The 72,089-nt window shown below is 47.1% G+C and overlaps 1 protein-coding gene across 2 annotated transcripts; it reads left to right on the top strand.

Moving 5' to 3' along the window:
- Positions 1-36,277: 36,277 nt before the first annotated feature.
- On the top strand, positions 36,278-61,676 carry LOC142466693 (uncharacterized). 2 transcript variants are annotated; one of them, XR_012788191.1, is made up of 6 exons: positions 36,278-36,386; positions 39,105-39,292; positions 52,556-52,740; positions 56,740-57,067; positions 59,440-59,544; positions 60,912-61,676. XR_012788191.1 is itself a non-coding variant. In XM_075572000.1 (4 exons), exon 4 carries the CDS (start codon positions 56,840-56,842, stop codon positions 58,904-58,906), a length of 2,067 nt encoding a protein of 688 aa, XP_075428115.1. In that variant the 5' UTR covers positions 36,278-36,386; positions 39,105-39,292; positions 52,556-52,740; positions 56,740-56,839; the 3' UTR covers positions 58,907-59,082. The 2 variants fall into 2 exon arrangements, 1 of the variants encoding a protein (XP_075428115.1); XM_075572000.1 differs by lacking the exons at positions 59,440-59,544; positions 60,912-61,676 and having other exon boundaries at positions 56,740-59,082.
- The last annotated feature ends 10,413 nt before the right edge of the window (positions 61,677-72,089 follow it).

The raw sequence follows: 72,089 nt of genomic DNA, 5'->3' as shown, positions 1-72,089 counted from the left end.
TCGTGGAGCACTGGGACCCGGAAGGGACTTCACACACGTCTCTGCGTCTCTGCGTCTTCACGTTGGTAGCTGGGAACTGCTCGACCACCGTAGGTTACTGCCACATATCTCTGGGGAAAGCACTGATTTTATCAGACAAATTGTAAGTGTGCATTTGTCTTGTCCGTGATGTATTAAATTCTTATCTGATTTTACACAAGGATCGGGCGCTTCTTTTCTTTTTTTTTTCTAAATAGGTGCTGTGGGAGTTCGGTGAACCCAAGAAGAAGCAGCCTGTACTTCTGTGATTCATTTATCCTGGACAATCTGAGGACTTAAGTATTTTTTGTGAACATTTACAATTGCTTTACCATTTTTTCAATCTTTTGGTTTTTGAATATTAATATATTTGGTCCACTATTTGTTATGATTTGAAATCAATTCACAATTTAGGTTAGGTTGGACCTTGCTTATTTTTAGTTATTTATATTAATTTACAGTTATTCTTTTGTCCTCTATTTTTTGATATAATTTGAATTTATTTTTGTTCATATTTTTCTTTTTGATTTTTATGCACACTTTTTCTTTTTAACACATTTTTATAATATATTCATTTTTTTTGGGCATATATACGGCCCCTGCCACTTTTTATATTTTTATATTGATATTGATCTGTTTGAACTTAAATTATCGACCTGGTGCAAACACCTACCACATATGTCAGCGTTGCAGCAGTTTTGGTGTGTTTGGTAAGGGGCGCTGTCTATAATTCTGTCACATATATATATATATATATATATATATCCAACCATTGCCTGTCCCTTATCCATCACTCTGGGTTTTATCAACATATTTTCAACTGTTTAGAATATATTTTACTGGACTGTATCTTCTAATCCCTCGCTCGCCCTATTCTGTTTGTTTTCACGTCTCTACAAGGGCTTCAGATTATCCCTAATCTGGGGTTGAAGCAGAAGGGATCCTAAGATTGTCTCTAATTACCAGAGAGAGGTCACAATTATTGGTTTTATTGTTGTGTACTGAATTCACCCCCGATCTGTTACTTAAGGTAAGCGCCTGGTTTTTCTTTTTTGTTTGTTCCTACACCATATCCCCACCGATGGCCGCTACCTTTTAAGTTTCAGATCTTAGTATGGCTGAGATGGAGGTGGTAGAAGATCTAACCACCCCCATAGACAGTGAGTCAGATATCATTGCACAGAGTGGGTTTGAGAAAAGGGCACTCAGGAGCAATGATATGGAGAGTAAATGAAGTATTAAAGAGGAAACTAATGCCGCAGACACAGTCAAACTAGAATTCGAGAAATTAGATAAGGCAATGAAGAAGGAAATACGCATTCTTCTAGAGCGCTCTTATTTAGAGGAATACCTTAGGGTCACGAGAATCCCAAGAGGCCTTAGGGTATTCAAGCCGGCCTCTTTTGAATTATCAGAAGTAGAATACGCATGCATGTGAGAAAAAATACTAGACACGTGTATTATAGATTTAATGAACCTACTAATATCACACCACAATATAACTCTGAAAGGTCTAGATTTAGAGATTAATGAGATAAAAACTGCACTGGAGCCCCTCATGGATTGCCCCTCCAATACATTGAATAAGAAATTATCTGATGAATTAGACACCCTAGAGAGGAATATCCTCATAAACAAAAACAAAAAATTTATACGGGATGAGGAAGACTACAGAGAGGGGAAACAGAGGAAGTGGGACAAATCGGTAACAAGAGAACAGAAGAAAAGGGATAGAAGTAATTCGATGGCAGGGAGGGATAAGAAAACATCGTTTAACCCACCTAAAAAGAGTCCGACTAAGAATACGAGCACTCTACCCCCTAGGAAACTAGAGGAAAAGGAGGAAAGGAGTGATTTAGATGCAAAAGAGCCTAAGTCTCAACACCAAAATAAGGAAAGAAGTAGAGACCAATATCCAAGTAAAAGCCACCAGTCAGGAGGATTTGTCAAATACGATAAGGAATATGGAAGGGAGACAGAAAAAAGGTACCCAAATTATTATTATAGAAAAGGATATGACCAACATCACCAGACAAGGGATTATAGACATCCCAGGGATGATTGGCGAGATAGACGAGAACGTTCACCAAGATGGGAACATTCTCCGAGGAGGGACAGATCACCTAGGAGATCCAGGGAGGAAAGATCTAGGGAGAGACACGAAGACAGGAGAGAAAGAAGAGACTATAGAGATAGGAGAGATGAATATGTCATACGAAAAAGCCCCATCTGGGAGAGATCAGACAGAAGTAAGACAGGTGTCTCTTTTTTAGATCAGGTACCCCACCCATCAATAGAGATACAGAACCGGTTCTCCTGCCTGGACGACCCAGGGGTGTCAGGAACAGCAGAGGGGAAGGGAAAGAAAAGAGGCAGAGAGGGAAAAGGGGAGGAAGGAAACATAGGGAAAAGACCAGCGTACTGAGTAGTGTTTTAAATTTAAGTTCAAAGGCATTGGATGAGGTACAGACGAGCGTTCTAGCTAAAGGACTGAATTTCGCACCCTCACGGGGTTCGAGCGGTTTCGATCTCTTCATAGATGCACAGAAATATCTACGTCTGTTAACAATTAAATGTTTTTTCCTGAACAAAAACACAATGAGTCAGGCTATAGGGCAGCCAGTACTAACAACAGATAGAAATATGACAGACTCACCTAAGCAGGATAATTTTGTACATTCGAATTTAAAAAATAAATCAAATTTTTACCCAAGTCGCTGCAAAGGCCAATACCTAGAGGTTTTTAATAGACGACTTTGAACATCTAGCCAAGAAAGAGAGTAGACATCGAGACAATATGAACAAAGAGGAAAGACAGGCATTAAAAACCCTGAACGACGATAGTAGCATTACAATAAAACCTGCAAACAAAGGAGGGGGAGTTGTCGTAATGGACACCAGTTATTATCTTTTAGAGTCCCAGCGCATTCTCAGTGACTCAACAACCTATGAGAGAATAAAAAATGACCCCTCTAAAGTCTATAAAGAAGAATTGACAACTATCCTGCGTGAGGCAAAAGATCTAGGAATCTTGGGAGAGAAGGAGTTCACCTATTTGCTGAAACAGGAACCAATAAAACCAGTGTTCTACTTCTTGCCCAAGATTCACAAAAATAGCCAAAAACCTCCGGGGAGGCCCATTATTTCGGGCATCGGGTCTCTAACTCAGAACTTTTCGGAGTACGTAGACATATACCTGCAGAAATATGCCACTAATGCCAAATCATATTTAAGGGATTCGTTACAGGTTCTGAACACTTTATCCACAGTACAGTGGCAGGAGAATTATACGTTGGTAACTTGTGATGTTACCGCCCTGTATACTTCGATTAGACATGTAGATGGCTGTGCAGCGGTAGCTTTTGCACTGGAGAACGAGCCCTTAATCCCACAAGAACAGAAACGGTTTCTGTTAGATGGAATAAAGTTCATTTTGACACACAACCTGTTCTGGTTTGATGGGTCTATGTTTTTGCAAAGATGTGGTACAGCAATGGGGACCAGGTTTGCTCCAAGCTATGCGAACATTTTTATGGCGCACTGGGAGGAGACCAATATTTGGTCTGGCAACCCCTATGGAGCAAACCTGGTCCTGTGGAAGAGATACATTGATGATGTACTTATCATCTGGCAGGGAGCAAAGAGGACCTCAACCTCTTTTTAAGTCATATTAACGAGAACAACGTGAATCTCACCTTTACATCGGAGGCGAGTATTGAGAGCATCAACTTCCTTGATCTAACTATCTATATTGGAGATAATACAATTAAAACCAAGACATATTTCAAGGAGGTTGATGCTAACAATTTTCTCCTGAACAACAGTTGCCACAACCAAAGATGGTTGAATAACATACCCTATGGACAATTTCGACGAATTAGGCGCAACTGCACAGATTTGGAGGTGTTCAGGGAGCAGGCAGGAACCCTGAAAACAAAGTTTGAGGAACGGCACTACAAAATAGATGTAATTGAGAATGCATTATCTAAAGCTTCACAACTTAGCAAGGATGAACTACTGGTGCCCAAACAAAAAAAGGATAGTACAGGATATGTGGTACCCTTTGTAACAAAGTACAACGATGAAGCTTATAAGATCAGAAATTTTTAAAAAAAACATTGGCATGTTCTGTGCAAAGACACAGTTTTAAGAGACCATTTACCGGAGGTACCCAGGGTTATTTTAAAGAAAGCTGATAATATTAAGAACAAACTATTGTATTTAGGAAAGAGATAAAGACTCAGAAAGAGAGCTGGCTACCGAAACCAGTAGGCTTTTTTAAATGTTTCGAATGTAAAGCCTGCAAGCATGCAGCGAAGGAGACATTACATTTTAGTTCCAACATCACCAAAGAAGTCTACAACACTAAATAACTTATAAATTGTAGAACTACACTCGTGGTATATCTGCTACAATGCCCGTGTGGACTCCAGTATGTTGGCCGGACCTCAAGAAGTCTTAGAGTCCGCATACTGGAGCACATAGGCAACATCAGAAGAGGCCTAACCACTCACAATGTACCCCTACACTTTAGTCAAGCCCATGGGGGAGACCCATCAGGACTACTTTACAGAGGACTAGAGTTAGTCATTGAGAATTGGAGGGGTGGTGACAGACTTAGGCATCTACGGCAAAGAGAGACGTTCTGGATTTATCAACTTAAGACACTAACACCAAAATGGTCTAAATGTTGATTTAGACATTTCAGCGTTTATATAAATATGTCTGATACCTGCATCTCTAGATTTTAATTGGGTTCAATTTACTCATATAAAGGTATTTCAAAACAGAGTAAATTTGTTTATACCTAGTATTAATGCTTTCCCTTTGTTTCCCTTTGTTCCCCTTTCCCCACCCCCCTTTTTTCAGATATCATTTTTATTTTTATTTTTTCAGATATGATTTTACTTTACACTGATTGATTTAAGCCAAAATTGGTCTAAGAACATCTGTTTATTAATTTTAGAAAAAGTAGGAGCATGTTTAAAAACAGGTGCTTAATTTTAAATTCTGTTTCAATAATGAAGTCAACAAATGTAAAATGAGAGGTTTTAAGAAAATTGTATAAAATTGTTGTTTTAAGATACAGCTAAACCCCGTTATAACGCGGGTCTCGGGGTCCACCCCGAGACCACCGCGTTACTAACGGGGTCGCGAAAAAAAAATGGCCGCCGCGCTTTAGCGCATATTCATCCCGCGGGACAGGAGATGGGAGCGGGCATGTCCCTCCGCTCCCCGCTTCCCCCTGTCACCGCGGGACAGCCCGCGGGGCAGGAGATGGGAGCGGGGATGTCCCTCCTGTCCCCGCTTCCCCCTGTCACCGCGGGACAGGCCGCGGGGCAGGAGATGGGAGCGGGGATGTCCCTCCTGTCCCCGCTTCCCCCTGTCACCGCGGGACAGGCCGCGGGGCAGGAGATGGGAGCGGGGATGTCCCTCCTGTCCCCGCTTCCCCCTGTCACCGCGGGACAGGCCGCGGGGCAGGAGATGGGAGCGGGGATGTCCCTCCTGTCCCCGCTTCCCCCTGTCACCGCGGGACAGGCCGCGGGGCAGGAGATGGGAGCGGGGATGTCCCTCCTGTCCCCGCTTCCCCCTGTCACCGAGGGACAGGCCGCGGGGCAGGAGATGGGAGCGGGGATGTCCCTCAGGTCGCCGCTTACCTCAGATCCCGCTGCCTGCATGGAGGTGGTAGCGGGGGGTTTCTTCTCCCCACCGCTGTCCCCGGTGCTCCCGCTGCCTGCGCGGGAGGAGGGGGGGGGGAGCGGGTGGTGGTGCTGGTCGCGGCCTTTCCTCTGCTCCGACCCCACCCCCGTCTGTGTAGAGTGAGAGAGTGTGTGTGTGTATGTATTTATGGGAGAGAAAGTGTGTGTGTGTATATGGGTGTGTGTATGTGGGTGTGAGTGTGTGTAAGTGTCTGTGAGTGTGTGTAAGTGTCTGAGTGTGTGTGTAAGTGTGTGTAAGTGTGTGTAAGTGTGTGTGAGTGTCTGTGAGTGTCTGTAAGTGTGTGTGAGTGTGTGTGAGTGTCTGTAAGTGTGTGTGAGTGTGTGTGAGTGTCTGTAAGTGTCTGTAAGTGTGTGTGAGTGTGTGTGAGTGTCTGTAAGTGTGTGTGAGTGTCTGTAAGTGTGTGTGAGTGTGTGTGAGTGTCTGTAAGTGTGTGTGAGTGTGTGTAAGTGTGCGTGGGTGTGTGTGAGTGTGTGTGAGTGTGCGTGAGTGTGCGTAAGTGTGTGTGAGTGTCTGTGAGTGTCTGTAAGTGTGTGTGAGTGTCTGTAAGTGTGTGTGAGTGTGTGTGAGTGTCTGTAAGTGTGTGTGAGTGTCTGTGAGTGTCTAAATGTGTCTAAGTGTGTCTAAGTGTGTGTGAGTGTGTGTGAGTGTGTGTGAGTGTCTGTAAGTGTCTGTAAGTGTGTGTGAGTGTCTGTGAGTGTCTGTAAGTGTGTGTGAGTGTGTGTGAGTGTCTGTAAGTGTGTGTGAGTGTGTGTGAGTGTCTATAAGTGTGTGTGAGTGTGTGTGAGTGTCTGTGAGTGTCTGTGAGTGTCTAAGTGTGTGTAAGTGTGTGTAAGTGTCTGAGTGTGTGTGTAAGTAAGTGTAAGAGCCGGAGCGGGAGGTTTGACAGGGAGGGGGGGCGTGGCTTGAGCGGAGGGACCCGCTACTCTCCCCCCCTCCCTCCACGGACTGCAGGAGGGAGATGCTACTCTCCCCCCCCCTCCCTACACGGGCTGCAGGAGGGACCCGATACTCTCCCCCCCCTCCCTCCACGGACTCGGGCGGGAGCACTCATACATACACACATACACACACACACACACACAGACAGGCACTCGCACACACACACAGACCGCTAACCCCCCCCCGCCGCAGTACAGGGCCTGCTGTAGCCGCAGCGCAGGGCCCCGCCACCCCCCCAACCCCCACAGCACAATGACTTCCCACCCCCTTAACTTTGTGAAACAAAAGTCACAAGACGTTGTACAGGCAAAATACTGTACATCTGTTAAAGTGCAGTTGTCTGTTTATTTCTATATAATAATTGTGTGCAGTGTGTGTGCAGTGTGTCAGTGTGTGCAGTGTGAGCAATGAGCAGTGTGTGTGCAGTGTGCAGTGTGTGTGCAGTGTGTCCAATGAGCAGTGTGTGTGCAGTGTGCAGTGTGTGTGCAGTGTGTCCAATGAGCAGTGTGTGTGCAGTGTGTCAGTGTGTGCAGTGTGAGCAATGAGCAGTGTGCAGTGTGTGTGCAGTGTGTCAGTGTGTGCAGTGTCAGCAATGAGCAGTGTGTGTGCAGTGTGTGTGCAGTGTGCAGTGTGTGTGCAGTGTGTCCAATGAGCAGTGTGTGTGCAGTGTGCAGTGTGTGTGCAGTGTGTCCAATGAGCAGTGTGTGTGCAGTGTGTGTGCAGTGTGGCAGTGTGTGCAGTGTGAGCAATGAGCAGTGTGTGTGCAGTGTGTGTGCAGTGTGTGTGCAGTGTGTCAGTGTGTGCAGTGTGTGTGCAGTGTGTCAGTGTGTGTGCAGTGTGTGTGCAGTGTGTGTGCAGTGTGCAGTGTGTGTGCAGTGTGAGCAATGAGCAGTGTGTGTGCAGTGTGCAGTGTGTGTGCAGTGTGTCAGTGTGTGCAGTGTGAGCAATGAGCAGTGTGCAGTGTGTGTGCAGTGTGTGTGCAGTGTGTGTGCAGTGTGTGTGCAGTGTGTCAGTGTGTGCAGTGTGAGCAATGAGCAGTGTGTGTGCAGTGTGCAGTGTGTGTGCAGTGTGCAGTGTGTGTGCAGTGTGTGCAGTGTGTCAGTGTGAGCAATGTGCAGTGTGTGTGCAGTGTGTGTGCAGTGTGCAGTGTGTGTGCAGTGTGTGTGCAGTGTGTGTGCAGTGTGTGTGCAGTGTGTCAGTGTGTGCAGTGTGAGCAATGAGCAGTGTGTGTGCAGTGTGCAGTGTGTGTGCAGTGTGTGTGCAGTGTGTCAGTGTGAGCAATGAGCAGTGTGTGTGCAGTGTGTGTGCAGTGTGCAGTGTGTGTGCAGTGTGTGTGCAGTGTGTCAGTGTGTGCAGTGTGAGCAATGAGCAGTGTGTGTGCAGTGTGCAGTGTGTGTGCAGTGTGCAGTGTGTGTGCAGTGTGTCAGTGTGAGCAATGAGCAGTGTGTGTGCAGTGTGCAGTGTGTGTGCAGTGTGTCAGTGTGAGCAATGAGCAGTGAGTGTGCAGTGTGTGTGCAGTGTGGCAGTGTGAGCAATGAGCAGTGTGTGTGCAGTGAGTGTGTGCAGTGTGTGCAGTGTGCAAAAAAAAAATGTAAAAAAAAAATTTTTTAATTTTTTTTTTTTTTTTTTAAAAACGGGAGCCACGGGAAAACCGCGTTATAACCGAATCGCGGTATAACGAGGCGCGTTATAACGGGGTTTAGCTGTAATTGTATAAATTATATGTTTTAAATGATATTATTAAATTCGATTGAGATCAGATGCAAAAGATACATTTAATTTTATAATACTTATAATGCATTACTTAAGTATCACACCCTAAGCGGTTAATGTTAGTATATGAATTCCAGTATTTCAAACTTAAGAGTGCAATAGATATGGCTATGACAGCAGAGAAAAGTGTATTTTGGTATAGAATAATTGAGGTAAAAATAGCTTGATAACAAGTCACACAGGGAAGAACCAATAGACATTTGTTATGTAATGCACATTGCAGGGAAGGATTTGTGCTAAACAACCTTTCCCAATTACTAATTAAACATCAAGGAGGGTCTATATAAGCTCATCTGACCCTTCCTACGTCATTGTATGAGCCTGAGGAAGCCGTTTGACTGGCGAAATGCGTTGCTCGATCCTGTGCCTGCTTTTGTCCCACGGAGGCTTCCGTAGACAGTCCTTTCAGCCGCAACTGCAGCCGGGCAGATCAGTGTAAGCTTTCTGCATCTCGGACGGACGCTGGGCCGGAGCGGTTTGCTGCTGTACTGGGCTAAGTTGGAAAGCCAGGGGATGTTTTATTGTATGTGAGTGTGTCAATTTCTGGGATTATATTTAAATAAATACATTTTTACTTACCACTGAAACTGTGCCTCACTTATCCCCCTTCACTGCCGAATCGGGGAGGTACTCTGCTTGATTACAAGCAACAGAGGGGTGCCTTCCGGCCATAGCCCTGCATGGGAACCATTGTGTGTGACCGGTCTGCAACTACCCTGGACGGGTTAACTTAACCCAAAAGATACCTACCCCACATCTCTACTCACACTGAGCCATGTGAGTATTTATTTACAATACTCCATTTTGATTCCCCTATACCTGTTTGTGGACGGGCTAGGATATATCCCAAAGATACCCTCTTTGGATCGTGCTTACACAAGGCCGTGTAAATATATATATATATATATATATATATATATATATATATATATATATATATATATATATATATACACACAACCATTGCCTGTCCCTTATCCATCACTCTGGGTTTTATCAACATATTTTCAACTGTTTAGAATATATTTTAATGGACTGTGTATCTTCTAATCCCTCGCTCCCCCTATTCTGTTTGTTTTCAGACCTCCATCGCAAACCTGCTCTGGACTTTAAACCTGGCGACAAGGTCTGGCTCTCCTCAAAAAATATCAAGCTCAAGGTCCCATCAATGAAATTCACACCCAGATTTCTTGGACCTTACTCCATTTCTGAGAAGATCAATCCGGTCTCATACCGTTTCGATCTCCCACCCGCTATGAGGATCCCCTCAGTATTTCATGTATCTCTTCTTAAACCCGTGGTTTCTAATGATTTCTCAGTTCCAGTTTCTTCTACTTCTCCACTTATGGTCCAAGGTCAACCTGAATATTAGATTCAATCCATTCTGGATTCCAAGATTTCCAGAGGATCACTGCACTATCTGGTGCATTGGAGAGGTTTCGATCCTGAAGAAAGGTCCTGGATTCCGAGTCACCGGGTTCACGCAGCGTGCATAATTTTCATACAAAATTTCTGGACAACCCTTCGTGGTGTCGCCCGGAGGTCGCTCCTAGGGGGGGGGGGGGGAGTATTGTGAGGATTCGCCATCCTGGCAGCCAAAGACCGCCACCTCATCTCTCTGGTCCTTCGGCAGCAGACACTAAGATGCACACTCCTCTGGTTCTCTGATGTGCGTGCGGATCCTGCGCTGTCTGGTCATGCATCTGCAGGACCCTGGCCCCACTCCTCGCACTGTCATACAACGTGGACACTCGTCCAGCCTCTCTGGTGACGTGCGAGTCAGACCGCGCCCCTCGATCTCCATGACGCGCGCGGGTTGGCACGCGACAGGTCCCGTCCCTTCTGGTCCCACGAATCGGCGTGGGAGTGACGCACTACTCAAGCTCCGCCCCCTGGCCTCCATAATGTGCGTGGGACGGCGCGCGAGCAGTTCTATACACAACCCTGATTAAGCTGCATCCTAGGGCACACCTGTATGCACCAGCAGCCAATACACTTCCACTTCCTGGTTCCGCCCTGGCTGGCTATTGGAGGCTCCTCCTATATATACTCTCAGCCTGCGTCCAACCATTGCTGAGCATAGTCATTGTGACGCCGTGCCTTGCCACATCCGTGTTCCTGAACCTTGCCTTGTGTAACGCTTGCGTGAGCCCACAAATAAGACCTGACCCCGGGACTGAGGTGGGAAGGACTGTGCCACACACCCACAGTATCGGAGGCGAGCCCAGAACGTTGTTTTTTAGCGTTGCTGAGTCTGGGTATGTAGAAAGGGTTAATCCAATACTTGCCGGGGTCCGTGGGTTGGAGAGATATACGTAGTTGAAGTCCGTAAGCCTGTGGTCTGGGGTTGGAGAGGTACTCGTCGTCGTTATCCGTAATCCAGAGGTCAGGAGCCAGAGAGTATCCAAAAGCAAAGCCAGGTCGGTACACGAGAGGTTAACGGCAGAGAACAAGACAAGACTGGGCTGGACAAGACAGGCACACGCAAAGGCTACATAAGGTTATGTTCAGCCAGGTATGACAGGAAGAGGAAGCTTCTTATAGGAGACAGGAACCAGTAGGAGAGGAGGCGGAGTGGAGGCGGAGCCTCTGCAGATGCAAAGGATAGGCTGCAGGAGACAAGGGCTCACAGCAATCTTGACTCGCAGCTGGGGCTCGTTGTGCGACGTCACGCGTGCACGCCGCGCGCAGCGGAGGTGCGGCGTGACTGAGGGGGCGGAGCTAAGGTCAGTGACCGTGCATAGAAAGAGCGGGTGCGCGCACGCTCTGTAACAGGAACGGTGATGCGCACATCAGCGGGGGGCGAATATTCGGCAGCTGCCGCTGCAATACTATAGATAAGCGAGGAGGGAACGCGCCGCAAGGGACGCACTCCCCGATTCCTCACAGTACCCCCCCCTTCAGGCGAGAACTCCGGGCGAGCCAAAACAGGATTACTCAGGGATCTGGGTGACATGGAATTGTTCCTGAACCCTCTGGGCATAATGGAAGATATGCGGCAAGGGCATTTGTCAGCGAGCGCTTTCTTCAAAAGAAAAAGCAGTGGCACAGCAATCAATAGAAGGTCAGCACCCCTAGGTAGGTGAGGTTTAGAGAACATCAGGTCCAAAGTCTGGGCATCCTCAGAGGTCACAGGGGACACCGAACAGCATCTGGAAAAAAGCACACCAGTGCCCACGGTGGGAGCACAAGAAGCAGGGACTGGCACCACAGGTATGGCAAGAACGTCCAAAAGGAGCGCTACAGTCTTAGAAGAAAGCACCAAAAAGTCCAGAGAGGGCACATCAGATACTACACAGGGAGCAATGGGTAGCGAAGTTGACTTGGGAGTGGAAGTCCAAGACTCTATGGCTTCTGGAGATATTGCAGAAGAATCAGTGCAGAAAAAAATCTGTTTTGTACACAGGGTCCTTTGAATCAGTACAGACATTTGGTACTGCTGAAAGTTCCATGAGAGACAGTCCAGAGTTCATAGCAGCAGTCATGCAGTCTGTACTGGGTATTTGCAAAACAGCAAGGGCAAGACTAGGTACGTTTAATCCGGAATGGGTATTGGTGAAAGGTCTGCTTGTCACAGAAGTGAGTGTCTGAGAATCCACAGTAGGTATAGCAGATACTATAGAAAACTTTGTGGCGGGAGAGTTAGAAAAAGTCAAAGGGACCTCAGACATTGCAGGTGAGTCGGGGAAACTTGATTTTAAAGCAGGAGTCTTATCATTATCAATAGCACTATCACACACTACAGGAGAGTCAGAGATAAGTGTTTCACACATAGCAGGGAACTCTGAGACAGAGAAATATGACTTAGCAACTGGATCCTTAGATGCAGCAACAGGAAACTCAGACCTTGCAAAGGAACCAGAGACGATAAGCTTATCTCTGAAGTGGTTGGTTGGGAATCAGCAAAAGAGGAACCAATTACAGTGGGAGTTACAGCAGGAGTATTAGTGACAGGCAAGTCACTTACTACATGAGAGTCAGAGGGAGGAAAACATGCTTTTACATCAGGAGCTTTGGAACTTTCACAAATTAACTCAGGAACTGCTGGGAACTCCTGGGATGCAGTAACAGGGGACTGAACACTTGCAAAGGAATCAGAGACAGAAAGGCTCATCTCTGAAGTAGTAGATTGAGAAACAGGAAAAGGAGAACCAATTACAGCAGGTGTCTCTAAGAAAAAAGGCTTGGACTCAAAGGGAGAAATCTCAAATGTCTGAGGGGCAGCAGTGATTACACTTGGTACTGTAAAGGGTTTAGAGACAAGTGCACTGGTCTCTGAAATGGGTGTACTGTATGAGAGTTTCTGCTAGGTACTGCAACAGGATTACAAAACTTTGACAAGGCTAACCTGAACTCTGAAACTGGATCTTTAGGTGCAGTGGCAGAAAACACAGACATTTCAGACAGGGTACTCTTTAAAGCAGGGGTTTTAACATTCTGAGAACCTGAAGGGGTAACACTAGGTACAGCAAAGGTTTTAGGGACAGGGACGCTGGTCACAGGAGTGGAAACTTTAGTTAGGGCAGAGCGGTGAAAACAGTAAATCCCAACAGGCTCTGTAGCTTGAGCTTTAGGAGGAGCATAATATGGAAGGTCTGTTTTTAAACCCAGAGGTTGAGTAGTAGCATGGGTTAAAGCAGATCCTGCATGAGGGTCTGAAAATGGAGAGTTTGACTCTGAAACTGGAGGCATAATAAGTTCATCTTTTGGCTGTAGGAATGAAACTTTGGCTTGAGCAATACAGTCATTTGCAATGGGAGCTTCGCAGAGCTGACTTGCAGGGGTTAAATCAGGCACAGCATTAGAGTCAGAGGAAAGGGAACTTGAGTTTGAAACTGGTGACTTGAAAAATTCCTCCTTTGACTTCTGACATGCAACATTAGCTTGGGGATCACAAGAAAATCGGGGTACCCCAAGGGGTCTTGTAGCTGGATGTGAAGCACAGAGGGGTTGCCTCATAACAGAGAAGGAGTCCAGGGATTGCTCCCTCTCTTTCTTGAGCCGGTCAATGGCTTGGGAAATTCTTTCAGACAGGGCCGAAAATCCAAACAGGGGCTGGGTTTTAGTCCGGGACTGGCTTAAACCCACCTCAGGGGGGTCAATGTTTGTTGGGCTGAACATACTGTAACGCTTGCGCGAGCCCACAAACAAGACCTGACCCCGGGACTGAGGTGGGAAGGACTGTGCCACACACCCACAGTAGCGGAGGCGAGCCCAGAAGGTGGTTTGTAGCGTTGCTGAGTCTGGGTATGTAGAAAGGGTTAATCCAATACTTGCCGGGGTCCGTGGGTTGGAGAGATATACGTAGTTGAAGTCCGTAAGACTGTGGTCTGGGGTTGAAGAGGTACTCGTCGTCGTTATCCGTAATCCAGAGGTCAGGAGCCAGAGAGTATCCAAAAGCAAAGCCAGGTCGGTACACGAGAGGTTAACGGCAGAGAACAAGACAAGACTGGGCTGGACAAGACAGGCACACGCAAAGGCTACATAAGGTTATGTTCAGCCAGGTATGACAGGAAGAGGAAGCTTCTTATAGGAGACAGGAACCAGTAGGAGAGGAGGCGGAGTGGAGGCGGAGCCTCTGCAGATGCAAAGGATAGGCTGCAGGAGACAAGGGCTCACAGCAATCTTGACTCGCAGCTGGGGCTCGTTGCGCGACGTCACGCGTGCACGCCGCGCGCAGCGGAGGTGCGGCGTGACTCAGGGGGCGGAGCTAAGGTCAGTGACCGTGCATAGAAAGAGCGGGTGCGCGCACGCTCTGTACAGGAACGGTGATGCGCACATCAGCGGGGTGCGAATATTCGGCAGCTGCCACTGCAGTACTATAGATAAGCGAGGAGGGAACGCGCCGCAAGGGACGCACTTCCCGATTCCTCACACCTTGCTTGCTGATTAACCTCTTGTTGCCTGAACCCTGCTAGAACCTTGGACTCCGCTTCTCTCTACTCCTGATCCGGCTTGTCTGACCATTCTCCTGGCTCCTGTCCTGACCTTGGCTAAGTACTCCGACGATCCTACCATCTCGTATCCTGAACCTGGCTACGTACCCCAACTATCCGATACTCTCCAATCGTGAACCTGACTACGCATACTGACGATCCGCAACTCTCTGCTCCTGAACCAGGCAAGTACCTTAAAACTATTCTACCATCCTGACTTGGCCTGAACGACTACTCTACACTCTAGACATGCCCGCGTGGCTGTGGATCAGCGTTACTCAATTCCCTGCCTCAGCACCGCGGTCGCACTTTGTTTGTGGTTAGCTACGCGTTACAAGCTGTGAAAGGACAGGAGACTCCGGAACAGGGACATCAGAAGGACAGCAGCCAGGTGTCCGGTGCATAGCAATAGTCCAAGAGTATGGGACACAAAACATCGATTGTAGGACATGAATGGCAGAGAGGCCTTCAGGACAGGCAATGACTTTGCTGGAATCAGCATGTAGGAACTTGCAAGAGTCTTTATCTCCCAAGAAATTCCGGGTGATGGTTAGCGAGGATATTGGGCGGGAGGGTTCACTACAAGATATTGAAGCAGTACTTTTGATACGAACCAGGCTTGTTATCCCAAGCAATTCGAAAGAGCTGGTAGCAGTGTTTACGTAATTCTTGGTTGTGGTACTGGCAGTTGAAGAAGAGTCCGCCTCCTTTGGCCTCTGATATTTAGGGAGTATCAAATCCGAAGTTATGGCCTTGGCGAAGGGACACAGTAGGGGACAGCATGTCCATACACATAGTGGGCCCATAGAAATCAGGGACGGACGCCTCTGGTAAGGCAACGAGGTCCCGTATGGGTGCCTGTGACAGGGTGAATAAAAGCCACCAGCCATATGCCTGGCAGACCTATGTGTAGGTCTTCAGTGCAGCAGTGAGGAGGTTAACCCCCATCAAGGTGTTTTAAAACCCCCAGGCTGTACACACATGCAGGCTAGCTGGTCAGGAGACAGGAGTGAAATGCTCAAGTAAGATTACTGCTACAAGGTCTGTTTTCAAAGAACATGTTTCATTAACTGTCTGTGTCCTGCATGCTGAAAATAAGCTATTTTGGTTTTTGTATGCTGACAAGAAGCTGTTTTGTTTTTGTGTGCTGTATTTTTTAAGGTTCAATAAATAAGCCTTATCAAGAAAACCCGCGTGTGGTTGCATGTACCCTGCAACATATGGTGTCAGAAGTGCCGGGATGTTGAGAGGCCCCTGTAGTTGAAGGGCCACACACAAAAAAAAATGGAAGAATTTTTATTAGAGTTTCTGTGCGAGCAGACCAGACAGCAGGGACTGTTAATGCAGGAGCAGACCAAACAGCAGGGACTGTTAATGCAGGAGCAGGCCCAAATACTATTGCAGCAGCAAACCCAGCTCCTAACCCAGCAGCAGGCAGCATAGGATGAGCGGATGGCCAGGCTGCTGACCCAATTCCAGGGGTCTGCCAGTCCAGAACTTGCGAACAAACCCCCGGTCCTCCTGAGGAAAAGGGCTCCAAACGAGGATCCAGAGGCTTTTCTACTGACGTTTGAAAGGGTTGCCAAGCTCAGGGCTGGTCTGCAGATCGTTGGGCAACTGCTTTGGCCCCGCTCCTCATAGGAGAAGCCCAGGCCTCATATCAGGGCCTCCCAGCAGATCAAGCAAGGGACTACCAACAAATAAAAGCCGCCATACTGGATCGCTTAGGTCTGACCCCAGAGACCTACCGGCAGCAGTTCCGGAACCTAAAGTACATCGCTAAGATGTAACCCCGGGTCCTCGCTCAGAGGTTATTGAACTTGTGAAACCGCTGGATACAACCTGAGGAGCGCACTGTTTTGGAACAATTCCTAAGGATAATAACCCCTTCCGCATGCTCGTGGGTAAAACGTCATGCTGCTGAAACCCTAGCTTTGGCGGTCCGACTCGTTGAAAACGTCCTTGGGGCCGAGGATCAAGAGAGTGCTCTGGACCCGACGGATTCAACTTCACCAGCACTTGCAGACACCCAAAGAGGGAGATCGGAACAACGGGGAAACTATGGCCCCTCCATACGCAACCGCCAAGTGCCACGAAAATAGCAGTCCTTCCAACAATGAAAAAGTCAAAACGCCGGGCACCGCCGAGACCCTCATCCCCTTCCTGATGTCGGCTTGTCGCCAAATGAGAGGAACTTCCGAGGACGTCGCCCACAGGACCCACCAGATGCCTGGTTTGCAGTATCCGGTCCAGTGGAGCGCTATCCGCGGCACCCTCCTGTGAGAGAACCCTCTCCATGTTCCGCCTGCGGAGAACAAGGCCACTGGCATGTGAACTGTCCACACATGGATTGTTCCTTCAGCAGGACCATCGCCTCAGCCTTCACTGGAGAAAATTACAAGCCCTGGCTACTTCCAGACCAGATTGGGGGTAAAACCGTCCAGGCCCTTGTAGATTCAGGCTCTTGGAAAATGTTGGTCTTCCAGGAACTGTTACCGCCTAACGTGTGGTCCTTTGACTCCCCATGGAGTAAAGAATGTAAAACGGTATCCGACGGCCAAAATCCGGCTACAGGTAAAAGGTAAGGAGGCCTACCTCGGAGTAGGAGTCGCTCCTTGGCTCCCTGCCCCCGTTGTGCTCGGTCGGGACTGGCCTTTCTTTTCAGACCTAATGGCTCCCATCACGAGGAGCCATATTCTGTGGCTCAGGAGAATCCTGGTAAACTGTACCCCTTCTCGGCAGACCTTTTCCCCAGTAGACACCGGGTTCCAAAGACTCGAAAGCAGAGACTCTCTGACAAACAGGACTGGCTGCAGAAATCTGGGTCTCAAGGTGACCGTACTAGTAGCCAGAAGTCACAAGTGATGGCTGGGGATGGCCAGAAGGAGGGGGATATGGGCCCTGGAGATTTACCAGACCTATACCTCCCTGATTTTCGCCAGAGGCAAAGGGACGACCCAGTCCTTGCTAGACAATATGATAAAGTGGTAAAAATTGATGAGCAGATATTGAATGCACAGGGGGTGATAGTATTCCCCCATTTTGAATTGTCAAATGATATCCTGTATAGGGTGAATAGGCAGACACAAACAGGGGAGGCCATCAGACAAATATTGGTTCCCAAGGCGTTTGTTAAATCTGTATTCACCCTAGCCCATACTGTCCCTTGGGGTGGTCACCTTGGTAGAGATAAAACCTTGGACTGTATTTCTATTGGCCAGAGATTCATAGTGATATTGCTAAGTTATGTGCGGCATGTCCTGAGTGCCAGCTAACTAGTCCGAAGGGACAAAAAACAGCCCCCTTGGTTCCTCTACCCTTGGTGTCAGTTCCCTTTGAGAGGATTGGAGTAGACTTGGTAGGACCTCTAGAACCTTCTGCGAAAGGACACAGGTTTATTCTCGTAATAGTTGACTATGCAACAAGATATCCTGGGGCGTTCCCCCTGAGGACAGCAACGGCGAAGCAAGTAGCCAACAAGTTGTTGGAGCTGTTCTCACGAGTTGGACTTCCACAGGTTATGTTGACAGACCAAGGTACAAATTTTATGGATAAACTGATGCAGGATGTCTTAAAATTACTAGAGGTCAAGTCTGTTTGGACATCGGTCTACCATCCACAGACTGACGGATTGGTGGAAAGATTTTACAGAACTCTAAAAGGGATGCTGAGAAAATTTGTAGATTTAGAGAAGAGAGCCTGGGATGAACTTCTCCCTTTTCTGCTGTTTGCAGTGCGGGAAGTTCCCCAGGCCTCTACGGGATTCCCTCCATTTGAACTGCTGTATGGCCGCCAACCCCGGGATATCCTAGACCTCCTAAAGGAGTCCTGGGAGGAACAGCGGTCCCCTTCTACGAATACCCTGCAATATGTATTGGACCTTAGGAAGCGCCTAGATGTGGTCGGCCATTTTGCTAGGGAGAATCTTAGATCAGCCCAGGACAGTCAGGAGAGGCATTTCAATCAAAATGCTCATATGAGAGTGTTTCACCCTGGAGACCAGGTGATGTTATTGTTACCCAGTTGTGAGAGCAAACTCCTAGCCAAATGGCAGGGCCCATTCGAAGTACTCCGCCGCACAGGTGATGTGGATTACGAGATTGCTCAACCAGGTCCAGGAAGGAAACAAATTTACCATGTGAACTTGCTGAAACCCTGGAAGGTGCAGCGGTCTCTATTCATCCACCCGGTGGAGGAGGAAAGGGAACTGGGTCCTCAGCCCCCACGGGGAAACATCTGTGGTGACGAGAAAATCCCAATGGGTAGACAATTGTCCTCTGAACAAAAAGGGGACTTGTTAGAAATAATTACACAATTCAATGATGTTTTTTCTGATTTACCAGGGCAAACTAATTTAGTTTCACATGCAATCGAGACAGCACCTGGGGTAAAAGTACGTTCCCGTGCTTATAGGTTGCCTGAAAGCCGTAAGGCCCTGGTAGAGAAGGAGATACAGTACAAGAAATGTTACACTTAGGCGTGATTGAGGAATCATGCAGTGAGTGGTCTAGTCCACTAGTTATGGTCCCTAAACCCGGTGGGAAGGTAAGATTTTGTGTGGACCTCCGAAAGGTCAATGCGGTATCCAAGTTTGACGCATATCCGATGCCAAGGGTGGACGAGTTAATTGACGCCCTTGGTAACGCGGAATATATATCCACGCTGGACTTAACAAAAGGATACTGACAAATACCTTTAGAGGAAAAGTCCAAATGCAAAACAACCTTTGCCACTCCCATGGGTTTATACCAGTTTGTGACAATGCCATTTGGACTGCATGGAGCCCCGCCACGTTTCAGAGACTCATCGATAAAGTGCTGAGACCTCATAGGGCTTATGCTGCAGCCTACCTTGATGACATTGTCATTTATAGTAAACACTGGCGGGCTCATCTAAATAGGCTGAAACCGGTCCTCAAATCTCTAAGAGAGGCAGGGCTCACAGCCAACCCTAAGAAATGTGCCTTTGGTAAGGCGGAAACCAAATACTTAGGGTATGCAGTGGAAGGGGGAAAAGTAAGGCCACTAGCCGACAAGGTAGATGCCCTGAAAGAAGTTCCGACCCCCCCCCCAAACAAAAACGCAGGTACGCTCTCTGCTGGGTTTAGCAGGGTACTATCGGCGGTTCATCCCCAACTACTCAGACATTGCAGACCTATTAACGGACCTCACAAAAAAGTGTGCCCCTACACAAGTTGTATGGTCAAGGGAGTGTCAGAGAGCCTTTGAGGACATAAAAAGGTGTCTATCAGAGGGTCCTGTCCTTAGAAGCCCAGACTTTAACAGGCCTTTTGTAGTGCAAACCGATGCATTAGAGATAGGGTTAGGGGCAGTGTTGTCACAACAGTTTGAGGGAGTGGAACATCCGATCCTTTTTCTGAGTAGGAAATTGTTCCCGAGGGAAAAAAACTACTCAGTGATTGAAAAGGAATGCCTCGCAGTAAAGTGGGCAATCGAGACTATGAGGCATTACCTGGCAGGAGTCCTTTTTACTCTGGTGACGGACCATGTTCCATTGAAGTGGTTAAATAGTATGAAAGACTCTAATGCTAGGTTGGCCAGGTGGTATATGGCCCTCCAACCCTTCTCGTTTGAGATTCAGCACAGACCCGGAAAAGAAAATGCGAATGCTGATTTCTTCTCTAGAAAAGGGGTGGATGGTCAGGCTTCAGCCGTGCGTGGCCCCAGCCACACACTAACAGGGGAGGAATGTGACAGGGTGAATAAAAGCCACCAGCCATATGCCTGGCAGACCTATGTGTAGCTCTGCAGTGCAGCAGTGAGGAGGTTAACTTTCAGCTGAGTTAATTAGTCTGATCCCAGCTGCCCATCAAGGTGTTTTAAAACCCCCAGGCATGTACACACATGCAGGCTAGCTGGTCAGGAGACAGGAGTGAAATGCTGAAGTAAGATTACTGCTACAAGGTCTGTTTTCAAAGTACATGTTTGATTAACTGTCTGTGTCCTGCATGCTGAAAATAAACTATTTTGGTTTTTGTATGCTGACAAGAAGCTGTTTGTCACGCTGTGCAGCCCATAGACCAGGCCAGTCCCCTGTACTGAGGTGGGATGTTGAATATACACACCGACAGCAGAGGGAGTGGGTCCGGGATGTGGTTGTAGCGTGGCCAGGCCTGGGTTAAGATTTAGAATAGTCGTTGTACTTGCCGAGTTCAGGAGTATAGAGAGTTCCGTAGTCAAATCCGTTTCCGTGTCCAAGGGTCTGAGAGGTAAGAATCGTGATGGGTAAGCTGAAGTCGGGAGCCAGAGGGGTAAGTCAGACAAGCCGGTTCAAATCTGTAGGAGAAAAGACAAACAGGAGCACGACACAGTTTCCAGGCTACACAGGAAGCAAGGAGCTATGCAGAGCAAGGAAGTGAAGTCACAGCCGGATATTTAAAGCGACAGTGACCAATCCGGACGAGGGGCATGGCGTAGGCGTGTCGAGGAGCTGCTCGTGAGTGGCTGAGATACCAGGAAATAGTAGAGCCCAGCTGAGGGTCTGTAACACCAGTGCCAGAATCCAAAATGGCGACGGCAGAGTTCAAGGTATGCACTGGGCGGTGGCATGGGTAGCGACGGGGGGCAGGGGCAGCAGCCGCTGCAGTACTGGTAGTGGGTAAGGAGGGGTCACGCCGCAAGGGACGTGGCCCCCGATTCTTTACAGTACCTCCCCCCTTCAGGATCGACCTCAGGACGATCCATCCAAGGCTTCTGCGGAAATTTCTTGTGGAAGCGGTCCAAGAGAACTGGAGCATGGATGTCCTCCTTGGGTACCCAAGAGCGTTCCTCTGGACCATAACCCTTCCAGTGAACAAGGAATTGTATCTTTCCTCTGGATACACGAGAATCCATGATTGTCTGGATTTCGAATTCAGGTTGTCCTTGGACTGTGACTGGTTTGGGTCTATGGGTCTTAGCAGGGAACCGTTTGCTCTGGACGAATGGCTTGAGCAGGGAAACATGGAATACGTTTGGAATCCTCATGGAAGACGGAAGTTGCAGACGAATTGCCACAGGATTGATTTGTTCCTGGATCAGAAAAGGCCCTAAGAATCGAGGTGCTAATTTCGGGGTCGGAGACTTCAACTTGATATTTTTAGACGAAAGCCAAACTCGGTCCCCTGGCTTGTAATTAGGGGCCTGTTGACGACGGTGGTCTGCCTGAGACTTGAATTTCTGAGCGGCGCTAAGAAGCGCGGACTGACTCTTGATCCATGACTTCTGAAGAGTAGTTACCCGTTCATCAGCCGCCGGCACTCCTATTGGAATGTTTGAGATTGGCAGTCGACTTGGGTGGAAACCATAATTCACGAAGAACGGGGTTTCATGCGTGGATTCATTACGAAGTGAATTGGTTGCAAATTCTGCCCAAGGTAGCAGGTCAACCCAATTATCCTGGGAATCGGAAATAAAACACCGCAGGTATTGTTCCAGCGTTTCATTAAGTCTTTCTGTTTGCCCATTAGTTTGGGGGTGATAGCCTGATGAGAAGGATAGCGCCATGCCAAGCCTCTTGGAGAAAGCCCGCCAAAATTTCGATATAAATTGTGTGCCTCGGTCCGAGACTATGGATGTAGGTATCCCATGGATGCGAAACACCTCCTTGGTGAAGATATCAGCTAGGGTGGGCGAGGAGGGAAGTCCTTTGAGTGGAACAAAGTGGGCCTGTTTTGAAAAACGGTCAACGATGACCAAAATGGTATTCATCCCTCTGGAAGGGGGTAGATCCACAATGAAATCCATTGAAATATGTGACCATGGACGTTCGGGTACTGGCAAGGGCATGAGCAAGCCTGAGGGTCTTTGATGAAGAGTCTTGTTTTGTGCGCATACTGGACAAGCACTAGTAAATTCATGAACCATCTTTGCCATATTAGGCCACCAAAAAGTACGTTTGATAAGATCCAAAGTTCTTTTGAAACCGGGATGGCCGGCTGAACGGACAGAGTGACCCCATTCTAATATCTTTTGATGAAACCTGGGTGCGGCATAAAGAGTTCCCTCCGGTACCTCTAGACCACTCGGAATTTGTGTTTGAGCTTCAACGATCTTTTCGAGAATGTCAAATGAGTTGGCGGAAATTATAAACTTAGAGGGTACGATAGTTTCAGGGGTTTCTTCGGATCTTTCCTCCGGAGAAAATTGTCGGGACAAGGCATCAGATTTTGTGTTTTTAGAACCAGGAATATAGGACAGAGTATAATTAAATCTTGAGAAAAATAGTGCCCAGCGAGCTTGACGAGACCCCAGACGACGTGCATTTTCGATATACAGAAGGTTTTTATGGTCGGTCAATATAGAAATAGGTTCGCGGGAACCTTCCAGGAGATGTCGCCATTCCTGTAAGGCCATCTTGATAGCCAAGAGCTCTCTATTGCCAACATCATAGTTCTTTTCAGCGGGCGAAAACTTCTTTGAAAAAAAACCGCATGGATGAAGCTTATCTTGAGGGAAGAATCTCTGGGACAGGATGGCGCCTGCACCACAATCAGACGCATCAACTTCTAAAGTAAAAGGAAGACTAACATCGGGATGTCGCAGGATGGGTGCCGAGACGAAAGCTTGTTTCAGGGTTTCGAAGGACGAGACGGCCTGCGGAAGCCATACAGACGGGTCAGCTCCCTTCTTGGTAAGGGCCGTAATGGGAGCCACAGTGGTGGAAAAATTTCGGATGAATTTCCTATAGTAATTGGAGAAGCCCAAAAAACGCTGGATGTCTTGGAGAGAGTTGGGCTGAGGCCAATCCAAAACAGCCTTAAGTTTTTCAGGGTCCATTGAAAATCCTTTATCAGAAATTATATAGCCTAAGAAGGCAGTAGAGGTTTGATAAAAAAGACATTTCTCGAGCTTAACGTAGAGATTATTGACACGAAGGCGAGCGAGAACGAGCCTGGTATGCTGGACATGATCTTGAAGATTTTTAGAAAAAATTAGGATATCGTCCAGATAGACGATTACGAAAGAATTGAGAACATCACGGAAGACATCATTCATGAAATCCTGAAAAACAGCAGGAGCATTGCATAAGCCGAAGGGCATTACAAGATAGTCATAGTGGCCGCTTCTGGTATTGAAGGCAGTCTTCCATTCATCGCCTTCTCGGATGCGAACAAGATTGTAAGCTCCTCGGAGGTCTAGCTTGGAAAAAATCTTTGCCCCTTGAAGCCTATCAAAAAGTTCGGAGATCAGCGTAAGGGGGTATCGATTCTTGACTGTGATGAGATTGAGCCCTCGGTAATCAATGCATGGTCTCAGGGATCCATCTTTCTTTTTGACAAAAAAGAAACCGGCACCAGCGGGGGACGAAGAATTACGGATGAATCCTTTTTCAAGGTTTTCTTTGATGTATGCTGCCATGGCTTCAGTTTCAGGGAGAGACAAGGGGTAGGACTTACATTTTGGAAGAACAGCGCCGGGAACCAGATTAATGGGGCAATCATAAGGTCTGTGAGGAGGTAGAACCTCCGATTGTGTCTTGCTAAACACGTCGATGAAATCCGCATATGCTTCAGGAAGACCGGAATCATTAGCCGGGGGCGTTTCCACTCCCGCGAGGACTGTGGTAGGAGAAATGACCGGCAATGGTGAGGCGTCTGACTCTGGCTCCCACTGAATTGTCTTGCCATCCCTCCAATCAATGCGTGGGTTGTGCTGCTGTAGCCAGGGTAATCCTAGGATAACTGGAACGGCAGGAGAGTGCATCACGTCAAAGGATATGATTTCGGTATGAGTACCGGCAGAAAGGGTGAGAGGAAGAGTCTCTAACATGATGAAGGCAGGTTGCAAAGGGCGACCATCAATAGCCTCGAGGCCAATCGGTGATTTCTTAGCGATGAGCGGAATCTTGTTAAGAGTAGCAAAATCTTGATCCACAAAGTTACCACCGGATCCTGAATCAAGAAAAGCGGCTGTGGTTACGCGAAAATTCGGACCCTCAAGCGAGACTGGAAGCATAATTCTCTTAGGGAGTTCCTCTTCAGAGATAGGGTGAGAAGATATTGACCCCAAAATGAGTCCCTCTTGCCCCATTGGTCGTGTTTGTTCTTTGGGCCTTAAAGGACAAAAACGTACCGTATGTTCAGGAGATCCACAATAGTAGCAAAGGCCCTCATTCCGGCGACGAGCCCTTTCGGCAGTCCGGTCAGGAGTTCTATCGGCAGTCCTGTCGGTATTACGGAACTCTTGACTGGCAATCTGCATGGGTTCCACAGTGTCTAGAACAGGACGAATAGCTGGGAAGGATCTGGGGAGAATAGGGTCAGAAGAGAAAATTCTGGGACGCTGGCGTTCATGACGGCGCTGTTGAAGGCGCTGATCCACTCGTATGCATTGTGCGATCAATTCCTCCAATTCCTGGGGCCTGGGCTGAGCTGCAAGTTCATCCTTTACAGAGTCGGACAAACCTTGCCAAAACACAGCAATAAGGGCTTCTTGGTTCCAATGCGTCTCCGCCGCGACAGTCCGGAATTCCAATGCATATTTGGCTACGGACCTACGACCTTGAGACAATTGAACAAGAGAAGCAGCGGCAGTATCACTGCGGGCGGGAATATCAAATACCTGCTGGAATTCTTGGCGGAAGAGCTGGTAATCCTGGGTGGTTTCCGCACGCAACTCCCAGATGGGAGAGGCCCACGCCAAGGCGTCCCCTGTTAAAAGAGAGTAAACATAGGCTACCTTGGTGCGTCCGGTGGGGAACAGGCTGGGAGAAATCTCAAATTGTATTTCACATTGATTCAAAAAACCACGACAGGCTAGAGGGTCACCCGCATATGCTTTAGGCGTAGGAATCCTGAGTTCTGATGGCCGGTCGCCACCCTGCGCGGCTGGGGCCGGAATAGGTTGTAGTGAAAGCTGGGAAAGCTGTTGTACCAGGCTTGTGATCTGAGTTCCCAAAGTACCAATGCATTGCGCAAGTCCCCTGATTAGTTGGCCCACCTCAGTCATTTCTGTTGGGCTCTGCATAATGTCACGCTGTGCAGCCCATAGACCAGGCCAGTCCCCTGTACTGAGGTGGGATGTTGAATATACACACCGACAGCAGAGGGATGTGGTTGTAGCGTGGCCAGGCCTGGGTTAAGATTTAGAATAGTCGTTGTACTTGCCGAGTTCAGGAGTATAGAGAGTTCCGTAGTCAAATCCGTTTCCGTGTCCAAGGGTCTGAGAGGTAAGAATCGTGATGGGTAAGCTGAAGTCGGGAGCCAGAGGGGTAAGTCAGACAAGCCGGTTCAAATCTGTAGGAGAAAAGACAAACAGGAGCACGACACAGTTTCCAGGCTACACAGGAAGCAAGGAGCTATGCAGAGCAAGGAAGTGAAGTCACAGCCGGATATTTAAAGCGACAGTGACCAATCCGGACGAGGGGCATGGCGGAGGCGTGTCAAGGAGCTGCTCGTGAGTGGCTGAGAGACCAGGAAATAGTAGAGCCCAGCTGAGGGTCTGTAACACCAGTGCCAGAATCCAAGATGGCGACGGCAGAGTTCAAGGTATGCACTGGGCGGCGGCATGGGTAGCGACGGGGGGCAGGGGCAGCAGCCGCTGCAGTACTGGTAGTGGGTAAGGAGGGGTCACGCCGCAAGGGACGTGGTCCCCGATTCCTTACACTGTTTTGTTTTTGTGTGCTGTATTTTTTAAGGTTCAATAAATAAGCCTTATCAAGAAAACCCGCGTATGGTTGCATGTACCTTGCAACAGTGCCTTATTCTTAGAGAATGACCAAATGTAATCCAGAAAGGAAACTTTAGGCACCGCACAGAAACCTGCGAGTAAAGACTCTGTTTGAAAGGTGAGAAAACAGATCTTATCCAATACAGCAGGAAGCCGGGGAGCGGTGCATCAGCCTTAGGAATAGAAGTTTTGGGGTTAAAGCTGGGTACCTCCAACACAGAGAAAGAAAACAAAGAACATGAACTTGACTTAGGAGTGGAGGTCCCAGGTACCAAGGTCTCGCATGATACTGTGGGACAAGCAATGCGGAATATGACTGTTTTAAACACAGGGTCCTTTGCAAGTAGCTACAGAAACTTTCCTGAGAGGTACCCCTAGTTTTGCGACAGAAGTCGGACAGTCAATAGTATGTACCCCAACTATTGTGGAAAAGACAGTGAAATATAACTCCATCTTGAACACAGGACTTTTCGAAAAAAAAGGACGCAGCGGGTATTATCGAAAGTTCCAAGTGCGATCCCTCTGAGTTCATGGTAGCAGATATGCGGTCAGTAGCGGATACCCCGAATACTGTGGGCGAATCAGCTTGAGACAGTATTATTTGACTTTAAGGCTAAACGTGGAGTTATAGGGAAATTAGAACGAAAAAGGCTATTCCCAGCCGTGAGGAGATTTATGTCATTTTTAGTTATCCCAGAGGCTGTGGCATGATCCGTGAAAGAAACTGGGCTAGCCTTTCTAATGGAAACAAGGGACACCTTGCTTGTCTCTGAAGTGGGTGATTGTGAAATGGCAGGAACTGAACTAAACTCTACAATGGAATCAGAGGATATAGTGTTTGTCTCACAAGTGGAAGTCAGGGGGTTAATAATCAGTAAGTCAGGAGCTGGGGAAGTCTTTATGGCACAAACTAGAGAGGCAACAGGAGGTTTATCCAACACTGCATGGGCCCCAATGACTAAGGTACTTAGCGGGGCAACATCAGAATTAGGGATAAATCAGCGAGACCCCTTTGAACCTCAGCCATGAAAATACCTCCAGCTCATTCACCCATATCACTGCTGGATGTCCAAGGAATTCCTCCTCGGACTTACAAAATACATCCTGCCTTACATTTAAAATTTGCAGCTTTTACACACTTTACTAAAACAACATGTTCCGTTTGTGTTATCACTGTAATTTTTATATGTATGTGCATGGGGTGTTTTACTGTACTTGCAACTAAAAAATCAGGTTTCTGGGTGCTTTCGTTCTCGAGTTAGCATTTCTAATTGAAATGCCGGTTTCGAGACCACAAGTTCCCCCGGTTCTCAAGGCAATTGACACTGTTCCCAAGCCAATTGCCTCTCTGCCTTTCAAGTCGCAGAGTTAATGAGAGACGGATACATTGTATCGGTAAAGTACTTGAAATTCTAACTGCAAGTAATGGATTTCTATCTCATAGACCAGGGGGGCGCAAACTTTTTTCCCTGTGCCCCCCTGCCGGCTGTCCCCTCACTCCCGCGCCCCTCCCAACACCAACTTACCCGCGTTGCCATGGCGACGCAGGGAGGAAGCCGCCAGAGCCATGGTAAGTTAGGTTTACAGAGGCCCTGCAGCTCCCCCGGCACATAATTTAAGTGCCTTCGGGAAGCGCGCGGGGCCTCTGTAAACCCCGCGCCCCCCGTCGGCAGTCGCGCGCCCCCGCTGGGGGTCGCGCTCCCCAGTTTGCGCACCGGTGTCATAGACAGCCCTTTAAACTTCTGCCACGCCTTTCCAATCAGGGCTAGTGTTGGGCTCTCCTACGCCATCATGTGTCGGTTAGAGGGTATAGCAAGCAATGCATATTGACTTTTAACATAGCAAGCTGGGAATGGCTTGCAAATGGGGAAATAAAAACGTCTGGGACAGGCGCGGCACAGTGGCATAGATTAACTCAGGGGGTAACGGAGCACTCTTAGATACCGAAAAAAGGAATGGGGTTTTTACAAAGGCAGGTGGGCATGGGAGTTCAGACTTGGGGAGCTGATCATCCAAGACAGGAAAGGGGAATTCCAATTGTACTAAAGGAGCAGCAACAGGAACGCTGATCTCTGAAGTAGTCACTTGGGAAGGGACGCCAGGGAGTCCAACAGCGCAGATAGGCTCTACGGAAAAGGGTTTATAATTCAAAGCAGGAACTTCACCCCTTTGAATAACGGGACAGGTAAGGGAAGATTCAGAGAGGGAGAAATCCGTGTGCTGGCTGAAACAGATACATGAGTCTCACTTTTACGAGGGAGCAGTGTTTCAGAAAAAGCTTCAGGGAGCTTAACAGCTTGAACCACAGGAGAGGCGTAAAGTACAAGGTCTGCTTTTAACACTAAGGGTTGAGGACTGGCAAGGGTTAACCCTAAGGGTTGAGTAGCAGAGGATCAGAGAAAAGAGAATCTGCATGCTGGTTTACAGCTGAGGTGGGTTCCTGAAAATCTCCTTTTAAAGGAACCAATATTACAGAAGCATTCTCAGGGAACCCAGCAGTAGGAAACCTAGCTGGGACAGGGGAGGGAAAGGAATATACCTCAACAGGCTCATCTACTTGACCCTCAGGAGAAGTATAAGGTGCAAAGTCTGCTTGTGAACTTAGAAGTAGTGAACTGGCAAGGGAATCAGAAAAAGGGAGGTTTGCCTCACAGAGCTGACTAACAGGGGTTAAGGCAGGCAGTGCAGGAGGGTCTGAGTGCAGGAATTCTTACTTAGAAAGTGAGGGCAGAAAAGGTTCATACAGTACTTTGATACTAGAAGAGTAACATCGGCTTGTGCAATACAGGAATCTACAATGGGAGCCTTGCAGAGCTGACTAGCAGGGGTTAAAGCAGGCATAACCTCGGGGTCTGAACACAGGGAGGTTAAATCAGGGCTAGGGGCCGTGGCAGCTTCTTCCTTAGGAGGCCGCGACAGAGGGTCAGAGGAAAGGGAGGGGAAGTCAGTAACAGGGACCGTGGCAAATTCTTTTTTAGGCTATAGGGGCACCAAATCAGTTGGGCTATCCTGAGGTGGCAGCGACAGCGAGTTAGTTTGACAATTCTCAGGAGGGGACGGTAACCCCAAGGATTTAGTAACAGGACTAGTAGAGCAGGGGAGCAGTACAGTAACAGCATTGCAGGCGAGGATAGGTTCCTGCTATATTATATACTGGTCCAAAGATAGTGACAGTTCATGAAGCGTATTTTGAGCCTGTGCCAGTCCCACAGGATCCACGTTTTCCCAAGTCACAGGGGAGCCAGCAGAAGGAACACAGGAGGCCAGGCTCTGTGGGAACTCTCTGAGGTGCTGGGCCTTAACAAGGAGTTCTTTATGGAGCTGTCTTTCAGACAGAGTTAAGCCTATAAACAGGGACTGGTTTTCAGGCAGCATTTTAAACAGGAACTGGGTTTCAGACTGGGACCGGTTAGCAGACAGCAATTCTGACAGGAATAGTCCCACCCTCACCACAGCGCGGTCTGAGTTTGTGGGGCCGAGTATACTGTCACGGATGTGCTTTACACAAACCGGGACTGGACCGCAGGGCTGAGGTGGGGTTACATAATCACCAACCTTAGGTCTCGGAGCCGGATCCGGAGTGCAAAGTTCATGGTCAAACAAGCCGGGGTCCAGACTGGAGAAGGCAGCGTCGTCTGAAGACAAGACAAGATCAGGATCGGAGAAGGCAGCATTGTCGTGATTCAGGCATGGGTTCGGCAACAGGTAGACGGGTACTCTCTGCTTCAGCATAGGAGCAAGAGCGGTCTATGCGCGAAGAGCGGCCACGGCCCATGACGCCGGTCTCAGCAGGGAGAGACAGCAGGCTGGCCGAAGAACACTGCAGAGCAGCGCCGGGGAAAAACCAGTGCTTCAGCACACGTGTCCAAAGTTGATCTCTGCAAAGGGAGAGTGCAGCAGGCCTAAAGAAACAGGAACACAGACCTCTGCAAGGCCAGAAATGGATTCCTTACAATCTGAAAAACACGGTGGAGGCAGTGTGATGGCATGGGCATGCATGGCTTCCAATGGCACTGGGTCACTAGTGTTTATTGATGATGTGACAGAAAACAGAAGCAGCCGGATGAATTCTGAAGTGTATAGGGATATATTGTCTGCTCAGATTCAGCAAAGTTGATTGGACGGCGCTTCACTTTACAGATGGACAATGACCCAAAACATACTGCAAAAGCAACCCAGGAGTTTTGTAAGGCAAAGAAGTGGAATATTCTGCAATGGCCGAGTCAATCACCTGATCCCAACCCGATCGAGCATGCATTTCACTTGCTGAAGACAAAACTTAAGGCAGAAAGACCCACGAACAAACAACAATTGAAGACAGCTGCAGAAAAGGCCTGGAAAAGCATCACGAAGGAGGAAACTCAGTGTTTGTTGATGTCCATGCGTTCCAGACTTCAAGCAGTCATTGCCTGCAAAGGATTCTCGACAAAGTATTAAAAATGAACATTTTATTTATGAATGTGTTAATTTGTCCAATTACATTTGAGCCCCTGAAAAAGGGGACTGTGTATGAAAATGGTTGCAATTCCTAAACGTTTCATACGATATTTTTGTTCAACCCCTTGAATTAAAGCTGAAAGTCTGCACGTCTATTGCATCTTGGTTGTTTAATTTCAAATCCATTGTGGTGGCGTACAGAGCCAAAATTATGAAAATTGCATTGTGTTTAACTATTTCCGGACCTAACTGTAGCTCACTCATATCCTAAATATATGGTAATATAGCATCAACACACATTCCCAGCTAGCTCAAACTCCTACACCCACCACATCATGAATATATATTTATGTCAAAAAAGAGTGCTACTGGGCGTGACAAATGTATACAAAAGACAGGGGTGCCCAATGCTACATCGAATTGACAAAACATATATGGTAATAATAATATAAAGTTGAAATACTTCAATAATAGGGAGATTTGTACAGGGAGTAGGGATGTACCACTACCTTCCCCTCATACAGAGGTAAAAGGAAGGGTTCACAGTGTAGTGTAGGACCTGCATTTTGGTTATACCTTGACGATTCGTATGCAGGCTTACAACGCTTTAGCCAAAGGGTTTAACTAAATAACCAAGTTATTATTATTATTGAAGTATTTACATTTTAGACTTATTACCATATATGTTTTGTCAATTGGATGTAGCATTGGGCACCCCTGTCTTTTGTTGTATAATATAGCATCAACCTAGTTCTGGGATAAACTCTATTCAACTAGCCGTTTAAGAATCACATGTATCCATGAATCTCACCTGGCTAACATTTTTTGTGATCTGATAGAGTGCAGCAAACAGGGACCTTAGGGTGATTTCTCTACAATCACTCTTGTGCTTTCTGTTAATATCGGCGATAAAGTTAGCCTCTCAGATCTCAGGTCTTTGGGCACTTTGCCTGCCAGCCTCTATGAGGCCCTGATCAGTCCAGCACCATGTTCCATTCTTTTGGCACTTGGTGGTTCTTGATTCTGGAGGGGTGGAGGCGTCAGACCCCAAACACGAGCAAATTGATCCATCTCCTCTGGATGCTTGATGGAGAGATGTTTCCCATTTTTGAAGTGAAACTTCCTTAGTGGCACCTCATTCGTGATGGGGCAAAAAAGAATTGTGGAGACAGAAATGAAACGGATGTGACGTCAGTGCTGGCAGTTGAGGCCGGGCTGTGTTCTGGCTCAGCCCGACCCCAACACTGACATCACACCCGCTCCACAAATCAGATGCTCCTAATCACCCCCCACACCCCCCCCCCGAGCCCCACCCCCCCCACACACCGTGACATATGCGGCGGCGATAGCCGCCGCTCCTAACGGCCGCTGCCATGCCGCGCAGCCTCTCTCCTCCCTACCTCCGCTTTCCTGCGTCCCGCTGACTGAGCGCCGCCGGGGTCGGAGGAGGAGAGGAGCCCAGGGATCATGGAGGGTAACCGCCGCCGCAGCTCCTAATGAGCTCTGCTCCCCCCAGCCGCTGACATGCAGCGGCAGCCCTCAAAATTTAATTGCCGCCACTCCCTGCTGACCTCTCCCGGCCGAGGCATGGAACGGGGGGGGGGGGGGGTAGAGTGAGCTGCATTCCCCACAGCACCATCAGAAGGGGATCGCTGCAGCGCTCCCCTCGAAGCCAGCTCCCGCTGACGATGACGCGCTGCCCCCCTTCCCCGCCGACACTGCCTCTGCCCACGCAGCACTTCCGGAGGGGGGGGGGCCTTTATTAAGGTATCTGCCCGGTGCGGCCGCGTCTCGCCAGGGGGTGGGGTGGGGGGGGGGAGGAGAGACTCAGACAGAGCCGCCACGGGTCCACAGCTCTGCCTGTCTGTGAGGGGGGGGGGGAGGAGAGTCTCAGGTAGAGCCGCCGTGGGTCCGCAGCTCTGCCTGTCTGTGAGGGGGGGGGGGGTGTGAGGAGAGACTCAGGCAGAGCCGCCACGGGTCCGCAGCTCTGCCTGTCTGTGAGGGGGGGGGTGTGAGGAGAGACTCAGGCAGAGCCGCCGTGGGTCCGCAGCTCTGCCTGTCTGTGAGGGGAGTAGGAGACTCAGGCAGAGCCGCTGCGGGTCCGCAGCTCTGCCTGTCTGTGAGGGGGGGGGGGTGAGATTGGAGGAGGAGAGACTCAGGCAGAGCCGCCGCGGGTCCGCAGCTCTGCCTGTCTGTGAGGGGGGGGGGGGTGTGAGGGGAGGAGGAGAGACTCAGGCAGAGCCGCCGCGGTCCGCAGCTCTGCCTGTCTGTGAGGGGGGGGGGGGGTGTGAGGGGAGGAGGAGAGACTCAGGCAGAGCTGCCGCGGGTCCGCAGCTCTGCCTGTCTGTGAGGGGGGGGGGGTGTGAGGGGAGGAGGAGAGACTCAGGCAGAGCTGTCGCGGGTCCGCAGCTCTGCCTGTCTGTGAGGGGGGGGGGTGTGAGGGGAGGAGGAGAGACTCAGGCAGAGCCGCCGCGGGTCCGCAGCTCTGCCTGTCTGTGAGGGGGGGGTGTGAGGGGAGGAGGAGAGACTCAGGCAGAGCCGCCGCGGGTCCGCAGCTCTGCCTGTCTGTGAGGGGGGAGGGTGTTAGGGGAGGAGGAGAGTCTCAGGCAGAGCCGCCGCGGGTCCGCAGCTCTGCCTGCCTTTGAGGGGGGGGGAGTCAGGAGAGAGGGGGCAGGACACAGAAAGAGAGACACACATACAGTGACAGACACACACACATACATATATACACACACACACACACACACTGACTGACACACATACACACACACACACACTGACTGACACACATACACACACACTGACTGACACACATGCACACACACTGACACATACACACACACTGACTGACACACACACACACACACACACACACACACACACACTGACTGACACATATACACACACACTGACTGTGAATAGGTTAGGGGGATGTGTGAGGTGCAGGGGGGCTGCGCATACGTCACACGGTCACACGCGGTCACACACACACGCACATGGTCACGCACACACGCACGCACACATACACAGTCACACACACACAGTCAGTCGCGCACACAGTCAGTCGCGCACACAGTCAGTCGCGCGCACACGCATTGTCACGTGCACCGTGCACTGTCACGCGCACACACACTGTCACGCGCACAGTCACACACAGTCACACAGTAACACGCACAGTCACACAATCACACAGTCACACGCACAGTCACACGCACACACACACAGTCACACGCACACACACAGTCACGCACACACACACACACACGAGGAATTCACGCTTAGTGCAAATACAAGGGATGTGTACGCATGTTCTAAGTCAAATTTATTTGCGTTTTGTCAATGAAATTGTATTTTGATTTTTAATTAAAACATCACCAATACAAATACAATTTCTGTGACAAAAGTCAAAGAAGTTTCACTTACTATGCGCGTGCACAGCACACACAGCTTTTTTAAACACAATAAGTCTAAATGGGAACCCCCATCTATACCGCACCCAGTTTTCCCATAGAAGCAGGGTCAGAGATCTAAATTCACAACCTCTTCCAATAGTCACCATGGACAAATCATTAAATATTTGCAGAAGTTAGTTCTGGAAGTGGATGAAATTCTTCTCTCTGCAGGCTCCAATTATCCTTTCCTTGGCAGAATAATTATGGAGCCGTATGATAACATCTCTCCTGCATTTCGGGTCGTCTGACCCTAGGACCTAATGCCCGTTGGGCCCGATTAATTTCAAGGTCTTTTTCCTCGAGATCCTCACATATGGTGTTAAAAACTATACTGTATTTGATAGGGCCGAAGGAGGTCAGGGAGAACCGTTTCTGGGATATTGCAAATCCTCAGGTTTTGTCTTCGGTCTCGATTTTCTTGATTCTAAAGACTGTCCTTAACATAATTAATCTCCTGAACCCAAGCGTAGGAATTCATAATTCGCCGCCATCTGTAGTTGTAGGGCCTCACAATTCTGTTGTCCTCTGAGAGAGGCCATTTATTTACTCCTTCAGTTCGCCCACAGCAGTTTTCAAATCCATCTGTATGGACTGATGCAGCTTTTCATGCATTGCTGTGAGGAGCACTTCTAGATAAGTGCGTGTGATTTCGCCCCCCGCAACATAGCCTATGATTGGCCGATCTCAGTCTTTGTTTGTTGGAGTGCGTTACACTGCGCCATCCTGCTCTCCAGGGGCTGTGCTTGACCCGTGCTGTGGTGGCGAGAAATATCGTGAGACATCCTGAACGGTCAGTTTTTTTATCTTGTTAGGCTGCGGTCCCGCTATATCGGACTGCGCGTGCGGTCGCATGCGCATCACTCACCAGCTCCTGACTTCCTCCCGAGCCGGCCCCAGTCCCTCCTCACTGCAAGGTTCACTACGCACTGTGACGTGTCAGCCGGCAGGGGATGCAAGAGGATTGTGATCCCGAGCGGTGACGTGGCACGCTGGTGAGCCTATCAGCACCGGGGGCTGTACCTTCCTGTGTGTATGTATGTATGTATGTACAGCCCCGGTGTATCTCCCCCTCCTCTATAACACACACACAGGGGAGGGGGGAACTTTACAGCACCTGATCTATCTGCCTCCTTGTATCACCCCTCCCCTCTCCTCCTGGACCCACAACCCCCCAGACCCACACCCTCCCTCCCTCTCCTGCGGACCTAATGAACTGCAGATAGTAGTGAAGTGCCTCTCTACGCGCTGCCTGTATGCAGTGCGGACGTGCTGTCTGATGCAGCGGGGCCTCAGCCTTAGACATGTCTGGAGGTTTAACTACGTGGTCCGTTTGTGTAACGTGAGAAAGCTGCAGGGGAAATTAGCTTCTGAATGTTTTAGGCTATGAGGGTCCCGGGAGCTCCCTAGCAGAAGCTTTTTAATAGTTAATTACATATTTAATGATTAAGAACCAAAAAAAAAAAAGACCAAAATCATAATTTCTTCCCCTGCTCCCCCCGATATGTCATTGCAGTTTTCTCATTTATTGCCCCTTTATTAGGTCCAACAAACATGGTGTGAGAGTGTTATTTGGGGCCAGGCAGAATGCAGGGTCAGGGTTCTTATGAAGCACTTTGCAGCTCCGCTCTGTTCAATCTCAGACCCACGGGGGCCTCTGTGTGCAGAGCAGGGGGGGGGGGGGGATTGGGTGCGGGGGGCTCTGATTGTGGAGCAGGGGGGGGGGGCTCTGTGTGAGGGAGCAGGGGGGGATTCTGTGTGAGGGAGCAGGGGGGACTCTGTGTGAGGGAGATGGGGGGGGACTCTGTGTGAGGGAGCAGGGGGGGACTCTGTGTGAGGGAGCAGGGGGGGACTGTGTGAGGGAGCAGGGGGGGGACTCTGTGTGAGGGAGCAGGGGGGGGACTCTGTGTGAGGGAGCAGGGAGGGACTCTGTGTGAGGGAGCAGGGGGGGCTCTGGGTGGGAAGCAGGGGGGCTCTGTGTGGAGAGAAGGCAGAGGGCTCTGTGTGCTGAGTCGGGGGGGGGGGAGAGACTCTCTTTGAGGGAGCGGGGGGGGGCTCTCTCTGTGTGAGGGAGCAGGGGGGGAATTTGTTATTAACTTGCAAAATAAAGTAAATGATGAAATCAGGACAATCTGAGCCCTGCCTGTGCTGCCCCAGCCCTCTGTGAGACACATATATTAAGGACAAGGGAAAGTATACATGCAGAAGAAACGAACCTTCCCTAGCACAGTGCCTGGGAAATGTTACTGTCTTGTTTCTAAGCTACACTGTATGTGACACGTGATCCGTTTTGAAATTTAAAACTACAACTCCCATGATCCCCTTAGTGTGAGCATGCGCAGTAGGACATAGAGCTGTGACCTTGATGTAGTCAATGTCTGCACTTCCGGGAAAGAGAAGTTGAAGCAATAAAGTGGTGGAGGAAGCACACAGGAGCCTTTTCTGTAAGTAACTTACTTTGTATTCAAAGCATCAGAGCAGGTATATGCAAACACGTGGCGTTTCAGGACAGACACATCCTCTCCTCAGACCATACACCTTACTGCAATAAAATAACTATTTACTTACACAAAGCGCTTAGCCTAAAAAATACCTGTTGGGCAAACGTGCCTAGTGTACTCAAATCTATACCTAAAGGTGAAGGATGTGACTGACCCCAAATACAGAGACCCCACGTATATACATAATACTGACTGTGGGTTTGATCTTAATAACTTCTCCCAAAAATAAATGGCCCAACTCTTACATCAACGAGTTGAAAGCATTGAAATGTAATCCCAATCAAAGGAGTGTAATAGATCAGTCCAAGATTGAAGAAATGGCAGCCTTAGGGACAAGACAGACAAGTCTTCCAAAACTTGTCAAATACAGAACTTGAACACACAAATCAAGTCCCAGGTACAAAAGGAACAGAACAGTACAATACCAGTCCCGTATATGGTAATGAAAACCAGTCCTGTTATCCACGTCGATGGCTTTAGACTTGTCTTTCCTCCTAACAGTGTTTCTTATGGATATAAAGGGCAAATCATTGCGCAGCACCTTTGATTGTGAGGCCGGTTTCACCCCGACAGCTGCCTGCTTACAGGAATGAAGTTGATGACTGGCAAAAAATGAGTATCTTTAGGCTAAGGCCCCGCTCCCAGAGTCAGCGCACCCGCACTGCTGACAGGCGGTGCGCTGAGATACACAGACCGCGATATGCGGTCTGTAGGGAGCGGGAGCCGGAGCAGGAGGTGGGCGGGTGGTGGGCGGTTTGACAGGGAGGGGGGGCGTGGCTTGAGCGGAGGGACCCGCTACTCTCCCCCCCCCCCTCCCTCCACGGACTCGGGCTGGAGCTGGAGCTTCGGTAAGTATTAAACACACACGCAGGCACTCATACATACATACACACACACACACAGGCAGGCACTCACGCACTCATACACACACGCGCGCACACACAGGCAGGCACTCACGCACTCATACACACACACACACACACACAGACAGAGGCAGGCACTCACGCACTCGGGCACACACATACACACACAGACAGGCACGCACACACACAGACAGACACACACACAGAGAAAGGCACTCACCTGCTTTCACTCCACACTCCTCCCCGCTCCCCGAAGCCTCTCCTCCTCCCGAAGCCTCCCCTCCCCATTTGCTCACAGCCACACACGTCACGCGTCAAAGCTAGAAAACACCATTCTCTGGTGTCTCCAGCGGCTGACGCGCGACAGCGTGTAGTCAGCTGTGCCGCCAGTGGGGACCGGGACCGGCTTGCGAGGATTCCCCTGCTGGTGGGGAACTCGCTACATTGCCGCCCGCGCCAACGAGCGCAGCGGGACCGAGGCCTTAACCCTCTCCCCTGTGCTTGATCAGGTCCACACCTGCATTCCTTCTCCAGGATCTCCAACAATGTGTGATTCTCCCAAAATAAAGTTAAATAAAACGCACCTAGTGTAGTACTGATTAAAACATTTATTAATACACATATAAAATAAACACACTAACAGTGTGTCTGCATGTGTTGCACGACACAAATTACCGCCGCGGCTTGAGCCTCCTGAGTGGTGTCCGGCAGCTGGGATCAGTGTTGCACTGCTCTCCTCAATTCACGGCCGTGACTCCTCACACTGTCTCTCCTGACGACGACACTGCCGGGCGCCGAACTCCTGGTGCCTCCACTCACGGTTAGGGATAGCTCCATCCTACTCGTTTCGTGTCAGAATACTTCGACAGGGAGATGCTGCTGCTGGAGAAGCCCCATGAGACAGGACCAGGGCTCGAGAGCGAGCACACGTCAGTGGAACGCATATGAATATAAATATGTGTCCCACTGACTGCATCACAATGATTTATTGAACCCTCAAGCTGAATCTTTGCCGATTGATTACAGGAGAACGAATCGATCGGCAACTTAGCTAATCACTTGTCAGTGTTGGGATTGCATTGATGCGCATATTGAAGGGAAACGTATATATTTGTATTTTTTTTAAAGGCAGCTTGAACTGCTTCTTTAAATCCAACCTATCGGTGGGAAAATTTGAAACCACTTAGAGTACAAAATTTCATTGAAAAGGATAAAATCACCATTTAACCGTTTGGGTGGCCTTTTGATGTAGTTGCTATGACACCAGTCTGGCCCCTGATGTAATAGCTATGTCATAGTAATCCTGCTGGTTTTCCTAGGGGAGATTACATTCTGTGCTCCTGTGCAGGGCAGGACGGATCTATCACTACAAAGGAAAAAGGAATACCAGCGCGTGGGTAAAAATGTGCCCTAATGTGCAAAACCACTATGTGTTTGACACCTATAAAACACACAACTATCCTATATATAGTGCAAAATATATCCAATCTCTGTAAATAGTGCACTTACATAAACAAATGCCCAAGTGAAAATGTCCCGCAAAGTAAGTCCACTTTGGAGAAAGTATCCAAAGGTTAACTTGATCCGGATGATAGGTGTATATCTTCACACTTGTTCCACTTTAAGAAAAGAAAAGAGAGAGGGACATGGCATAATAACGTTTATTACAGGAAAATATAAAAAGTAGGAACACTCACAAACGAGCTATACAGCAGTGCATTGGTGCATAGCTTGCCAGCTCCTGTTGTCCTTGTTAGGCAGATCTTCCTTCACTCGCCCTCTGTTGATTTCCTTGCAGTGTGGTGTTCCACCGGCCTCTCTGCTTCCCAGCAGGCTGCGTCTCCTCTCCTGCTCCAGACGTGCACGAGCGCATGTGACCAGGCTCCGACGACTGTGTGAGGAATTAGCTCTGCTCTCAGACAACTATGGTGGCTGTGAGCGCCCGAAACACATCAGACGCATTTCAGCAATGCCTTCCTCAGTGATGTAAGTATGCATGGGTTAGGAGTCCTTTTATAGAGCGTCCTCAATTAAGTCTTTGATAATTCAAAATGTGAGTGAAATTGATTGTTGCAGACTGTTCTTTAAAATAGTAAAAGAACCTCTATAGCCACTCAAATAAAATTAATAAAACTGATACCATAAAAAGAAAAGGGGTCCCAGTATAACATCTGTATCCATATGGAACATATATCTCACTTGGTAGACGAAAAGGGAAAAGGGCAGGGTCCCTACTGCAATGTAACCCTATGGGTGAAAATCCAAAATGTTTTTCATTTGTAGATTTTTTTTGTTGTAAAATCACCCCCTCTCCAATCATGTAACACATGCTCTAGGCCCCACATTTTCAAACATTTTGGATCTTGTTGGTGTTTTATTTTGTAATGCTTTGAAACAGTATGGGTCCCTAACCCTATAGTTATATTCCTAATATGTTCGCTGATTCTAGTTTTCAATTTCCGTGTTGTTCTGCCCACGTATTGCAAATGGCAACTCCACTCTAGTACATACACAACACCCTTGCCATTGCATGAAATATTAGATTTTATTTCAAAATTTGTGAATGTAGCAGTGCATATAAATACTTTCATTTTTGTTTCCTGATCTTTGTTGCTTTGCAGTTCAAGCATTTGAAAAAGCCCTTTGGGGCTCTACTTAGCCAGCTTTCATGTTTTCTAGTGGCCAGAAAACTGGGTACCCGCTTTTACTTCAAGTTTGGGGCCCTTGAAAATAAGACGTCAGGTTTCTCACTAATGACATCCTTAAGCCATTGGTCCTGCTGTAATATATGCCAATGCTTGCTCAGGATTCCCTTTACTTTCTTTGACTGTTTGCTGTATGCTGTAATGAAAGGAATAAAAGGTTTTTCTACTCCCGGATATGTTGTCTTGTTTTTATATATCAACATATCAGACCTATCAATCCTATCTACCTTTTCCATTGCAGCATCGATTGTCCTTGATTTGTAGTTCTTTTCCAGGAATCTCTCTTTCAAAAGGGAAGCCTGACCCTCATAGTCCTGTTTCTTAGAGCAGTTCCACTTTTATTTATTTATTTATAAAATATTTACCAGGAAGTAATACATTGAGAGTTACCTCTCGTTTTCAAGTATGTCCTGGGCACAGAGTAAAACAAATAATACATGGTTACAAGTACAGTTACATAAATGAACAAGGTATACATTATATACAAGACATTGCGTGCACAGTAAAAGAAAATATATATTATGAGCATATTTAACAGTTACAGACCAGATTAAAGTGTGAGACAGCCTTAGATTTGAAAGAACTTAAGCTGGTGGTGGATATGAGAGTCTCTGGTAGGTTGTTCCAGTTTTGGGGTGCACGGTAAGAGAAGGAGGAACGTCCGGATACTTTGTTGAGTCTTGGGACCATGAATAGTCTTTTGGAGTCTGATCTCAGGTGATAGGTGCTGCATGTGGTAGGGGTGAGGAGCTTGTTCAGGTAGCTGGGTAGCTTGCCCAGAAAGTATTTGAGGGTGAGACAGGAAAGGTGAACTTTGCACCTAGACTCTAGTGATGACCAATCTAGTTCTTTGAGCATTTCGCAGTGATGTGTGTTGTAGTTGCATTGGAGAACAAAACGACAAATTGAATTGTAGAGGGTGTCAAGTTTGCTAAGGTGGGTTTGAGGAGCCGAGCCATATACTATGTCTCCATAGTCAATAATTGGCATTAGCATGTGCTGTGCAATACGCTTTCTGACCAGGAGACTTAGGGAGGATTTGTTCCTGTAAAGTACCCCTAGTTTGGCATAGGTCTTGGTTGTCAGGGTATCAATGTGCATCCCGAATGTTAAGTGGGAGTCAAACCATAAGCCCAGGTATTTAAAACTAGTGACAGGTGTTAGGGTGGTGTTAGCGTTGGTTCTAATTAGGAGCTCAGTCACTGGAAGCTTTACAAATTTAGTCTTGGTCCCAAATACCATTGTTACAGTCTTGTCAGTGTTTAAAAACAGTTTGTTTTGGGAAATCCAGTTTTCGAGTCTCAAAAAGTCAGACTGAAGTATGTGTTGAAGGTCAGAGAGGCTATGGCTGTGTGCATATAGGATTGTGTCATCTGCATACATGTGTATTGAGGCTTCCTTACAAGCTGTGGGAAGATCATTAATGAACACTGAGAAGAGTAGGGGCCCCAGAACAGAGCATTGCGGAACACCACAGGTGATATCCAGGGGGTTGGAATTAGAGCCTGAGATGGACACATGTTGGGATCTTCCTGATAGGTAGGACTGAAACCAGTTTAAAGCATGTTTCCCTATTCCAGAGCTCTGGAGTTTGTTAAGCAGGATAACATGATCAACTGTGTCAAAAGCCTTTGCAAAATCTAGGAATACTGCACCAGTGAGTTGTCCCCGTTCCATTCCACACTGGATTTCATTGCAAACTTTTAGCAGGGTAGTTACGGTGGAGTGTTTGGGACGAAACCCAGACTGAAATTGGCTAGGGAAATTTGTCTTGGTGTAGAAATCGCTTAATTGGGAGTGGACACATTTTTCCATAACTTTGGATAGAATTGGGAGAAGTGAGATTGGCCTGTAGTTTGAGACAGTGTTTTTGTCCCCACTTTTGAAGATTGGGACAACTCTGGCAGTTTTCCAGGTCTTAGGGATATGGCCTGCAGACAGGATAGAGTTGACTATGGACGCAATTGGTTTGGCAATGGCTGGGGCACCAAGTCGTAGGAACCTAGATTGTAGAAAGTCGGGTCCACATTGGCTGCTTAGTTTTAGTTTGAGGAGCGCTTGTGTAATCTCCTCTTCAGATACTGGGCTAAATTGAAAATTGTGGGCAGTGTTGGGAGGGGGTGGGACTGTAGGGATACTCCCAGGATGAGATTCATGTTTGGGGTTTGTGCTGCGTTTCACTAATAAGTTAGTGGCACACCCCACAAAGTAATCATTGAATGCATTTGCAATGTCAGTGGGGTTTGTCAGAGTAATATCCCCCTTAGTGATATTACTTGGTTGTTGATGGTTAGGAGGCTGGAATATATTGTTGATAACCTTCCAGAAGTTAGCTGGGTTTGATGTATTCTGGTGGAGATTGTCATAGTAATATTGTGCTTTTTCATGCCTTGTTTTACTTGTGCACATGTTCCGCATGCATCTGTAGTGATTGAGATCCTTGGTAGTGCCAGTTACTTTGTAGCTTTTCCACAAGGCATCCCTGAACTGGTAGAGTGCTATAAGGTCAGGTGTAACCCATGGAAGGTGGGCCCCCCGTACTCTTATTTTGCGTAGTGGAGCATGGGTATCGCAGAGTTTTAAGAACTCGGATTGGAAATAGTCAAGCGCAGAATCAGGGTCGGGAATTAAATCGATTCTGTGCCATAGGCAGTTGGTAAGGTCATCCAGAAACTGTTATGGGTTAAATTTTTTAAATGTTCTAGTGAGGAGAACTTTAGGGCTTGAATGGTGCGGTTTAATTTTCCTTACACAGTACACTATTGCATGGTCACTGAGAATATCAGGAAGGATGCCAGAGGATTGGATTCTGCTGGGGTTTGAGGAGAGAATCCAGTCTAGCAAAGAATGGTTATGCGATTTCATGTTTATCCGTGTGGGTTGGGAAATGAGTTGTGATAGGTTAAGTGACTTGAGTTGTATCTGGATTTTGTTGTTTTTAGGGTCAAGCCAATTGAAGTTGAAATCCCCAAGAACTAGCAGCTCATTCTTCTTTGATAAAGTTCCTACTAGGAACGAAACGCGTCAGAGAAACAGGAGTCTCTGTGATGTCCAGCAATATGTTCAAATAAAGCTGATTTTATCTACACTTCGTGGCTGAGATCCTGATTTTGCAGTGCCCGCCTACAAACTTACCTTTGCTGCTGTCTTCTCATTCAGAGAGGAAATGGAGCCAAGAAATTGGGTGATATCAGTCAAGGATTGTAGAGGGGCTTTAAGGTGGCGGTAGATGCCAGCAAGCAAGATGGGCTTAGAAAAGGGGAGGCAGATTTTGCCCACTAGAGTTTCAAAAGAGGGTGGACTTGGTGGGCAATTTAACAGTGTAAATTGTAATGTGTCTGCAATATAAAATAACACCCCTCCTCTCTTTGACCTATCTCTCCTAAAAATGGAGTATCCCTGAATGGCGATATTTGCATCAGGAGTTTTAGGGGATAGCCATGTTTCTGTAAGAACGATGGCTTTGGGTTTATGCATAAGGCACCATGCCCTTAGTTCATCCAGTTTGGGCAGCAGGCTCTGGATGTTTATATGGGCGACAGATAGCCCTTTTTGGAATTTAAAGGTGGAATTCTCAGGGGCATGGGACAGAGTTGAACTGGGAGGACCTGGGTTAGTTTCAATATCACGAGTAATAGTATGAGTAGAAATTTGGGTAGTTGTTTGCAAGTTGTAAATTTGTGGTGTTTTCCATTAGAGTGAGCAGTGGTTGGTGTGCTGGTTTTTAGAGTTCTCCACCAACATTTAGTAGATAGTGCAAGGCTTTTGAGTAGTCCAGGGTGTATGGTGATGTTGGGTGTGGGCCAGGATGGAGGAGTTTGTAGTGGATAGAGGGAGTAACATCTCCATGAGGCCAGGAGAAAGAAAAATGTTAAAATAAATAGCAGGTTCATGATGCCAGAGGTAGGCAGTGCTGCAAGGAGCTGTTGTGAGCAGAGTGAGTGTGTGCAGACTAAACAGCAGGGGTGAGCCTGTACCTTGTCAAGTGTTTTGCTGCATTGCAATGCTAGAGTCAGTTCAGGGTTTCAGTGTTTTGTGCAGTCAGTTTTGGGAGAGGCTGCAGTGAATAAGTTGTAAAGGGGTGGGGGGTTAAAGTATGCAGGTTAAAAAGCATGGGATCATAGTGTGATCTGAATAGCTTACCGTTGGAATATTACTGAGTCATGTGGGTTTATGGCAACTGTTGGCCGTGATGTAATTGTTGCAGTTCACTTCCTTAAAGATCCTGGTGTGGATCTGATTATCTTCTATGAAAATTTCTAGATCTAAAAACTCCACACTTCTAGTACTCATTTTGTGAGCGAACTGCAAATTGAGGTCATTTAAATTGATCTCCTCAAAGAAAGTTTGTAGTTCCTCTTGACTGCCCTTCCAGATTATGAGGATATGATCTATGTAGCGGCAATAGAGTACCAGGCTTGCACCATAGCTGGGATTGGACCAGGTGGTATGGTCCTCCCACCAACCCAAAAAGAGATTGGCGTAGCTAGGTGCAAACCTGGACCCATCGCAGTTCCTCTAACCTGGAGGTAGTGGTCACCCTCAAACCAAAACATATTGTGGTTTAAAATGAAGGCTATGCCCTCCAGTAAAAAGTCTACCTGGTTGGTTTGCATGTCTTCATACTTATTCAGACTATAGGCAATGGCCTCGCATCCCTGCTGATGTCCGATGCTAGTATATAAAGGAGGAAACATCACAGGTTGCCAATACATAATTCTGTTCCCAGATTACTTCTTTCAATATATGTAACACCTGTGTTGTGTCTCTGAGGTGAGAAGGCAGTTTCTTTACCATGGGTTGTAAAAAAGTGTCGTAACTCAGAATGATAAAATATTGGGGGGAGGAGGCGCATGCGCGAGGCTGGAGCGGATGGCAGCATAAAATTAGAGCTCCGTCCCCCACCTCCCATAACAGTACAAAAACGGCAATAATCGACGGAAAAAATCTTAAATAAATGTAGTGACAGAGTAGTGGATACTCCCGTGATGGCCCCACTTACAGCAAAAAAAAAAAAAGAAGGAGATTTAAGAAGATATCTGGGTCGCTCTACCCCACGAGGCGCTGCTGCAGCGAGGCCGCCAGAATCAACAGCGGGATCTGATTCAGAGAGGGAAGAGGACCCCCCAAATGAGCCCACCCAGATGCCTGTCCGAATCTGCGATTTTGATCGCTTATATCAAGATATGAAAGAAATGATTTATGTTGGGCTCCAGGATTTAAAGAAGGAGGTCCAAGGTCAGGGAGAGAGAACGGGGGCCCTAGAGGAAAATATGGCGGCTGCATCCAAACAAATAAAGAAAACAGATAAAAGAACCACGCACATACAAACCCAGATAGCGGAGATACTAGACAGGCAGGAGGATGCCGAAAACCGGGACCGCAGAAACAATATCAGAGTGCGCGGTGTCCCAGAGGCAATCACGGATGTAGAAGAATTCATAGCCAGGTGGCTAGAAACAATACTGCCCGACATACCTGCAACAGAAAGAGCTATGGACCGCTGTCACAGAGCCCTTAGAAGCCGCCCAGCAGCAATGGAACAACCGCGGGATATTATTGCAAGGTTGCATTATTTTAAAACAAGAGACGCTATCTTTAAATGCGCAAGAGCGGAGGGGACATGCCGGTTCGAGGGAGCCACAATGCAATTGTTTCAAGACTTATCCCCGATCACTCTCACGAGGAGAAGAGCACTGCATCCTGTCACTAAACTGCTGAGGGACCGGGCAGTTCGATATAGTTGGACCTTTCCGTTCGGCCTGCTGGTCATAAGGAACGGAAAGGCCATATCAATGAAGGACCCGGGAGAAAGTGAGGAATTCCTCAATAGACTGGGGCTGAAGGAGGGCCCGACACAAAGTCCCAGGAGGGAGGCACGAGAGGATCCAGAGTGGAGCACCGTAGGTCCTTCAAAATCCCCTGAGACCCGGTGATCCCCGCAGTACTCTGAGGCGAATGCCTAAATCCAGTTGACTGAATACACAGTCTAAAAGTTGGGGTAGAGGTTTACCCACCAGTTTGCCAAACAAAGAGTTTGCCACAATACCTGACAAAGTCACTATCCTGATGTTAATGCCACTAAGAGGAATATACTGCTTGCCTGAAAACGAAAATTCAAACTCTTACCTGTCGTTGCAAATGGCGATCCGAGGTGAAACGCAAGGCACCCAACATGGCGCCACAGCAAGCGTCTCACCGCATGGCTTCGTTGCGGAAGTGGAGTGCTTCCAGACGCGGGAGCAGGTGAGGAGACGTCCTTCTTCGCGGGCTAACTGGGGGGAAATGGCGGCCGCCGGAAACACGACGCCGGAAATGGAGCGGAAGCCATCTTGGAGGAGGCAGACTGAAAGCCATACCGGAAGTCGTCATCACTCAGCGCCGGAAGAGGCCACCAATCTGCAGATTACCGGCGCGCATTAATAAAACGGAGCTAGACCACTGACCTACCTTATGGCGGCATGCAGCGGAAGGCGCGCTGAGCCACATAGAGCGCAGGGAACAGCGGAACCGACCGGACAGTGGAGGCGACGAGGGAGGGGAGGCCCACACGGCTATCCAACAGATAGCAGGAGATAGGAGAGTCTGGGACATAACAATAAGGGCTCTATAGCGGCAGGCATTAAACAAGGCTGCACCACTTACGGCACGCAGTTTAGCTCAGGGGCCACAGCTAGATAAACAAGGAGACCCAGATAAGGAGCAGAACACTAGCTAATCATATCGAATCCCAGGGCAACAGATGGCTGAGATATGCACCGACATTGAGTCAGGCAGGAATGCACAGGAGAGGCTAGCGATCAGGGTCAAGAAGTTATTCTCTACACTTTACACTTTACTTTTAAAAGTTTGTAGTTCATCTTACAGTTAACAACTCAAGTAACAAAAAGTTGTCGTTACACCATTACACCGCACAGGCAAGAGAGGGGGGGAGGGGATGCTGTCCCTCGCGAAGGCTTTGTGCATGAGTCTCCTCATGGACGTGGGAGAGAAGACCCACGAGTGGCCCATGGAAGTCCCATTTAGGCCAGCCGAGCAGGACGGGAGAGGGGGAAGGAGGGCCATCCCGAACTCCGTCCAGGCTGCACACCTAGAAAGGGCAAAGAAGGAGATTGGGGGAGCTAGTTCCCGCCCAATCCCCTGACAGTTATTACATGTTGAAATGAATGTTGAATTGTGTATTTTTATGTCTTCCCAGTGTGTTCCCCTCTGTATTCCCATGCCATGGCTCCAGCTTGCTGACAGGCGGAATCAAACACAGGAACACCTGACACCCTCATCGTCGACATCAGAGGCTCAGACGGTTGCTTACGCAAGAGTAAAGGTTTGGAACTGCAATCATGAATAAAGGGATTACTATCATATCACATAATGTGAAAGGCTTTAACAATCCAGGGAAGCGCAGACTAGCTATGACGGACTACAAAAACACTGACCCTGACATCATCCTCTTACAGGAAACACATTTTTCTAAATCTAGTTCACCGAAATTTATTGATTATAGGTTTAAGAACTGGTTCTCAGCCTCAGCCACTAAAAAAAGAGAGGGGTAGCCATTCTGGTGCATAACCGTTTGCCCTTGACGATTAAGACCATTAAAAAAGACTACAACGGCCGATTTCTCATTTTAAGCAGTGAAATAAGAGGTCAACCAATCACACTGGCAAACGTTTATGTTCCTAGTGAAGGCACGGAAACTTTCCTAGAAAGATTCTTCGCTATACTCCAGAGGAGGGATGTGTAATACTTGGGGGCGATTTTAACCAAACGCTAGATCCAATACTAGATAGATGCACCCCGAGCGGTAAAAATAGCTCAAGGATAAGACAAACTTGGAATAGAGGGCTGCGCACCAATAACCTATTAGATATTTGGCGAGAACAACACCGGCAAGATAAAGGTTTTACATTCTACTCCCACCCCCATGACAGATATAGTAGGATAGACTACCTGTTTGTATCCAGTAGAATGGTTTCACAGATCTCCCACACGGGCATCCACGATATTTCGTGGTCAGATCATGCACCGATCGAGCTGCGGTGCACTGATTTTATTCTAGACAGACCAGGAGCGAACTGGAAGCTCAATGAAGTCTTACTAAAAATCCCCGAAATTGCACAAAACGTAGGGGATAAAATCAGGGAATATTTTCAGGAGAATATAGTAAGTGTGACTTCGCAGGCTACCTTGTGGGAGGCCCATAAGGCGACTCTGAGAGGAGAGCTCATGAGGATTGCAAGCAGGCGAAAGAGGGAGAAGGACAAAAAAATCAATCAGTTACAAGCAGAATTGGCAGTCCTCTCAACTCGGCATCAAAAGAATAAAGACGCAATGACCCTTAAGGAGTTGCTAGACACTAAAACCAAACTTAATATCTTGCTGACCTCCCGCGCTGAAAAGGAGCTGACATGGTCTAAGCGGAAATATTTTGAGAAAGCAAACAGGCCAGATACCCTACTTGCCAACAAACTAAGAGATAAAAACCAAGTCTCCCAAATTCAGACAATTCGAACAAAACAAGGGGATCTGACCTCTGACCCTAAAAAATAGTTAATGAATTTAAAAAATATTATGAGACCCTATACGATGGGGCGAAGGTGGCACACACGCCAACCACAAAAGCACGACTAAAGACGTTCTTAACTGAGGCTCAGCTGTCTACAGTGACCAGAGAGGAGAGGGACGCACTACAGGCAGATTTTACTATCGAGGAACTCCTAGAGGTAATGAAGTCATTGAAAGCAGCCAAGGCCCCAGGCCCAGATGGCTTTTCCAATCTCTATTATAAGAAATTTCGTAAAATATTAGCTCCTCATCTACTAAAACTATGTAATTCCTTCTTGGATGGTGCCCCCATCCCGGGCTCGATGCTCCAGGCGTCTATCTCAGTAATCCACAAACAAGGAAAGGACCCAGCGGACTGTAAAAGCTACAGGCCCATCTCGTTAATAAACTCGGATACAAAAATCTTTTCCAAACTTTTAGCTAGCCGCCTTAACCAGGTGTTGTCCAAATTGGTCCATCCTGATCAAGTAGGGTTCATATGTGGTCGACAAGCAGCTGATAACACCAGACGGATTATTGACTTAATTGATCTGGCGCAGAAAAAACGTATCCCGTCTATGGTGCTTAGTTTAGATGCTGAAAAAGCGTTCGACAGAATTGACTGGCCCTACTTGAGGGAGACGCTTGGGGCGTTCGGATTGGGAGGGAGAATGATAGAGGCAATTCTCGCTCTGTATCAGGGACCGACGGCGAAGGTCAGACACCAGGGCTTCCCCTCGGAAGAATTTCAGATAAAGAGCGGCACCAGACAGGGCTGTCCTCTGTCACCCCTTCTCTTTGCGCTTTGTATTGAACCCTTAGCGGCGCACATCCGCCTTAGCCCAAATATAACGCATCCAAATCAGTGACCAGCCACATAAGGTGGCCCTGTATGCTGATGACGTGATACTCACACTATCACAGCCCCTCACCTCTCTGCCGAACGTTTTCCAATTATTAGGGGAATTTAATACGATATCAGGGTTTAAAATTAACCAGGCAAAATCAGAAGCCCTAAATATCAATTTACCTAAAGCTACTGAGAAATTGATCACGGTAAATTTTGAATTCAAATGGCAAACCTCCTGCATAAAATACCTAGGAATAAATATCACAAAACAATCAGGCACCCTCTATAAAGCTAATTAACCCAGACTAATTCGGACACTGAAGGAAGATCTCCGGAAATGGGCAGGGTACAACATATCCTGGATCGGAAGGATCCAATCACTAAAAATGAATCTCCTTCCCAAAATTCTGTACCTATTTCAGACTCTTCCGGTCCCTATAAGCAGGGAAGAGATCCTTCGGTTACAGTCCGCAATGGTGAAATTTATCTGAGGTAATAAAACCCCCCGCGTCAAAACTAGCACACTAATTCGACCCACTACAAAAGGAGGACTAGCGGTACCTTGCCTGTTGTCATACTATAGAGCGGCCCAATTAACTCAAATCATCCAGTGGCATACCCACCCTAGTCAGGGGCGTTGGGTAGAACTGGAGACGGCCTGCTGTGCCCCGGTGGCATTGCAGGACCTGATCTGGCTCCCAAATAAGGTCCGCAAGGACTTCACACACCCGCTCCCCGCGGTTGTCAGCTCTTTGGCAGTATGGGACAAAAGCAAATATAAACACGTCTTGATGAGACAACACTCTTTGATGACCCCAATTTTGGGAAACCCTGATTTCGCTCCATGCCTGCAGAAGAAAGATTTTATTACATGGACACAGAAGGGCTATACTCGCCTTCGACACCTGGAGGGTAGAATATCTATCAAACCGTTTGAGCAAATTAAGTCTGAAAAATCAATTCCAAATTCAGAATTCTTTAGATACCTCCAGCTAAGAGCTTTCTATGATAAATTTCCCATTCGAGCTCAACGCACTAATTTTGAACAGCTCTGTTCTACTGGAACAGGAACCAAGGGACTTATCTCTACGATGTATAAAGCGGTGGTCTGTCCGAATCCTGACGCTGACGTGACATTAAAATATAGGAACAGATGGGAAAGAGATCTAGGAGACACATTAGAGGACAAAGACTGGGATCAAATCATCTTGGCGGCAGCTAAGAGCTCGATTTGCACGACATTAAAGGAGAACGCGTATAAAGTCCTAATGAGGTGGTATCTGACTCCAACACGATTATCAAAGTTTGTCAGAGGTTACCCCCCATTGTGCCCTACAAAATGTGGGGAGCAGGCAGACTTGCTACACATGCTGTGGGGTTGCACCAAGGTACTCCCAATCTGGGAGGAGATCAGAAATTGGCTTCAGAGAATTCTCGACTGCACGATCCCTTTGGACCCCTGGTTGTTTCTGCTGGCCAGACGCACCCCGGGGTTAAACAGGTCGGAGCACTAATTAATTGCACATTTTGCAACTGCCCTGAGGTGCGAACTCGCAGCATTGTGGAAGCAACCGGATCTACCAAATATCCCAAAAATCAGAAATCGAATTTGGCACGTTTGCCGGATGGAACAGTTAACGAGTCTGGTTACCGACATCGGCACAAACTTTCTCAAAGTCTGGTCACCATGGCTAGACCTGAACGATATCCCAGGGGTCAATGCCTTCAACATACTGCTCTAATAGCTCTAGGCGCGTTCTCCTTGGATGAAGTGTAGAGGACAGGGAGACATAGAATCCTATCAACGTAAGGGGATAACTAAATTCGGTAGAGAAAAGGACAAGCAGGGGCCAGGATACATCAGAGAGATCAGAAGCCAACGCTACAATTGCAGTTACTGGGAGATCTTTCGGACCAGAAGTCTTCAAAGCCCAAGAAGACCAGAACTTAGCGAGAACCGTAGCCTCCAAGATGAGCCCAGCTGAGTTGAAATCGTTCTGTGGCAACCCCCCCCACCCTCCCTTCCTCCCCCCTGGTGTAGTATGTCTGTACGTCTTGTTGGTCTGTACGTAACCCCAGTATGTCTTATGTGAGTCTACTTATAATATGAGTTGTAGTGGGTACTATTGTATAAGACAATGGGTTGGGAGATAATGTGACTATTGTACCATGCACTCAATAAAAACTTTTTTGGTTGAAAAAAAATATTGGGGGGAACGCTGTGGATCAAGTGAAATACTCTTATGAGCCAGTATACAGCGAATTTAAAATAGGACGAATGAATACTAGATAGTGGTCGCTATACTGTCTGTACTCCTTGGAACAGTAATAGTAGCATACACAGCTGCCCAAGATAGCTAGAGTAGTACTAATGTCCCCACCACAGTTATATGGTGAGTAATATAATAAGTACCCTCAGTAAGGGTGTGGACAGATGCGCTCTGTGGTAAGTAGTCACAGTGAGCACCTGCGTATGCCAGGTGTCACAAAACTAAATAAATCTTAGGAGTATCAGTAGCTGCTTTAACAATGCAAAAGTAGTGCCTGTTTATATGTGAGATCCATAGGTATGGATCGTAGCGTGTCATGTATGCATGCAGTATAGGAAACAGAGTCAGTAGCTGCTATAACAGTGCACAAGTAGTGCCTGTTTACATGAAACATCCACAAATATGGATCATGGAATACGTTCGTCCTCCTCGTCATCACGTCATAGGGGCGGGACATGTGCTCGCGATCGGAGTGCTTCCATCCCCAGTAGCTCCTCACATGGGGCTGCGCTATTCTAGCACCATGCACAAAGGTTTTTAAATAGCAAACGTACCCCTGGCTGATATATTCGAGCACCCTGCATGCAGCTGAAGGTGCCCTGCCCCCTCCTAAGAGGTATGTTTGTTATTAAAGGACGAACGTATTTTTAAGTAATAAGAAAGTAGTCACTGGTGTGGCTCGTGGCTCCCATTTGAATTAAAATGTGGGTACATACAAGTGAGCCATCGTATGTACATTGCTCTCCATTAACTTCTGTTCTCAAAAACTGTAGAGAAGAAAGAAAAGACAAGTCACATTATTATAAACTTGTATCTTTTTCAGCTTTTCCTTTATGAAATAGACATTACTTTGAGACCTCACTAACTGTCCCAATTTTAGGTTTGTAAATTGTGCGAGAAACGAGGAAGAACAGAACCTTGTGGCGTTCCAGTACCACAGGAAAATCTACTACAGAACCTGCACAGACCTCCCCCCACACACAGAGCTCCTGGTCTGGAGATGAATATGGGAAGGAGCTTGGTATCAAGGGGGTATGCTGTGGAAAAGTAACGCGCCAGCACAAGGTAATCAGGAATATGTGTGTTGTGTGGTTTTTACATCTCTATTGTCTTATTACTGATGTTAAATTGCAAATAATGATAGATCTGCATACACCATTACGGGTCAACTAGAACTTAATATCACTAAACCTGACTTGAGTCAATGGGCTGGATACATCAAGCTGCAGTAACCAAAAATGCCATTTACTGCCCATATAAAAAGTGCCTTATCGTGCAATGAATCAGCGTTGCAAGCGCCAAAAATAAAGCACTTTTTATCGGACCCGTTAAAAGCATCAGATCCGATACAAAACAGGCATAATACAGCATATTCAAGTGAAGACTACCATACATCAAGTTCTGATATTTATTGGAACAGGAGGAACAGCAGAAATACCGCAAATATTTTATCACCTACTCCAGGCTGGTGTTAGCCCTGTCTTTTCTATGTATATAATGGCCAGTATACTACCCATTATATACATAGGCAAGATGAGCTAAACCAACATGGAATAGATAATAAAATAGGTGTTAAAATACATTTCAGTACATATTAACCCCTAAGTGTAGGCTGTAGGGATACTCCCAGGATGAGATTCAGGTTTGTGGATTAGCGAAACGCTGCCCAAACCACAAACCTGAATCTCATCCTGGGAGTATCCCTACAGTCCCACCCCCTCCCAACACTGCCCACAATTTTCAATTTGGCCCAGTATCTGAAGAGGAGATTATACAAGCGCTCCTCAAACTAAAACTAAGCAGCCAATGTGGACCCGACTTACTACAATCTAGGTTCCTACGACTTGGTGCCCCAGCCATTGCCAAACCAATTGCGTCCATAGTCAACTCTATCCTGTCTGCAGGCCATATCCCTAAGACCTGGAAAACTGCCAGAGTTGTCCCAATCTTCAAAAGTGGGGACAAAAACACTGTCTCAAACTACAGGCCAATCTCACTTCTCCCAATTCTATCCAAAGTCATGGAAAAATGTGTCCACTCCCAATTAAGCGATTTCTACACCAAGACAAATTTCCCTAGCCAATTCCAATCTGGGTTTCGTCCCAAACACTCCACCGTAACTACCCTGCTAAAAGTTTGCAATGAAATCCAGTGTGGAATGGAACGGGGACAACTCATTGGTGCAGTATTCCTAGATTTTGCAAAGGCTTTTGACACAGTTGATCATGCCATCCTGCTTAACAAACTCCAGAGCTCTGGAATAGGGAAACATGCTTTAAACTGGTTTCAGTCCTACCTATCAGGAAGATCCCAACATGTGTCCATCTCAGGCTCTAACTCCAACCCCCTGGATATCACCTGTGGTGTCCCGCAAGGCTCTGTTCTGGGGTCCCTACTCTTCTCAGTGTTCATTAATGATCTTCCCACAGCTTGTAAGGAAGCCTCAATACACATGTATGCAGACGACACAATCCTATATGCACACAGCCATAGCCTCACTGACCTTCAACACATACTTCAGTCTGACTTTTTGAGACTCGAAAACTGGATTTCCCAAAACACACTGTTTTTAAACACTGACAAGACTGTAACAATGGTATTTGGGACCAAGACTAAATTTGTAAAGCTTCCAGTGACTGAGCTCCTGATTAGAACCAACGCTAACACCACCCTAACACCTGTCACTAGTTTTAAATACCTGGGCTTATGGTTTGACTCCCACTTAACATTCGGGATGCACATTGATACCCTGACAACCAAGACCTATGCCAAACTAGGGGTACTTTACAGGAACAAATCATCCCTAAGTCTCCTGGTCAGAAAGCGTATCGCACAGCAGATGCTAATGCCAATTATTGACTATGGAGACATAGTATATGGCTCGGCTCCTCAAACCCACCTTAGCAAACTTGACACCCTCTACAATTCAATTTGTCGTTTTGTTCTCCAATGCAACTACAACACACATCACTGCGAAATGCTCAAAGAACTAGATTGGTCAACACTAGAGTCTAGGCGCAAAGTTCACCTTTCCTGTCTTGCCTTTAAATTCTTCATGGGCAAGCTACCCAGCTACCTGAACAAGCTCCTCACCCCTACCACATGCAGCACCTATCACCTGAGATCAGACTCCAAAAGACTATTCATGGTCCCAAGGCTCAACAAAGTATCCGGACGTTCCTCCTTCTCCTTCCGTGCACCCCAAAACTGGAACAACCTACCAGAGACTCTCACATCCACCACCAGTTTAAGTTCTTTCAAATCTAAGGCAGTCTCACATTTTAACCTGGTCTGTAACTGTTTCATACGCTCATAATATAAATTTTCTTTGACTGTGCACGCAATGTCTTGTATATAATGTATACCCTGTTCATTTATGTAACTGTACTTGTAACCATGTATTATTTGTTTTACTCTGTGCCCAGGACATACTTGAAAACGAGAGGTAACTCTCAATGTATTACTTCCTGGTAAAATATTTTATAAATAAATAAATAAGTAGTCCATGGGTCAACTAGTCATCGATTTCCATGACTAGCTGACCACACAGGGGATAATATACACATTACACTACACTATCTATCCCCCTTTGCTACCTTAGTGGCTAGTAAAGCATGGTTAGTTCTTAGTTTGTCCCGCAGGCATAAACCAAACCCCTACGGCTCAGATACATCAAATTCTGTTAAAGTGGCGATAATATCTCACACGGGGAAATAATAAACTAACTGGTGTTATTACTGCAATTTTAAGGTGGTATATATCAAGATTGTGGTAATAGTTTAATGGTGCGATATTTGGGCCAATCTCACGATATGGGAATTAACGTGACTGTTAATAATGTGTGCGCATTGGGTTAATATTTCTATCATAGGCTTCTGTAATGTCTACTATTACAGAAACCTATAATCAAAATAACATTAACCCTAGGTATACCACAGGCAGCAAAGGGGTTAATACTTTATTTAGAAAAACATTACCTAACCCTGTTGACCCCGTTAGTGGCCAGTAAAGCATTGCCATTCTAGTCGCTAAGGTAATTGAGGGGTTAACCCATTTCACCACCACTTCCCCCCCAACCCCATGGGAATCCTCCCCGCCCTCCCAGGGGCAACTACTGTCATTACCAAGATCCCCTACCAACGCCCCCTTCTAGACTTATGCCCAATATCCCTATTAGACAAATGTGGTTTTAAACATTAACACAAAATACATACACGTTTTAAACAAAACAAAAAGAACATTCAAAATACAGATTACACGTAAAACCATTGATTATTACTGTGGATAACTAGGCCCTTTCAACAGGGGGGTGGGGGGGCAGAATATCCACATTGGAGATAAATGGTAACCCATTAATAAATAAATAAATACATCAACAATATTAAAATACATTAATAACCCCCCCTCAGTGGCTAACCGCTAAGGTAATGAAGGGAGTTGGTGGATGTACCATGTGATGAATGCCCTTTTTTGGGTGCTGGGATGTCACCTTAAATGGAATGAATCACATTCCTTTTTTTTAATCACATTTCATGATTTTGCATCGTTTTTGTATTATCCCCACCACCATTGTATATGTTAAAATACAATAAATGTGCATTTGGTTCCTGATTTAGCAGAAAGTTGGGTCATCTTATAACTAATAGAGACCTTTTACATGGTGCGGTAACGGGAACACCCGGTTACTGATATGTGAGCTTCTAATGAGACATGTATTCTATTCATTGTACAAACAATTTTTAATTATACCTTCACAACTGAAACTATCGACTTACTATCTATCAAAGGGTTTGAAAAGATTTCTGTCACTCTAATTGGTGTTTTGCAGTTAGTGAGATTTCCTTTTAAATCGTTAAATATTATGATCCACTTTAAATGTATGATCCACTACATCCACTCTCCTGGCCCTGGTGCTGCACATGTTGTGCTAAACCTTCATTCTTACAATGTACAGTTTACTTTCATCCTGAACATTTTGTGATACGCCAACTTACCTCTCCTGCATGACCTTTTGTAAGACAGTTTGTGTAACAGTGACTTTTTTTTTTTTTTTTTTTTACAAAGCCAAGCACCAATAATTCACCCATGCCAACACAGCAAGGCTGCCTTTAGCAGTCAGGATTACCTCCGCAAACATCTGAAGTTCAAACACCCAAATGAGTACATGGAAAAGATAAGGACAGAACAATCTTGCAATATTCCAATAAATATGACAGAAAATGCATATTTCAACCAGTCAAGGCAATTAATAAACAATGTAACTGCTTCTCATTCCAAAACATATATGTTAGCTGCTGCCACCGGAAAAGATCTTGGAGAAAGTGTGAAGAGTCTGACTTGGTTATCAGACCAGAATGCACAGAAGAGAACACAGACTGGGGAGAGACGGCATGTATGTGGGGAATGTGGGAAGGGATTTAGTCGGTTATCCAACTTGAACACACACAAGAGGACACACACAGGAGAGAGACCGCATGTATGTGGGGAATGTGGGAAGGGATTTAGTCACTTATCCAACTTGAACACACACAAGAGGACACACACAGGAGAGAGACCGCATGTATGTGGGGAATGTGGGACGGGATTTATTGTGTTATCCAGCCTGAATATACACAAAATGACACACACAGGGGAGAGACCGCATGTATGTGGGGAATGTGGGAAGGGATTTAGTCACTTATCCAACTTGAACACACACAAGAGGACACACACAGGAGAGAGACCGCATGTATGTGGGGAATGTGGGAAGGGATTTATTGTGTTATCCCACCTGGACAATCACCAGAGAACACACACAGGAGAAAGACCGCATGTATGTGGGGAATGTGGGAAGGTATTTAGTCAGTTATCCCACTTGAACACACACATGAGGACACACACAGGAGAGAGACCGCATGTATGTGGGGAATGTGGGAAGGGATTTAGTGACGTATCCAGCCTGAACAGACACAAGAGGACACACACAGGGGAGAGACCGCATGTATGTGAGGAATGTGGGAATGGATTTAGTCGGTTATCCCAGCTGAAGACACACAAGTGGACACACACAGGGGAGAGACCGCATGTATGTGGGGAATGTGGGACGGGATTTTGTGTGTTATCCCACCTGAATATACACAAGAGGACACACACAGGAGTGAGACCGTATGTATGTGGGGAATGTGGGAAGGGATTTAGTGACTTATCCAACCTGAACACACACAAGAGGACACACACAGGGGAGAGACCGCATGTATGTGAGGAATGTGGGAATGGATTTAGTCGGTTATCCCAGCTGAAGACACACAAGAGGACACACACAGGGGAGAGACCGCATGTATGTGGGGAATGTGGGAAGGGATTTGGTCAGTTATCCAGCCTTAACAGACACAAGAGGACACACACAGGGGAGAGACCGCATGTATGTGGGGAATGTGGGAATGGATTTAGTCGGTTATCCAACCTGAATATACACAAAAGGACACACACAGGGGAGAGACCGCATGTATGTGAGGAATGTGGGAATGGATTTAGTCAGTTATCCCACCTGAAGACACACAAGAGGACACACACAGGGGAGAGACCGCATGTATGTGGGGAAATTGGGAAGGGATTTAGTGTGTTATCCCACCTGGACAAGCACAAGAGAACACACACAGGGGAGAGACCGCATGTATGTGGGGAATGTGGGAAGGGATTTGGTCAGTTATCCAGCCTTAACACACACAAGAGGACACACACAGGGGAGAGACCGCATGTATGTGGGGAATGTGGGAAGGGATTTAGTGGCTTATCCAACTTGAAGACACACAAGAGGACACACACAGGGGAGAGACCGCATGTATGTGGGGAATGTGGGAAGGGATTTAGTGACTTATCCAACTTGAAGACACACAAGAGGACACACACAGGGGAGAGACCGCATGTATGTGGGGAAAGTGGGAAGGGATTTAGTGTGTTATCCCACCTGGACAAGCACAAGAGAACACACACAGGGGAGAGACCGCATGTATGTGGGGAATGTGGGAAGGGATTTGGTCAGTTATCCAGCCTTAACACACACAAGATGATACACACAGGGGAGAGACCGCATGTATGTGGGGAATGTGGGAAGGCATTTCGTCAGTTATCCAGCCTGAACACACACAAGACGACACACACAGGGGAGAGACCGCATGTATGTGGGGAATGTGGGAAGGGATTTGGTCAGTTATCCAGCCTGAACACACACAAGATGATACACACAGGATAGAGACCGCATGTATGTGGGGAATGTGGGAAGGAATTTAGTGTGTCATCCAGCTTGAGGAAACACAAGAGGATACACACAGGGGAGAGACCGTATGTATGTGTTGAATGTGGGAAGGCATTTGGTCAGTTATCCAGCCTGAACACACACAAGACGACACACACAGGGGAGAGACCGCATGTATGTGGGGAATGTGGGAAGGGATTTAGTGATTCATCCAGCCTGAGGAGACACAAGAGGACACACAGGGGAGAGACCTATCTCTAAAGCCAGGCATGTTTTGGGATAACCAGCGACTAAGACGCTCACATATAAGTGCACACGTGTGTTATGCTAAATCGCGATGAAAAGGGACTTTAGTTTATGTTGCATAAAATGAGCGTTTTAAAAGATTTAAAAGTTATAACTTTTTAAATGCAGGTTATTTGTATCATTCTTATTGTAGTTTTATTTAAAGAAAAATGTTGTTCTTAATAATATTTTATATTTCCATGCTGTTTGTTCTAATAAAATGTGCATTCCCCATTACCCTGAAGAGGTCTGTTGCCTCACTTAGCTGTGAATCAGAATAGTTTTGCTGCGACCAATTTGCCGTCGGCATTAGGCTGCAGACGGACCCTCCGCCACCAGCTGCTTCTAAGGTAAGTTTTATTACTGTTTTGGGTTGGGGGTTAATTTAAGGGGTTTAGGGTAGGGGGTTTTAGGGTAAGTGTTTGGGGGTAAGGGATTAAGGTGTGTTTTTTTAGGGTAAGAGTAGTGTGCAGGCCTTAATAATGAAGGTGTCACCATGGACCACCCTCTTCTCCTTCACATTCTCCATACTCTTGGTATTCGGAACTAAGCTCTATCCTGGATCTCCTCTTACCTCTCCCATCGTACTTTCAGTGTCTCTTTTGCTAACACTTCCTCATCCTCTATCAATCTCTCTGTGGGGGTACCCCAGGGCTCGGTCCTGGGACCCTTTCTCTTTTCTCTTTACACTCTCTCTAGGTGACCTAATCACATCTTTTGGGTTTAAATATCACCTCTATGCTGACGACACACAAATTTACCTTTCAACCCCTGACCTTACACCTGCTATACAGACCAAAGTTTCTGAATGTCTCTCTGGAATATCCTGGATGGCCATTCGCCAACTAAAACTTAACATGGCAAAAACCGAGCTTCTTATACTTCCTCCCAAACCTGGCCCTACTACCTCATTCCACATAAGTGTTGGAAGTACCATCATTCGCCCAGTAGCCCAAGCACGCTCAAAATCAGGGATTACATGAACTGTGAGAGTAAGTTTGTTGTAAAAAAGATCCGGTGCCCGTGTGGTTTACACTACATCGGTAAGACAACCCGCATGCTTAAGGAGCGCATGAACTTACACCGCTCCTACATCAGGAAGGCGTTACAAGATACCAACAACAGTGAGGATTTCAAACTACAGCCTGTAGCGAGGCATTTTAAAAAGCATAAACATGGTCTGGCAACACTGATGTATGCCCATACCCCAGGCACATGCCTGACCTCGAGGTGGCGACAGGGGCAAACATATTACAATTGGAAACTCGCATGATTATTTAACTAAACACCATGGCCCCGCGCGGCCTAAATGAGGACTTCAAGCTAGGGTGTTTTCTGTGACCCTCTTGTACTGTCTTTCAGTATCACCTAGCTATGTGTCCACTAGGGGGATAATGTGGGGGTTTGGGATGTCAGCATTGCTGCTTGTTTTGGGGCTTAGTGTTTACTGTTTGACACCATACTGCTTACATTAGCATTATTGGATGTGCTTATGACATCCATGTTTGACCCCGTACATTTTCCTCTCCCTTCTCCCTTTCCCTCCCACCTTTTCTTTCCACCCCCCCTCCTGTGTCTGTTTCAGTGATACTTTTAGTGTTCTCTTGGCGACTTCTTTCTCCCCTTAGTCTGAGGCAAGCTACTTCTACATCTGGAAATTTCGTTTTTATATCCTTTATGTTTGATTCACATATTTCCCCCCTTTGTATTGTTATAGGGAGCTAGTCCTGGATATCCAGATGAAATAGTTCAAGTCCCAATGATGACAACTTGTAATCAAGGGTTGTATTGATGTAGATTCCTCCGTATATTGGGGAACATGAAATGAAAAGAACACAGAATTTAGTGCAACACAGCTAACAAAAAATCTTAACAGACATAGACTCACAAACGCAAAGCTGAAAAATAAAATGTGGAACGATGAGACACTGATGGAGCCAGTCCGGCAGAGTAAAACTAGAAAGGTACAGGACGGCTCTAGAACACAAGCAGTGAGGCCGAATAGACCGATGTAATCTGTCCTCCCTGGGCTGAGAAATTGAAGTAACCGCAACTTTCCTCCAAACGCCGTGCTCCTCGAAACCGGAAGTGACGTCACCGGATACTCGGTACCGGATACTCCGTCACAGATAGGCGGGACTCTCGGTGGGATTTTCAAGCAGAGGTTCTTCTTGATTCAGCTCCAAAGGATCAGCTCTCTGCACTCAGTTCTCTCAACATCAAATCGTCCAACAGTAATGGAACGCACACTCCCTCAGGGGTTATGAGTGATGTCAGTGGTGCCCTGGTATATATCCATGCAAGACTAATCTGATTGGCCAATCAATCAAGACATTTCTTAAAGCGATACCTCCTTGACACATAATATACAAAACACTGACATTAGAACAGCTTTGCATGAACAAAAAACAAAGAACAATATACAACAATTATCTACACATGACAACATAAAACAACCATCAAACTGATGTAATAAAAATAAATATAAAACGTCAGAGCAAATGTTTGCATGTATTTAAACAAAATGACTTCATAATAGTATAAAAATGCTCCTAATTCAAAGTCAATATTAAGACCTCTTGGAGAGAGAGTCTGTAATTCATAGATCCAGTATGCCTCACGCACACTGCATCTCTGCAATCTATTCCCACCTCTTGTACTGGCTTGGATGGTCTCAATAGCCTGACACATTAACACCTTGGGATTTTGATTATGATGTGTGAGGAAGTGGTGGGACACACTATGGGTGACTAATCCCTTTTTTATATTGTATATATGCTCATATACCCTCCGTTGGAACGTTCTACTTGTCCGCCCAACATATTGTAAGCCACAGGGGCATTGGAGTAAGTATATCACATATGTTGTGTGGCAGTTAATAAATGACCTAATAGGGTAAATATTATGAGTTACATTAGATCTAAACATCTTAGTTGTACAACTATGTGAACATGCAAAACATTTACCACATTTAAAAAAACCTTTTTCTAATTTAGCAGTTTGTTTAGAATAATTAAGTGGGCAACTTGGAGCCAATTTAGATTTTAAATTTGTGGCCCTAGGGAAGATTATAGTAGGTTTAGGAGGGAGAATTTTGACTAGGGTATTATCCCTTAGGAGAATTTGCCAATACGTATTAATAATCTGCCTAATCGTTGGTGCCATCTCATTATATTGTGTAATGAATGACACCATCTGATGAAATTTATTTTTTGATACTTTTTTTCTTGTATTTAAACAGATGATCCCTGTCCAGATTTGTTACCTTTTCTATTGCTTTATCGAGAAGTTTCTCCGGATATTTTCTATCAACGAATTTCTGCTTAAGTTCCTCAGCCTGAGACGCAAAAGCTTCAACATCTGAGCAATTGCGTCTCAGGTGGAGGAACTGGCCCCCTGGAATATTTCTAATCCATAATGGATCATGAGAACTATCAGCCCTTAGATAGGTGTTGGCCTGCACCAGCTTGAAGAATGTTTTGGTGTGTAGTGTATTGTTAGTGATATAAATATTTAAATCTAAAAAATCAATGTGATCAGTGCTCGATTTAAAAGTAAACTTAAGATTTCTATCATTGTGATTAAGGTAAGTGAAAAAAGTCTCTAATTGTGTTTCACCGCCAGACAAGATGAAAATGACGTCATCTATGTACCATTTCCAGAGCACCAGGTTTGCCTCAAAAGGACAGTTGTTCCAGATAAAGTCTTCTTCCCAACTGTCCATAAATATGTTGGCGTAACTTGGGGCAAACCTGGTGCCCATGGCGGTTCCACACACCTGCTTATAAAATTGAGAATTAAACATAAAATAGTTGTGAGTTAAAATGTAATGAATACTGTACCAGAATTAATTTTTTATAACTTTCATTTTTATTTGGTAATACAGTGCATACAAGACATCACCACCCATTAACATACATTACTATATTCCCATTTATGTCGGAAAAACCATAACTTTGACATATGACGACTGATAGACTAGACAAACTACATGTAAAGACACACTAATGGGACAGACACGACATACCGGACTGGGGCGAGGCACAGGGGGGGGGAATGAGGGGGCCCTGGAGTCTGTGTCCTTGAGGGGGAGGCACTGCGTCTTGATTTGTGAACTTGCCGCTTCCTGTTTACCGTCTGGAGAGCCCTACTCTATCTGTCTCTATGTCTTCGTCTGGATTGGCCCGTCAAAGGAGAACGCATTTGCTATTATTATTGCAAAATTGTGGCGGCGTCCACCCCCGGGATGTCTGTTTGGGCTAACCATGGGGCACATATTTTTAGAAATTTGGGGCCAGAGTCGTTGACCCAACTCGTCAACTGTTCCATCTGGCAGACATGCCAAATTCTATTCCTGATTTTGGGTATAGTTGGTACTTCTTTTTGTTTCCACAATGCTGCGGTTGCGAAATGTGCAACCAATTTGTGTGTCACCTTGGACACGCCCTGGGGCTGTCTGCCCACTTGGAACAGCCACGGGTCCAGCGGGATCTCCAAATTGAGAATCCTTTGTAGCCACTCTCTGATAGATTCCCAAATCTGGACCACGTTTGGGCAGAACCACAGCATATGTTTCAGGTCAGCGACTTCCCCGCACTGTTTTGGGCAGAGCGGGGAATATCCCCTGACAAATTTAGATAGTTTTGCTGGGGTATGATACCACCGCATTAGGACTTTATATGCGTTCTCCTTTAACGTGGCACATATTGAGCTTTTAGCTGCCGCTTGCAATATGTGGTCCCATTCCTCGTCCTCTAGTGTCTCTCCTAAATCTGTCTCCCATTGTCACATGTATTTCAGTCGAGGGGCGTCTGGACATCCTAGAGATTAGTCCCCTTGTGTCCGTTTCTCTAGAACAGCGTTTCCCAAACTTTTTTTTCCCATGACCCGGTTATTTTTTAACTTCTTCGTGACCCACTAAAATTTTTATCGCCTATAGGTAAAATAAAACAGTTATGAATGTCCATACAGATTTCATATATTCTCCCAATCCCCTCTATTCTCTCTCTCCCCCCCCCCCATTCTCTATCTGACCTGCACAGACGCACACAGTCGCTGACCTACAGACACTCACACAGACAGACCAACACACATAGACCACGCACAGACACAGACACTGCTGGCCTGCACAGACACACAGACACTGATACACACACAGCCACTGATACACACACAAGCAGCCACTGACACACAGACACTGATACACACACACACACTGATACACACACACACTGCTACACACACACACACACACAGACACTGATAGACACAGACACTGATAGACACAGACACTGATAGACACAGACACTGATAGACACACACTGATAGACACACACACTGATAGACACACACACTGATAGACACACACACTGATAGACACACACTGATACAGACACACACATACAAACACTGATACACACACACTGATACACACACACACACTGATACGCACACACACTGATACTGATACGCACACACACACAGACACTGAAACTGAAACACACACAAACACTGATATACACACACACACACACACACACAGCCACTGATACACAAACACACACAGAGACACTGATACACACAGACACTGATACACACACACTCTCCCCTATACACACACAGACACACACAGTGAATTACAGGCAGCGACGGATGTGAGTGACTGGAGCGGGGGGGGGGGGGGAGACAGAGGAAAGGACGGTGATCCAACCAGGCGGTTCCACCGCCTCCCCCTGCCCACCAGCGACCGCGTAGCCACCATTGCCCACCCCCGCGCCCTTCTCCCACACCAAGGGGACCGGGGGGAAGGGAGCGCCGGGACAGGAGGCACAGGTACAACAACACCAACCCCCCCCCTACCACCTCCTATCCAGGGCCGCCAACAGAAATCATGGGGCCCAGGACAAATAAAAGGAGCAGGCCCCCTCCCCTCCGAACCCATAGCGCACCTACCACGAAAAAATATCTTTTAGCGCGCAACTTTTACTTAACTGTTTTGTGGGAGACAGTGACTGGGTGGGAGATGTTGACTTGGGTGGATGGGAGACGGTGACTTTTGGAGATGGTGACTTGGTGGGTGGGTGGTAGACGGGGACTTAGACGGTGACTGGGTTAGGAGACGGTGACTTTGGAGACGGTGACATTTGGAGATGGTGACTGGGTTGGTGGGTGACTTGAGTGGGAGACGGTGGGAGACGGTGACTCGGTGGGTGGGTGGTAGACGGTGACCGGTGACTGGGTGGGAGATGGGTGGGTGGGAGATGGTGACTTGACGGTGACTGGGTAGCTGGGTGGAGACAGTTACTGGGTGGGTGGGAGACAGTGACTGGGTGGGAGAGAGTGACTGGGTGGGTGACAGTGACTGGGTGGGTGACAGTGACTGCGTGGGTGACTGACTGGGTGGGTAGGTGGGTGACAATGACTGGGTGGGTTACAGTGACTGGGTGGGTAGGTGGGTGACAGTGACTGGGTGGGTAGGTGGGTGACAGTGACTGGGTGGATAGGTGGGTGACAGTGACTGGGTGGGTGGGAGACAGTGACTGGGTGGGGTGACTTACCTTGCCGCCGGACGCTTTCCCCTGCTGCCCCCGATATCCCCGCGGCAGCTGCCCGCGACGGGGGTTGGGCTTGGGGGCGCAGGAGGTGGGCTCGGCAGGGGGGCCATGAGAGGTGAGCTCGGGGGGAGCGCGGGAAGCTGGCCGCGGGGGGAAGCGGGCCGCAGTAGGAGCTAGTACTTCCCCCTCCGTCCCACGTAATGTGCGGGCCGCAGAGGAGCTGGTACTTCCTCCTCCGTTCCACGTTGGAAGGGGGGGGTCCCTGCTTGCCCTGCGCATGCGCACGGGACCGCAGGGGGAATCGCCACCATTTTTTTTTTAACTTGAGAGGGGTAGGGGGGACACACGGGGACACCGCGCGGCCAGCCTCGCTGCGACCCGGCAATTATGGTTGCGTGGCCCGGTGCCGGGTCGCGACCCACCATTTGGGAAACGCTGCTCTAGAACACAGCTGTTCGAAATTGGTTCGTGCCGGACGAACTGGGAATTTATTATAGAATGCCCTAACCTGGAGGAATCTAAATAATTCTGAGTTTGGTAGATTTTTCTCTGCTTTAATTATGTCGAACGTCTTGATAAATTTCCTTCCTTCCAGGTCTTTCAATCTTATATAACCCGCTTGCGTCCATTTTACAAATCTGTCACCTAACAGCCCTGGAGCAAAATCCGGATTCCCCACCAAGGGGGTCATCAATGACTGCTGTGTTGTCAACTTAGCTTTAAATTTAGCAGACCGTCAGCGAGTTCGCAATTGCGCAGAGCGGCGTCCCGATCGATTTTATTACATTGTTTTGGGAGCCAAATCAGGTCGTGTAACGTTACTGGCGCGCAACATTCTTTTTCTAGGGCTACCCACCTTCTCTTGGTTGGGTTTGAGTGCCATTGGAAAATTTGGCATAATTGTGCCGCCTTATAGTATGCCAACAAGCAAGGTACCGATAACCCCCCTTTCGTCACTGGCCTTGTCAGTAAGCTTTTTGCAATTCGTGGGCTTTTTTTGTTCCAAATAAATTGAATGATTTGGGCCTGTAGTGCCAGGATCTCAGCCTGAACGAGCAGTATTGGAAGGGCTTGAAACAGATATAGCATTTTGGGTAGTAGGTTCATTTTGACACTATTAATCCTACCAAACCATGATATACCATAGCCTACCCAAACCCTGAGATCCTCCTTCAGTTTCCCCATCATTCTAGGGAAGTTAGCTTTGTATAGTGTTTTGTATTCCTTAGTGATATATACCCCTAAATATTTGATTGCGGAGGGCTGCCATTTAAAATTGAAGTTGAGCTCTATTCATTTTTCGACCGGTTTGGAAAGGTTGATGTTAAGAGCCTCCGACTTGGTCTGGTTAATTTTGAATTCCGAAACCAGGTTGAATGTTCTTAAGATCTCAAAAACGTTGGGCAGGAAGGTAAGCGGCTTTGATAACGTTAAAATCACGTCATCTGCATATAGCGCCATTTTATCCGTCTGCTCTCCTATTTCTATCCCTGCTATATTTGGGCTTAGTCTAATATGGGCCGCTAGGAGCTCTATACAGAGGGCGAATAACAGAGGTGACGGGGCATCCCTGTCGTGTCCCGCTACGGATGTTAAATACATCTGAGGGGAAACACTGGTGTCTCACTCTTGCCGTGGGACCATTATAGAGCGCTAGTATTGCCTCAAGGAGGCGCCCCTCGAAGCCGAACGCCCCCAGTGTCTCCCTTAGGTAGGGCCAGTCGATCCTGTCGAAGGTTTTTTCGGCATCCAGACTTAATACCATTGACGGGATATTTTTTTTTAAAGCCAGATCAATCAAATCTATAATCCATCTGGTATTGTCTGCCGCCTGCCTGCCCCCAATAAAACCTACTTGTTCCGGGTGTATCAACCCGGGAAGGACAATGCCCACCCTGTTAGTTTAGAAAAGATTTTAATATCAGACTTAATCAGGGATATAGGCCAGTAGCTCTTGTAGTCTGCCGGGTTCTTACCGGGTTTGTGGATCAACGAGATAGACGCCTGGAGCATCTGTGCCGGGAAGGGCGCCCCTGCTAGTATCCCATTAAATAACTTCAGCAAGTGTGGAGCCAGGATCTTACAGAATTTTTTGTAGTATAAATTGGAAAAGCCGTCCGGCCCGGGGGCTTTAGCTGGTTTAAGGGACTTCATTACCTCTGTTAATTCTTCTAGGGTGAAATCCCTTTGTAGTGCCTCCCTATCCTCCCTGCTCAAAGTCGGTAAATTCGCCTCGGTTAGGAATTTCTCTAGCATCTCTGCGGTTTTTTGATTGTATTTGACCTTATCTCCGTCATATAGTGTCGCGTAATAATTTTTTTTCTTTCCAATTTTTTCCCTTTATTGAAGACATATATAAAGAGTATAAACAGTGGTTACAATTAGGTCAAGATCAAGACACCGTGCGTCGGAGTCATTGGCGCATGTCTGTTGAGTGTATCAAATGTCTCAATAAAAACCTTTTCCTGGTTATATAGTACAAAAAGAGGGGGGGACAGAGGGTGGGATGATAGGTGGGGACGACAAGAGAAGGGGAAGAAGGGGAGGGGGGTTGGTTGAAGGGTTGGGGGGTCTCTCCGATCATTCCCAAGTTATGGTTTTTTAGTTGTTGGCTAGGGCCTATGGCGGGGGTGGGGCTCATGAATAGGGCCAGGGTTCCCAGGTGTTGTGGAATTGGGGCATTTTTTGTTTCAGCATGGCTGTGAGTCGTTCCATATTCATAACCATGTTTATCCTATTCACTACTGTCCTCCTTGAGGGTGCCTTTACTTGCTTCCAGGCTGCCGCAACCGTGCATCTCGCCGCTGTTAGTATAGCAGAGGTCAGTCTGGTCGCGGGGGCTGGAAGGTCTTCCATTGGTTTGCCCAGCACGTATGTCAGGGGGTCTAGGGGGAATTCCAGCCCTAGGGTGTCGTTCAGAAGTCTTTGGATTCTAGTCCAGAACTTCTGAATCTCCAAACATGACCACCAAATATGGGCCATGTCACCCTTTTGACCACATCCTCCCAACACCGATCGTCTGTGCCGGGGAAAATCTGGCTCAGTCTACTCGGGGTCAGGTACCACTGAAATAATATTTTGTAGATGTTTTCTTTTGTGACGGTACAAATTGAAGTTTTGGAGGCTGCTTCCCAGATGTCCTCCCAATCCTCGAGGTCTATAGGTGTGTTGAGATCTGCACAACATTTTTGCATATAGATATGGGTGGGTGAGGGGAGGGAGGTCTCGGTTATTCTGTAGATTCCAGAAATTAGCCCTTTCTGGTATTCTCTTATTCGACAGAGGGACTCGAATCTGGTCAGTGGGGGGAATTTGGAGGTCGGGGATAGAGCTCCAAGGAAATGCCTTATCTGAAGGAATTTGAATAAGGGGAGATTGGGGGCTGTAAATTTAGTTTTGAGCTCTTGGAAGGACAGAGCTTCGTCATTCTCCAGCAGATCTGCAACCATGCTAAAGTCTAGGTCCTGAAATTGACCAAACTGGGTTCGAGAGCGCCCAGGAGGGAATTCTGGGTTCCCGAATATAGGGGTGAGTTGGGAGGGGGATGAAGATAGGCCATATTTCCCTCTGTTCTTGAGCCAAGTGGACCACCTGCATTTCATTGCTCCAAGCTCAAGCTTCTGGGGCCATATTTCTTTGTACTCTTGGGACCATAATAGTACTGGGAGGGGGATGGGGGCTGCATAGTGTGACTCAATTTCTATCCAGCAGTTAGAGCTCGGGGGGTTGTTCCAAACCACTGCTTGTCTGAGCTGGGTTGCTTGGTAATATCTAACCACGTCAGGGACCCCTAGTCCTCCCCTTGTTTTTGCGGACATGAGTACTGACCTTGGGACTCTGGGTTTACGTTGTTTCCAAATGAAACATAGGATGTGTGATTGTATGTTTCTTAATTTGGCTAGTGGAACTGGGACTGGGAGTGTTTGGAAATAATACAATAGACGGGGGAGGATATTCATTTTAGTGGAGACGATTCTGCCAAACCAGGAAATCTGGTATGTGTTCCAAGTGTCTAGGTCTCTTTTGATTTGGTCAAATGGGGAGGGGGGGGGGGTAGTTCGCTTTGTACAGCGAGCTGTAAGAGCTAGAGATTTTTATTCCCAAGTATTTTATGTGGGAGGGGTTCCATTTATATTTGTAATTTGATTGCATAAGTTTCCAAATGGGGTCTGGTAGGGATATGTTCAGCGCTTCGGATTTATCCGTGTTAATCTTATAATCAGACCTGTCTGTAGGTTAGGGAGGGAGATGTGTGGGTCAGCGAGGGTCAGAATGACGTCATCCGCGAAAAGGGATATTTTATAGTTTTTATCGGCTATTGTTATGCCTTTGATGTTTGGGTCGGCTCTAATTTGAGATGCTAACGGTTCTATAGAAATTGCGAAAAGCAGAGGGGAGAGGGGGCAGCCCTGCCTGGTTCCGTTTCTTATTTGGATTGGGTTTGATTGTCCTCCTGGGAGTTTTAGATAGGCGGTGGGGTTCTGGTATAGGGCTCGGACACCCTCGAGGAAGGGGCCTGAGAAGCCAAATTTAATCATAGTTTGGTCGAGGACGGTCCACTTGATCCGATTGAAAGCTTTCTCGGCATCTAGGCTGAGAATCATGGCCTGGAGTTTATTGAGATGCACGTGGTGAATGATATCAATGATTTTACGGGTGTTGTCAGAGGCCTGTCTTCCTGATACGAAACCCACTTGGTCTATATGAATTAGTCTGGGGAGAATAGGATTTAGCCTGTTTGCGAGGATCTTGCTGAAGAGTTTAAGGTCTGTGTTAAGCAGGGAGATCGGTCTGTAATTACCGCAGTGTAGCGGGTCCCTTCCTTCCTTATGAATAATGGCTAAGTTGGCAGCTGAAATTGTGCCCAGGATCGGTTCTCCTTCTAGGAAGGAGTTGAACATTTCGATTAGGTAAGGGGACAGGGACGATATGAATTTTTTGTAGTAGGCGTTCGAGAAGCCGTCTGGGCCTGGGGTTTTGGCTATTTTAAGGGAACTTATGGCTTGGGCCAGTTCCTCCTGCGAGATTTTGTGGTTCAGGGCTGAGAGCTCGTCAGTGAGGGATGGTAGATTGCATCGTGCTAGGAATTGCGAGGCAATGTCTGCGGTGTCTGTATCTAGGTTAGGGGGGTGGAGGTTATAAAGGTCTGTATAGTAGTTTGCAAATTCCTGGGCGATTTCTTTCTCCACGTAGGTGGTGTGGCCGCTTTTTGTGCGGATCCTTGTGATTTGGGCCTTTGTTTTAATACCTCTCAATTTTGACGCTAGGAGTTTGTCTGCCTTATTGCCCCGATCGTAGAACCTTTGGTTGGTCCATTTGAGCGCTCTCTCTACCTCTTCTAATTGGGATAATTTTAGCTCAGATCTTGTGTTGTCAAGTGTTCTGAGTAGTCTTTTTGAGGGGGCCTATTTGTGTTGTTGTTCGAGGGCTAGTATCTTATCCATTAGTGCTTTCTGTATTTTTAGCTTAGTTTTTTTCTTGTGGGAAGCTATAGAGATTAAGTCTCCTCTGATTGTAGCTTTGTGGGCTTCCCAAAGCATTGACGGTGCAGAGACTGACCCTTTATTTAATTCAAAGAATGAGGCTAATTTTCTCTGGATTGATTCCACAATTTGCGGGTCATTGAGGAGGGAGTCATTAAGTTTCCATTTATACGTGGAGCTCTTGACAAAAGGCAGAGAGAGAGTCAATTTGACTGGGTCGTGGTCAGACCATGTGATTGGGCCTATATTGGAGTGGGAGGCCGCCTGGAAAACGTTTGTGGTTCCTAGCTGATGTGGGGCTGAGAAAAACGTGTAGTCCCTCTGGCCTACGTGCTGTGCCCTCCAGATGTCTGTGAGCGAAAAGTTGCGTAAGATCTCTCTGAAGTTTTTTGCCTTTTGTTGGGTCTGAGCTGTGTGGGTGGTGGTGGGCATATTAGATTTGTCCTGGTCAGGTGATAGAACCATATTAAAGTCCCCAACCAGTAGTAGGGAGGCGAGTATTGATTGGTCTAGGGAGTCTAGAAGGTTTTGTAGGAAGTGAACTTGGTTTTCGTTGGGGGTATACACGTTAATGATGGAGATTGGGGTTCCTGACAGGGAGCCCTGCAGAAGTAGGTATCTTCCCTCAGGGTCTTTAGTTATATTAACGGGGGCAAAGGGAACATTGTTTTTTATCAGTATAGCGACTCCCCTTTTTTTGATGGGGGATGAGGCATAGTAGGCCTGGGGAAAGGCATGTTTGAACGTGTTAGGGGGGTCGTTTGAGTTAAAGTGGATTTCTTGAATGCAGATAATGTCACCCTTGGTTTTTCTAAGTTCCTGTAGTGCTAATCTGCGTTTCTTAACTGAGTTGAGGCC

Source organism: Ascaphus truei, chromosome 15 (assembly GCF_040206685.1).
Source record: "Ascaphus truei isolate aAscTru1 chromosome 15, aAscTru1.hap1, whole genome shotgun sequence".
Lineage (NCBI taxonomy): Eukaryota > Metazoa > Chordata > Amphibia > Anura > Ascaphidae > Ascaphus > Ascaphus truei.
Note: the sequence above shows the minus strand (reverse complement) of the source record. Positions and strands in the feature narration are given on the sequence as shown.

What these genes read in the sequence shown, in the direction of transcription:
- LOC142466693 (XM_075572000.1), top strand. Translation starts at nt 56,840, where the DNA reads ATGGAAAAGATAAGGACAGAACAATCTTGCAATATTCCAATAAATATG.